We start from the raw sequence: 72089 nt of genomic DNA, 5'->3' as shown, positions 1-72089 counted from the left end.
AATTATGGAACACCTAACCAAAACAGAAGAAGGATGTGAAACTAAGAACATGTTTTCCTAAGTCTGAACCCTCAGGACCTATTCAGTGTTGAATGAAACGGGCTCCTGGACAGTTCTCTTCCCTGTTGGCCAACTCGGTCTCCTGAACCTTCCCCTCGGCTCCTGCATGGAGTCTCACCATAGCCTGGCATGACAACCGTCTCCTCCATCCGGCTCCCCCTGCCTCCCATGCTTCCCACCCAGACCCTGCCCCAGCACCTGGTTCCCACAAGGCCCCGGGTGTAGCCACGACTCCTAGCCCTGCTCCTGTTTCCCTCCTCCTGGAACACCCTCCTGTCTTGCTGCAAGTTGGCACCTCTTACACAGGACCGTCCAGATCTCACCTCCTCCAAGACCTCTCCAGCCCACGCTGATTCCTTCTCCTTGCCGTCCTATTGTACATGCAGTCACACATTGACTGTTTAGTTAATTGAGGCTGTAAATGGACAGAAAATCTTACAATCTTTGCTTCTTTTCTTGTGAGAAAAGAAAAGCAAGGTGTGATTTTGCTTTTCATAAAGTTTTTTAGAAATAGAAATACGTTTATAGAATAATCTTAGAGTGAGGAGGCATAGTAAAGACTATCTAGTCTTATTTAATCCCCACCATCAGATGTGCCAAAAGGCTCTGAAGTGTGAGGAAACTGAGGCTCAGGGCAGTTAAGCTTATTGCCAACGTTTTGCCCTCAGAACAAGTTACCCTCTCAGCTTTGCATCAGCAGGCCCAGCCTTGGCTGCACCGGCTCTGCCGCTGCCAGTGTGGGATGCCTGGACCTCTCAGGCCTTGGTTTTCTCGCCTGTAAAGTGAGGACACTAGAACCTCCTGCACAGGTTGCTGTGGGGAGCCAGTGAGTGACGCAGTAGAGAGCTCACTCAGGGCTGACCCCCAGGAAGCTTCCGCAACATTAAGTGCAGCTGTTGTTTTATACGTGGAGCCGTCACACCAGCCTGGGAGTGAGGCTGATGACCCTCTGCTTCCCTCCGAGAGCGGCATCTGTGAGCATGTTTTGGTACAGCGTTCGCTTAGGAGCTCATGTTCCTCCGACGGCCCCATCTTTACCGTCATCCGAACTTCAGAAGTCCTACCACTGAGCGCAGTGAGGAGGGAGCAGGACCTACGTGGGGGTCTCCACTCCCTGGGCCTGGCAGCACCCGGTACTGAAGGGCTCGGGCTTTCCCGTGGAAGCGATGTTGACGCAACAGCTGCGTCTGTACCTTACGTGGAGGGCTGTAGGGCATAGTGATGAGAAACATAGACTGTTGGGCTATTTGCCTCATGGGATCTTGGTGGGTGGGTGTTGGGGGATGGGGGAAGTTTCTAAGAATAAAACAAGGAGAGATAGTGATAGAATACACCATTTAAAAATTACAAGACAGATGAAAACCTGGGGGAAATAGTCACATCATATACTACAAAAGGTTAGTCTCCTTGATGCATAATGAGCCCTTGCAGATTAATAAATAAAAGATAAACAAAGGACATAGGCAGTTCACAAAAGAAGTAGAAATGCTAATAAGCATATGAAAATATATTCAATCTCTTTAGTTGTCAACAAACTGCAAGTTAAAACAACAATAAGATAGAATTGCTTTGTTTATTCAATCGACAAAGGTTTTCTTTGTTAAATGATAATAACCTAGGTAGACTAAAGAGAGAATTCGACCTTGCTCTAAGGAATCTTGGAAACATGTATCAACCCCTTACCGTCTGCATCTAGCGTGACCAAGCAACTTCACGTCTATATTATTGGAAAAAATATCCAAAGATGCTTATGATTATTAGAATAGGTTAAAAGTTACAAACAACCTGAGTGTTCGTCAGTAGAGGGGACTAAATCAATTATGTTTTTTACTCTTTGGAATGAAATATTCTACAACTATTAAAAAATACATTTTAGAAGAATTATGATAACATGATATGGGAAACTGCTCATGATATATTGCTGAGGGGGGAAAGCAGGCTGCAAAATAGTAGGTACAGTACGACTCTATATATTTGCGGGGAAACCTCTGGGCTATATGTGTCATGAATTGTCTCCCTCTTACTCAAGAGAGACAGACAAATTTGAGCATGTTTTCAGTTGTTTTAGCATTGGCTGGAGGTTTTCTGCAAAGTAGATTTACTTGGTATTCTACTTTTTGATTTACAACGCAGCTCCTAATACAGAGTCTGCTGAATTCTGCATCTACTGAAGCTTTGGAGGTAGACTCAGGCAACCTCGAAGGAGGTTTGGCTAAGGTACTGGATATTAAATATGAATGTTTATGTATGACCAACTATTACTGGTGCTTGTCTATGGGTGAGGAGACTGATGGCAGTTTCATTTTCCTTATTTATCTTTACTAAGTTTTCAAAAATAAATATATATCCTATAATGTATGCTAAAAAATTAAAATTTTAAAGGTAATTTTGAAGTGAGGATATCTAGCAGAGTGAGAAATAGTGTTTTCTTCTAGATAAAAGTATTTAATGAAAATTCAAAACTAGGCTTAGAAATAATTGTGTACGTGTAAATGTGTATATAAAAGACTAGAAGTAAATATGCCAAAAACCTCTGCTGTGGTTACCCCACGAGGATTATTAATAGTAAAATTATGAAGGATTAATATTTCCTCTTTATACTAACTATAATCTATATACATATTTATATACCTATGTAATACATAGATAGAGAGACCACATCAAAGCTCCCTTGGAGAAAACGGTGGCCACTTTAACACGAGACCGACCCCCAGGTTACAAGGAAATATGTGGCTTAGCAGAGATAAAATTTTATTCACCGACACCGGAATTTGAGCTTCATATAATTTTCATGTCATGAAATAGTAGTTTTCCAAGTTTTTTTTTTTTCCAGCCACTTAAAAATGTAAACACCATTCTTATCTTGTGGGCTGTACAAAAATGGGCATTTGGTCCACCCACAGGCTGTATCTGCTGACTCCTGATGGAGAAAACAGAAAGAGGTGGGGGAATTCAGGGAGCTGCAAAGAGCAATCTCTTCTTAGTCGTAGAACTGATGTATTAAAAAACAAAGGAAGAAGTCAAATGAGGTTAGAGAGAGAAATACAGTAATGGGGAACCAGACTACACAGGGTTCTGTAGGCCTTTGGGATAACTTTGGTTTTTAGGGACATGATGAGGCGTTAGAAGGTTTGAGCAGAGAAACGTCATGATCTGACTTAGGCTTTAAACTTATAAAGTCCAAATTTAACCTGGTTTTCTAATAGGAAGTAGTTGAACTTGAATGGATGAATTCATAAATAAAACACCTAGGGAAAATTCCTTTCTGATACTTAATTTTTCTCCCAGCTGTGCGAACTCAATTAGTAAGAACTAATTTAGCTTAGCTAAATCACAGAGGGAAACACTTCTAAAAAGACTGCCCATGTGGGGGCTTCCCTGGTGGCTCAGTGGTTGAGAGTCCCCCTGCCGATGCAGGGGACGCAGGTTCGTGCCCTGGTCCGGAAGATCCCACATACCGCGGAGCGGCTAGGCCCGTGCATCCCGAGCTTGTGCTCTGCAACGGGAGAGGCCACAACAGTGAGAGGCCCGCTTACCGCAAAAAAAAAAAAAGACTGTCCACGTGGATCTCAACCAGAATGAAATTGATTTCTCTCCATGTTTCAGAGGTTTTTCTCTGTTGAATCCAATGCCATAGAAATGCATTCGAATTCCATTTAGATGCTGACTGGTCACCAAAAAGCTCCAAAGTTTGAATACTCAGACTGAAAGAAAGACTAGTTTGTGTGACTCAGCAATGGAAGTATTTTCACTGCAAGGGAAGGACCGTGGCCTATAATCTGCTTTAGTCACCACTTCCCTGAGCAGAATGTTGGCTGCAGAGATAAGGCTGAGTAAATAATCTTGATGACTCAGTGGAATTGCCTTGTACATCATCCCACCTTCACAGCACCCATGTTAAAGGGTGATTGTGAGGCATAAATGAGGATTAAATCACAGGGCACCTAGCACCATGCCTGGCACCTGGTAGATGCTGCATAAAGGGCCCCAGTGCTGACTTATTTGTGTACCTAGCCTGGAAAGGAAGGAACCCTTTGCTTCTGGCAGTTGTAATCACAGGCCCCTCGGTCCCACAGCTTCTACTTTTCATTTCTGGACCAGGCTTTGTGCTAATTCACTTATCCAGATGTTTCCTGCCTCTTTGTGCAAGAAGTATATAGCTCTGTCCCTTTAGCTGTCATGGCCAGGAGTGAAAACCTGGGCACCCAAAAGAGGTCTCTCTTTGGAGGCAAGCTTCCTTAGCTGCACTTAGTTTCCCACATTCACTCTCTTAGATTCTTCATTTGGTTGATGTAGTCATATTTGAAATTCTTACCTCAGAGCTCTTACCTACAAAATGTCCACACGTGAAAATGGTAGCATTTAAACAAAATGAAAGTGACACCTTCTAGTCTCCCTGTGAGGCATGAATAAGATGAAGCTCTTAGCACAGCACCTGATTTAGGGTAAGCTTTCACTCCTTGGTACCATCAACTGTTTGTTTTCCTCAAAGATAAAACACCTGGGGTTCAGGCCTTCAGAGAAATGGCATACCTCTATTTAGCACTCATTTAGTGCTAGAAAGGGCCCTTAAAAAGTTGTGTATAAAGTGTTTACCTTTCTATTCTTAAAGGAAAAGAAATTTTTTACAAGAAACCAAAACAAAAATGCTGGTTCCTCACTTTAACCCTGTGCGGGAAGAGCTGCTTCTGAACTAGTGGGATCTAGAGTGGTCCCATCGCACCATCTAGTGGACATGTGGGGAAAAGCCAAACTTAGAGCCAAATAATTGATCTAGCTATGATTTCGTTTTCCAAGTCCCTAATTCACCAAAAATGTGTTTTCTAATCAGAATAAAGTCCCTATTAGATTCACTAGTTAAGAGAGTTCATTCAATTTGTAAAGCAAAATGACAACTCTAATATTTAAACTCTAAGCCGCAAAACTTATATTTCCTAAATTATGTATTAATGAAGAAGTTCCGCAGAGAGAAGAGAGAATGCTCCCCAGGTGTTATCAGCTTGAATTTTCATGACCCATCATTCCCACTCATTTTGCACTTCTCTGCCAAAAGACCGTGTTTATTCTGGCATATGGACTGGGAGTGCCCCAGAGACCAGGGCTATGTCTTCCCAACACTGCTGGACACTGGCTGGGACCAGAGTCATTCCATTCATTTTCCAAGAATGCAACTATCTTTTGTAGGTGGATTCTTGGCAAGGACCTGTGTTCTTGGTTTTGTGTGTGTGTGTGTTTCCTCTCCTTTTATTACCAAGGCTGTTCCTTACAAATATAACCTGCTTCCTCCACTAGATATTTATGAAAATATCCTTTTTGCCTAGGATGAAAACAATGGCAGTCAGATTACCTCCAAAACTAAGTAATAGCAGCATATATGAAGTTGTTCTGAGACCCTCTAGTTAGTGTTACAATTACTATTAACAACAAATAGAGCAAGTGCTATTTTTGAGTTCCCAGGCATTGTAAATTATATACATTTTTGCTAATCCTCATAACAATCCTACAAAACAGGCAGTATTATTCCTACAAAACAGGCAGTATTATTCCTGTTTTAGAGGTAAGGACACTGATGCTCAGAGAGGTTAAGTGGCTTACCCAAGATCACACAGCCAGTGAGTGAGAGACAAAGTCAAAACTGCACTCAGGTCTGACTGACTCCAAAGCCCCTGCTCCTACCCCAGGCAATGGGCCTCTCATTCACTCAGGTGCCTATGACCTGCCAGACCCAGAATCTGGGGTCCCCTCAGTGCTGCCACCTCCATAAAACCTAAGACTTAGTACCTAAGACTTTTAGTACCACAGAGTCCATGGCCAGTGAATCCAGGAGGCAGGGATTAAATATGGAAATGACAAAGATACAGCAAAAGACTGCTGTGAGCTGCACTTTCCTCCCCTGCACAACTGGGGGGCTTTGACTGAGGGACGTTCTCCAAGGCTTGCGGGTTCTAAGAATTCTGGGTTTCTTCCAGGAGCCATGAGGGATACTGGGTGAACAGGGTGTTGTCTCTGCTGCCAAGAGCCCGGGGCCCATGGGGGAGACACATGAGGGCTCACCCAGGGCAGATGCAGTTTGCCTCGGAAGAAACTCTCCCTCGAAGGGTCCTGTGAGGAGACTGTGGGTGACCCCGCCGCCTCCCACAGCCCCTCTCCTCCTCTGTCTCCAGGATAGAATAGAACAGAATAAAAGAACAGAACAAACAAATAGACTAGAAAGAACAGAACAGAATAGATGAGGACATCACACACTGTAAGCGCAATATGGTTCCACAAACGTTGGTTTTAATTCTGTGAATGTATTTCTGTGTGTACACTGCGTTGGGATGTAAACTTTGCCCTTCCCTGGGTCACACTCTAAGGAGTATGGAAAACCCTGCCCTAGACTAAACTGGAGGCCTGTGGGGCCCCAGGCGGCCCCTACCCTCACCTGTGGTACCAGGAGCCGTGGAACCCATGTGCACCGCCGGTCCCCAGCAGGGAAGTGACGTCTGGGTCTTGACTGTGCTCGGAGGATTGGTCCTCTTGCCCGCCCAGGCAAATCCGTACCTGGAGGCAGGGGATGATGGCCTGGATGACCCTGAAATAATGCAGTCGACGCGTGGCCAAGTGTGCGAGGGCCCCTCTGTGCCAGCCTTTGCCCGGCTGAGGCCCCCGTACACACAGGAGAGAGGGGAAAACAGCCCCGTCACCAGGTCATCATTTCACTTACCTCGAGGAATGGCTGGACCTCGTCCTCACGTATTTCAGTTCCCAGGTTGCCACCCAGCCCCGCTACCACCCCGGGCTCCTCCCAGCGGGTGGCTCTGGGGCCCCTGGCACCAGGCATTGCCTGGGGCACTGAGGCCACGGCCCCTGCAGACGCAGCTCTTCTATCCATGCAGGGGCTGGTCAAGGGCACAACCGCTCCTGCTCTGTTCCTCCCTAAGAGCTTTCCAGCAAGACCGCCATCCCTCCGTCCTCACTGTCTGCTCCTGGTCCAAGGGGACCCACACGGGATGGCCGCCCTAAAGAGGCGTCTCTGGGGGTTACTGCGGGTGCCCCGCAGTCACATCTGGAGGAGGGCGGTAGGAGGCACGTCCCAGAGCCACTTTCTCCTCCACCCTCCACCCCTTACCCATTCCCCATATATTAGTAATCTTTCGCTGTGTAACAAATTCCCCAAACCTTAGTAGCTTAAAACAACAAACATTTATTATCTGTTTCTTTCCCTTTCTTTCTTTCTCTCTCTCTCTCTCTCTTTCTCTCTCTCTCTTTCTTTCTTTCTTTCGACCATGCCACATGCCTGGCTTGTGCGATCTTAGTTCCCCCACCAGGGATTAAACCCAGGCCACGGCAGTGAAAGTGCCTAGTCCTAACCACTGGACCACCACGGAACTCCCATATTACCTCTATGTAACAGCCCCTATTACAACCCTCCCTTGGAGGCAGGGAGGTTGGTGACAATGTTACAGCCTAGTCTAACCCACCATGTCTCCAGCCTTGGTTCCTACTGAAAATTCCAGCCATTTTCTAGGAAGATACATTCTCTAAAATCATCTAGAAATAACGCTTCTGGCACCTAATTTCTAGTTCCCATCTGAACTGCTTCACATTTTACCTACGTTTTTAAAATGGTTTGTTGGTTTGCACTTAACCACTAAGGATGTTTATTAGATTTTTTGTTGTTGATTTTTTTGTATTGTGCTGAATCTCAGTCCACATTATTTTGGGATACTCATAAGAGGTTTTACAAAATCAGCTAGGCTTCCTACAGATCACTGCCATTAAAAGTTCTGGCTTTCATCCTCCTTGTACCATCCACCAATATCACCGGTGATGGTCTCATTTTCACCAGATGCCCATGAACCTGAGTGCCGCCATTTCCATTTACACAGGGAATGATAGATAATTATTTGAGAGGCTTTCTCCAAATCCCCCAGGCTCCTGTGACCAGGCAGTTGGGAGAGTCAACTCCAGCCCACCGTGATAAGAGTGCACAGGGCAGGGTCAGAAAGAACAAGGTTTTGGTGAAAGCTCAATGTTTGCTGGGTTCACAAAAAACTTGCTTTCAGAAGTCCCTAGCTACTAATTGCCACTGTGAATGTAGCCAACTTGAATTTGTAAACTAGGTAACATTTGTGAATCTGTATCATTTCTGAACTTTTCTTATGCCCTGTCATCTTCCTCTGATCACAGGCAAAGTTCCTTTTTTAAAAAGAATTTATTTTATTTATTTATTTTAAACTTTTGGCTGCGTCAGGTCTTCGTTGTTGCACATGGGCTTTCTCTAGTTGCAGAGAGCAGGGGTTATTCTTCGTTGCGGTGAACAGGCTTCTCTCATTGCGGTGGCTTCTCTTGTTGCGGAGCACAGACTCTAGGCACGTGGGCTTCAGTAGTTGTGGCATGCGGCCTCAGCAGTTGTGGCTCACAGGCTCTAGAGTGGGATCTTCCCGGACCAGGGATCAAACCCGTGACCCCTGCATTGGCAGGCAGATTCTTAACCACTGTGCCACCAGGGAAGTCCACAGGCAAAGTTCTTACAGTGACCTTGAGACTCCTTACCATCACTCGGAATTCACTCCAGCCACCAAGACCTTTTTACTGTTCCTGAATAAATTGAGCCTCCGGCCTTAGGGCCTTTGCATTGGCTATTCCCTCTACCTGGAATATGCTTCCCCCAGATACTCTCTTCACTCAAGTTTCTACTTAACTGTCTCTTTATCAGAAAGGGCATCTGCTCACCCTCTTTAAAGTAGCATGCATATACTTAACCCTGCTTTACTCCTTTTCAAGCATCTTTACTGCTTGACATTATAGTATATACTTGTTTGGTTGTTGCCTGTCTCTACTAGAATGTTAGCTCATGAGAGCAGGGATTTTTGTTTTGTTCGTGGATGTGGAGCCCTGGCACCTAGAATCCTGCCTGGCACACATTAAGTACTCAATCAATATTTGTTGCATTGTTTCACAAAGACTCACCCCATTACTTCCTGCACTAATGTCTATTTATGACTCAGCCAGAACAAAGTCTAATGTATTGTTTTTCCCCTGGGTTTCTATAGTGACCTTTTCTGGGAATGCAACATTCTACTAGGATGCACTTTGATAATTAAAAATTCCAGCATTTCTACCTAGACTAATTTTGTCACTGTTCTATAACTATTTATGGCTCTGTCCATATTTCTGGGAAATTACTCATTAGATGCTCCTATTACTATATTTTTATTATGAAAGAATAGAATTTTACCCACAAAAATTCTGTTTGTCTAAGGTCAGACTCATAGGTTTCTTTGTGCAGTCAGATTTTCCCCTCTGGTTTCTACTGTAAGTGTTAAACTAAGGTTTGTCCCTCCTCTCCCCACGCCCCTGCCCTGTCTTTGCCCAGGTCTGCACCCTCCATCCTTGTATTTTTCAAGTATAGGTTGCGACTTGTGACTCATGGGGGGTGATGAAATTAATTTAGTGGGCTGTGAACAGCAATTTTAAGAAAAAATATAACAAGATAGAAAATATTGAAAATGTTTTCATTTTGAAACTGTGGGACATAGTCCAAATAGTTTGAGAGCACTGCTTGGGCCTACATAGGTTGAAAGAAGTTTTAGCCTATTTTTCTCTTTAGTTGTCTTCAGAATATTCTAGAAGAAGGGTACATGTTGGGTTGTAGAAAATGGTCATTTCTCTTTTAAAACATCCTCAGCAGCAGTACAAGTGGTGAGTACACCTGTTTCTTTAATGTATCTGCTTCATAAAGCAACTGTACCTGGAGCACTGAGACACATGCCTTATTTGCATAAACACTCCATCCAAACCCCTGCATTAAGAAACTTGACGAACCCTTGCATGGCTGCTGGCAGCCTAAGGCCATATCCTGGGGTGACCCATCTCTCCATTTAAGTTTCTGTCAGGAAAAGCTCAAGGCTCTCACAGGAATTTACCATTCGTTCTAGCCAACACCTGATAATAGGCCCCTGACCTCCCTTTCTTAGAGCATTAACTTTTTTTAAAAAATATTTATTTATTTATTTTGGCTGTACCAGATCTAGTTCCCTGACCAGGGATCGAACCCAGACCCTCTGGGTTAGAAGCGTGGAGTCTTACCCACTGGACCACCAGGGAAGTCCAAGAACATTTACTAAAGAGGGCTTACAATTGTAAATCCTTCCTCTGTCCCTTTTAGATAAATATCTATGTATCTCCTACAACCCAGGAGTGTCTTTCTCAAGGCCCTGAAGCCATTCTTTTGAAGTGTAATTATCAGGAAGGACAGGGCCTGTCTCCCAGTTTTGTGGGAAGAGAGTATCCTAACTTCATGGTTGCCAGCCAGCAGAGGCAGCTGCCTTAATCACATTTACAATGACCAACACTTTGTGCTTTTTCCCTTCCCTGACTCTACTTGAGCCCCCACTGGTTCCCAGTCCCCATCCCTTACCCTCCCTTTAAATCACCCAGTCACCTCTGCACAAATCATAGTAGGGTTCAGCCCTTTCCCCTACTGTCAGTGGTTACTGAACAAAATGTTTTCACCACTTTAACCAATGTCCAGCTTTGTTTATCTTTGACGGCATGTATGTACACACACACGTGCGTGCACACACCCCCCTCCTAAGGACAAACACTGCTTCTCAGAAATAGCTGAATCTTGTCATCTTCATTATCCACCGCATTATTTCTGTGCTTATTTCCCTATCTCACCTCTAAGTCATCGGTAAAGTCTCACTTAACTGTTCCAGCCTGGTCTGTGCTGTCCTTTGGGAAATTAGGTAAAGAGTCATGTACAGGACTCTTTCTTTATAGGAGCAAGAGTAGGGATTATAAGATACAACTATCTGTGCCCACTGGGAGTTTCTCCCTCTACCATCAAACTTGGAGGAACTGGGTTTGTTTTAGTAAGGGAGCAGGAAAGTTTCCTTACAGAGAAACCTTTCTAACGAATTTGTAGCCAAGAAGTCCTATATCCTCTTTTGCTCTTTCTCCAAACTTAAGAAATCAAGAGGCCTTAGGGACATTATGGTGTTGGGGTAGCTAGAGGTCAAGACAAGGAGGGTAGTGGGGTTTCTGTGTTTGGAGACCACAGGAGAGGCAGCAGGTAAGGAACCCAGGCAGATGATCAGGGATGGGGCATGCGTGGGTGTCAAGGTCATGGGTGGCATGCAGGAATCGATAACAAAGGAGACATCTGAGCATGCAAGAAGAAAAGGAAAATCCCCAGGTGTTAGAAACGAATGTACAAGTAAAAACCAGAGTGACTGGTCATCAGGCAGGCTGATACTGGGCAGCTTGGGGGTGGGTGGGACCTGACCCAAATTAGCCCCCATCACCAAGGATCTTCAGTGTGGCAGCATACAGGAAGAGAAAATGAGGCATAAGCCCACCGGAGGAGGGGACGGGGACTGAGATCCTATATAAAGGCAAAATCTCCAGGGAGAAGGAGGCCGGTCCAGGGGAAGCCACAAACCAGCAGAGAGCACCAAGAGCAGGAAGAGGCGCCAAGGAAAGCTGGGCAGATGCCAGGCCCTGGCCAAGCTGTCCAGGCAGCAGATTACCACTTAGATCCAGCAGGGAAATTGGAGGGCTCAGCGGTGAACTTAAGGTCAAAACCCCATTTTGACTCTCAGCTGGTGCACCGGCTCTCGGATCTATGGCCCAGGATTAACTCCAGAGCACTTCCAACCAGTGAGATGGGGCTGTGTTTCCCAAGATTGTCCGCCCAGAATCCCTAAGACTGAGAAGCAAGAACTTCTGTCTCTAGGGAGGCACAGGGGGAATGGTCTAAAGCTATTCATGTGACCCCACATTTCTTTAAAGCCTCAAGTTTTCCTTTTCAATTGCACAGGACCTTTGCATTGAAATCCAAAACAAACTAAATGATGACACGTTTACCAGTGCTTGAGAGTCACAGCTCTCTGGCTCATATGCCCAGTTCCACGTGCTCCGGTTTGAGAAGCACGGGTCAGTTAGGGCTTCAGGGACAACACAGTGACATTGGTGGAGGCAGGGCTGACAAGTCAGACCAGAAACCAGAAACTTAGAGGGGGGCCTCCCGCAGGAAGGTGTCAGGCCAGGCAGGATGAGGGTCACAGTTTGCAAACGGATTGGTAAATGCTGTCTCGGAGTGGCGATGAGGCATTAGGGAGGGAAAAGCTGTCTACTTTTTTGCCGTTCTGTAAACCAAAGCTGATTAATTTTAGCCTATGAGTTTATCTAAACCCCCTTGAATGAACTGAAATGTTTCAAATTTCCCCTCCTAAATTAATTTCTATTCAGATACCACTTATTCATATCAACCAAAACAAGCAAAAAAAAAAAAAAACATTCAGCCAGTGATTGTACACAACATATACTTATCCACTCCATGCATATTTTACTGAATAAATAAAAACTTTATTTGTATTTGTACCTATAAACAATATCTTTAGTTTGATCACTTAAAAAGAAAATACAACCTCACGTAACCAAAATGCTTAAAGGATTTGGTTAACTAAGTGTTGATATTTTTATCTATAAATATGAAAATCTGACCTGTCAGAACTGGTTTTGCAGTAGCCATGTTTGAGATATTTGTGGATTTCCATGAAGGATGACTCTTCAAATTAAAAGATCTCATAAAACATCCAGATCAGATACTAAGGGAAAAAAGGATTTTGCAACCCCAAGTTAGGGCTTTATATAAGAAATTCCAGTGGTGTTTACCCACTTTGAACATTTTACTGAGTACTTTCTTTTTCAAAATCAAGTAGGATAAGTAAATAACAGCAGTACCTCAAGGGCTTTTATAAATAGCAAAGCTATACTTTCATAGCTATAAGCAAATGTTTGCATTTCCCTGAGAGCACAGTTTCTTTCAGTTCAAGAGCTCTGTGTGCCTGTGTGTCTGTGTGTTTCCTGAAGCCAGTGTATGCAGAATGTGATGAAAGCTAAGAAGAGAACATTTATTTGTTGATGTTTGGGTGAGCTTAGCTCCCCATCCATTTCAGATCAGCCTTGGCAACTGGGGCCCCTTAACCTTCCCAACAGATTCCACCTCATCAGAGCCTCTGGGTCTCACTCTCTCTTGGTCCAGAATGATAAAGAGACCCAGCCAAGCAGCTCAGAGGTCCCACAGCAAATGGGTCTGACAGCTAGTCCTGCTCTAAATTTGCCTCACTTCTAAGAAGTGGGCTTCCTCTTGGAACCCACTTGCCTGGAACCCCTGTTCCTTATTCTCCCCTCACACTTCTTGAAAATGGAGTCATGCTCACAAACTCCAGGGTCCCTGACATCATTTTCTAGACCTGTGTCCTTAAACCTGACTTTCTCCTCTTCCTACCTCATCCTCTTCCTCCCAGTCAGGGGTACTCTATCCACTCATGGGACCTGCCTCAAGATCCAGTCTGCTGTGCCAGGACATCCTAAACACCCTGCCTGAGTCCTAGGGCCCTTTGTCTCTGGCTCATCTGGCACAAACCTGCCTGGTCCCCCTGTTGGTAGTATGGCTTACGACAGTTAACTTCCTGCAAACTTGATTTTTGTTTGTTTGTTCATCTCAGAATGGAAATTAGATTTTAAGAGATTCCATCCCTGGCTACTGCCTAGAGACTTAAATCCTGATGATATAAAGTTTCCCAAAAATGACTTGAAATTCTTTATGTCCCTAAAAGTTACAGACTGGCAGCTTCAAGTGCAGAACTCTGGATCTTCTTAGTCGGTGTCTCTGTCTGCCAACCCATGCCGTTATTGAGAACCCTTGCATTGAGAACCAGATTTATAACACAGAGATCCTAAATCCTCAGTTTCCCAGCATAGGGTTAACCTGCTGAAAATCTGGGCTCAAAATTTGCCAGTTGCTCTTATCAAAGGACCACCAGGACAAGGAGAACACTCTGAGGGGAGGCTCTCTGCATTGTCAATGATGCTGTCATTGAACTTCCTCTTTGAAAGTTCTTACCTGAACTTGTCTTTGAAATATGACTGATAGCTCCTATAGCCCAGAAGTGGTTTCTGAAGGCGATCTCAAAGAAAAACAAATATGTAAACAATGGCCACATCATTGACCGAAGAGCACAGCTTCCCAAGGAGATCACTTGGAAGGGCAATAAAGACCTGGATGCAACCTCATAACTTCATATACGTCTCATTTTCTCTAACTTGATGAAAAGAAAAATTATAATATTGACCAAGTGGCCTGTTTACCTGTTTATCGAGTGTTTCTAGGGTGGGGATTGGTCTTGCTCTTTGGAGTCCCCAAGGCTTGCCAAACAAAAATTTCCTGGAATGTTTGCTGAATTGAAGTAGATTAAATTGTTTCAGTTGAGAGCTGAATTAAGGTTATCGGTGTTTGTGAGTAAGTGAGGTATGTGTTCTAAATTCCCACAAATATGTTTGTATTTTCCCATCTCACTTTTCACAGCAAGGAGCTGAACTCTTAAGGCACAGAGCTTTTCAAACCCCAACATGCATTTATATTTATCCTCAGTGATCTAAGCATAAATAGAAATCTCAGTTGTAATTTTCCAAGTCTTTTTATATGCTTTGAACTGTAGCTCCTTCTAACCATAACTTTTCTATGAAAGTTAAATTCACCATCAACTGTTAATACCTTCCCAAACTGCTGAGAAGTACAAGCACACAATGGCACATCTGACATGAAATAAAACTCTATAAAGAGATTTGAAATCATATGATGAAAATAAAGGACATTAAGTAATGCAGTTACTATGTTGTTAGCACTGTTGTTGCTGTTTTTTTTTTTTTTTTTTTTTTTTTTGCTGCGTTGGGTCTTCGTTGCTGCGCGCGGGCTTTTTCTCTAGTTGGGGCGAGCGGGGGCTACTCTTCACTGCGGTGGCTTCTCTCATTGCGGAGCACGGGCTCTAGGCGCACGGACTTCAGTAGTTGTGGCGCACGGGCTTAGTTGCTCCGCGGCATGTGGGTTGTCTCCGGACCAGGGCTCGAACCCACGTCCCCTGCATTGGCAGGCGGATTCTTAACCACTGCGCCACCAGGGAAGCCCCTGTTATTGCTTTTTAAGTACAGCATATGAAACAGGATCTCTTAATCTGTGTCCCCAGTTTGGGGATTAGAATGAATTTCCAGTGAGCTCATATGAAAGCTCCATCTCTTAGAGTGAAGAACAGACGCTGTTCTTTGAGTCAAAACTATGCCAAACTGATCCAAAAACCAAATAGAAGGGATTAAAAGGATCCTGAAAACGAAGGTTCTAGGAGGGTGGGGTCACAGGGACATGGACCCAAATCACTGTCTAAAAAGTAGAAAGTATGCTGTCAAGAAGAGCCAGTCATTCAACAGTGGCCAGCAATGTAAGGATGTTTACACTGAAGAAACAAAAACAACAACAACCCTCCCCTCCCCCCCCCAGAAAAACAAAAACGGTATTCTGAGTCTCTGCAAAAACCTTTTCTACATTGCAATACAACTGTTGGACATTAAGAAGCTAGGGCACTGGCCTGTGCTGAAGGTCCAGTTCCGTCCAGCAATGACAGTTCCAGTCCACAATGGGCCTCCTGTGATCATAAAAAATAGAGGCTTTTGATGGGGAGGACAGAAGTCTTTTACATTTTTCATAGCAAACAGGCCTTCCCAGACCCATCTCCCCAGAACTGTCAGATGGAACAACCTATGAGATGCTCTTGACAAGGGGCCCAAGGTTTCCACACCAAAGATCCCAAATGGTTTAAATATAAGGGGAAAAAGAAAAGAAAAAAAAGAAGCACCTTTATTTCCCTGTCTTGCTGAGTGAATCCTTTAGCAAACTTGTCAGAACAAAAATGAGCTGTTTTGTTTTTTTCATGTTCTGAGATAGACAACATGACAGAACCTACACTAACTTTGAAATTGGAAGACCTGGGTTTAGACTCCTGGTTTAGCTAACTTGTAATCTGACTGACTTGGGGCAAATCACTTAGCCTCTCTTAAACTCGGTTTCCTCACCTGTAGAATGGGAGTAATAAAATCCAGTCACCAGGTCATTTGACGGTTAAAGGAATTGGTATACAAAAGTGCCCGGTATCGAACCTGGCATGGGACAGGTGTGTCTTGAATGTCAAGTATTACTCTTCTTTCCTCCTGAGGTAGGTCTCACAGACAGTCCTGGCTGGTCTCAAGTCCCAAAGCTGTGACTTCCAAGGAGCCGCCATGGGGAGCCGCCATGGGGAGCCGCCATGGGGAGCCGCGGTGAGCCCCTGATGTATGCACGGCCTGTAACTCAAGCCCCGCTAGCTGCTTTAGAGGGACCGATGCGGGGGAGAGGGAGGAGGGCTCCCCGCGTGGCTCCGCCCTCCGCGTTCCCGCAGTCAGACCGACACAGCTCCAGGCACGATCCTCCGAATGTGGGTGTACGACTTCCTGATGGTGACACTGCCGTGGTGCGACACCCCCCGGGGCAGGACGCACTCCTCCGTCAGTTTCTGGGCCTCGGGGTCCCAGCACAGCACCGTGGCGATGACCTCGTTCTTCTCGTCCCGCCCCCCAGTGATGTAGAGCCGGTTGTTGCAGGGCGCGATGCCGCAGCTGGCCCTCTCGTGGCTGAGCTGAGTCACCAGGCACCAGCTGTCCTCCAGAGGGCTGTAAGCGTACAGCGCTCTCATAGCCCCTCCTGAAGAGGAGAGGAAACACCGTGGGCATATCACTGTTTTTCTGGTTTTCTTCCCCATTAACCACTAAACTCCTACTCCTGGTTAGGTCAAGTCTACCATCTTGCCAATAGAAAGAGCAAATTCATGGCTCTCCAGAAAGCCAGAATGGATAACTAGGGGCAGCAAGTCTCATGCTGGAAACACTTCATAGCCCTTTAAACTCTGCAGCCAGGTGCTAATCAGGTTCTGAAGGACACCTGGCTTCACATGGCTGCCAAAATGTACCATAAGACTGCTTCCTGGAAGAAATACCACCTGGTGCATCAGATAGGCCCGGCTCATAATCCCAGCTCTGCCGCTTTTGGATCTGTAACCATGAGCACCAAGACCACGGTGGTTATAAGAAATCAGAAGGACCATGCACATAAAGCACCTGGCAGAAGGCCTGGTGCATAGAAGTCTTGCATTGTATTGATATACATGGCAGTGACTAGAGGTGGTGGCATCTCTAGACTGAGCATGACCTGGGACACCAACCCAAGTTACCCATCTTGAGATTAGACCTTTGGGGCAGAGTCACGAGTCTGACCATAAAGACACAGGAAACCTGAAGCAAGGGAGAGCAGGGGTTTTGCCTTAATCTGTTCCCATATTTTGCATTCAGGAAGCCTTCTCTGATTACCTCTTATTTGCTGGAGTTATTTATTTTTGGTATTTCCTTGATCAGTAGTTCTCAATCCTGGCTGTACGTTAAAATCACCTGCACATTAAAAACACCTGGCACTGTGGCCAGCGTCCTCCTCATTCTGATATTATTGGTCTGCACAAGCCCCAGCTACCCATATTTTTGGAAAAAGCTCCATAGATGACTCTAATGAGTAGTCAGGGTTGAGATCCATCACCCTTAACAATTACATGCCAACTGTGGTCTGGCTAGTCAGGCTTTCCTTCCAGCTAAATGCAACCTTTCAGAGCCCCCAACGCAAGTCAGAAGAATAAAATTCCCATGAACACAAAATAAGAAATAAAGATAGCTACCATTTATTGGGCACTTATATGGTGCATATTTCAATTTCTGTGTATTGCTAATGCTTACAACACACTTTGTTCCCAAAGCAATTTCTTGCTCCTCCCCTGGGCCCCATTGTCCATCTGTCTTGTATGTCTCCTAAATGGGAGCCGTTTGTGTCTCCAGAACTGCAAGGTAAATTCCACCAAGGCCTGGACCAATCCCATCTTCTCTTCTTTTCAACCCCACCCACATCACCCAGGAACTCAAGAATTCCCAGGAGGGTCTCATGTGCTCTACCTGCAGGGCTGCAGGTGTAGGGGACTCTACACTTAAATAAGAAGCCATTTGCTCACTTACCAACCACATAGATACGGTCCCGGAAACTCACTGCATTGATGCATTTAGCCTCTACTGGCATGGTCGACTTTAAATTCCACTTGTTGGTTGAAGGGTCGTAACACTGAGTCTTGTCCGTGGCCAGTTTCCCATTGGGCCCTCCCCCAATCACATAGAGCTTCTTCTTATGGCTGGTGGCTGCGAAGGAACTGACATGGATAAGGAGGGGCGCAGCCTGCAGAGACACAGGGCACCGGGAGAAGCTGTCAGTGACACTGCCCAGATTGCTGCAGTGGCTCACAGGACACAGGCCAGGAGCCAGGGGACACAAGCCCGGGAATCCTTTGCCTGAAGTCACAAGGCCTGTGGGCCTGACTCTCCTGAGACACAGAGAGGATCAAAGCATACATTTCCCACCCTCCCGCCAGGCTCCAGATGTTTCTAGCCTGTTTCTCCCAGAGTCCAGTTCTCAGGGCAGGAGGGGTGTACAGGAATAAGTGTTTATACAGATGAAACCAGCCAATGTTGGAGGAGAATGCTTTCTCAGACATGCATATTCATATTTATTCATGTGCTCCTTCATTCAAAAACTATTTACTGAGTGCCTACTATGTGCCAGGCATTGTCGTTGGTGCTTATAGCTAGGAAGAAAAGCTGGTATAAGGGTTTCAGGTGGCCACAGGTAAGCATATTCTCCCACTCTGGGGCAACATACAGATCTGAGGGTTAAGCCAGACTTGTGTTTCCATCCTGTGAACCCCAGGGCACTAAAGGGGACTTTTAAGAGTCTCTTACCCATTAACATAACCCTCTTGGGTCATGGAGCAACTTTGTGATGGGACTTAAACTGAGAAGTTCTTGGGCACAGCCTTATAAATGTTAAGGGCTCCCTATAAAGTTCTTTTCAGGTTAACAGATCTTGGCTGGATGCCATCATGACCTGTCTACCTTTGCTTGTGCCTGTGATGACCACGTTTCACACACCCCAAAGCTGGAACATGCTCTGACATATAATCTTATAAGGAGAAAGAAAATTTGAAATTGGGAATACTCTGGAAGTACAGGAAGTGAGGTCACCTTACCTTTGTGTGTGTGTTGGGCGGGGGTAAGGATACTTGACATGAGATCTACCCTCTTAACACATTTCAAAGTGTAAAATACAGTATTGTCATCTATAGGCACAATGTTGTATGGCAGATCTCCAGAGCTGGTTCACCTTGCATAACGGAAACTTTATGCCCATCGGTGAGCAATGCTTTGCCTTTTCTTGAGTATGATATATACCTGAGATTGCATTGCTAAAGTCTTGTTTGAAGGCACGCAAATGGTTCATCACTAATAGGTAAATAAATAAGGGCTGACTTCTAAATACTACCAAATGACTCTGGATTCAACAAACAGTGTAGTCAAGGGATCCTGGTGTGCCCAGTGTGGAGAAGACAAGGGAAGATGGCATCGGAGGAGACAGAGACTCTAGGCCAAGACATGCAGACCAAGACAGGATCAAGCCTCCCGTCTACCTCTGGGGTTCTGGCCAGGATAGGACAGGTACCCACACAGAGCTCCCCCACCTGGAAAGAAATCATTTCCGTGACCTGATCAGCAATGTTGACTCGATGGCTCCTATGAGGAGGGAAGCTCAGAGCCACCAAAAATGTTCTCAGTGGGAGCAGAGAGATCAGAAAGCTGTATAGGTATACATTGGCAGATACCTTTTTTTTTTTAAGCTTTGAAGCAATAATACAGAGTTACTCAGAGAAATAATCTATACCTCTGACCAGCAGTTGTGGAAGGGGTCGTAGGTCTCCACGTTGTTGATCCTTTGCAAGCCATCGAAACCTCCGATCACATAGACCTTTCCCCCGAGCACCACCATCTTATGCCTCCAGCGGCCTATGTTCAAATACTCAATTTGAATCCACTTGTTGATTGAAGAATTATATTTCCAAACATCGTGCTGTGTTTCTTTGCCACCTAGGAGACATATAGAGCATTTAAGAAACCACTGGTATGTCAGAAATGCAGCTTCTCCCATAATTTCCCACTGGCCCAGAAGTGTTAAATCCCCAGACGAGCACCAACTCCCGCCCCATCCCCCCAGACAAAAGAAATCATGAAGGTGCATGCAGTGTGGTTGCCGGGACAGAGCCTGCACAGGGAGACAGGGAGACACAGTGTAAGGCTGGGGTGGATCATGCACTGGGCTGTGCCATGTGTCACCTCTGTGCCGTGAGAATTCAAGAAGAGGAGGCTCCGTGAGCTAGGTCCAGAGAAGGCCTCAGGGGAGTAGTGCCCAAGTCTGCCTAGGCGAGTGGGGACCAACAGGAGCCTGGACTCCAGTGTTTGTGAGGCTCAGGGGCAGGAGGTCAGGCAGGACAGGTAAAGTTGGATGATTGCAGGTGGGGATAGTAGGGCCTTGACCAGCGGGCAAATGAGAAACCAGCTTAGGTTCTATGTTTGCTTATTTATTCAAACAAATACAAACCTGGGAAAATCACCACGAAATCTTACAAAATTCTCTTGGTTCATAACTCTGCTCTATATAAAAACATAAGTGAGGTTTGTCCTACTTTGAAACAATTTCTATTGGAACAGAATGAGATGCTCACACCAGATCATTTGAGAGTGAGCTGGTAAAAAATATTTTCAAGGCAACTCAATAAATAGAAAATATGAAATTCAGTTAGGGAGAGAGACCAAGACAAAGGAGAGCTGACTTTTTTGGTGACTTTAATAAAATATTTTAATGACTTTGTGTTTCCATTTCCCCATCAGTACAGAGTACTACCAACTACCTCAAACAAAGGATGTACCTTTCAGACTAAAATGTGCACTAGTGTGGAAATGAATATCATTAATGACGCTCTGTGTCACGGGTAAGTGTTTCTCAAGGGTGGAGCCCGGAAGTGGGATTCCTAGGTCAACGGCGTGCCCACCTTGAATTTTTACAGGTGCTACCAAAGAACCTTCCAAAGCTGTTCTGGTTGACTTTTCCCCATACCCCACCCACAGCAGATATTAGGAAGGTTTTTTTGGTTGGTTTGTTTTGTTTTACAGCCTGAGAAGGAAAAATGATGTCATAGTTCGGTTTCCCCTGGCTGCTAGGGAGACTGAGCTTCATCCTCTCCTGTTATCTTTTTGTTCATATAGTTTAACCATTCTGGGGGAGGGGTGTTGTATACCTTTTAGAGGTCTCTATTCAAAACACTGTGATATTGATCCCATTCAGGTAGTGTCCAAAATTATAAAATAACTATACACTTTCAAAGAAATGTATGCAAACTTTATTAAAAAGGGGAAAAAATGACAATTTTTTTACTTCAGGATGTAAAAGAAGACCTGATTAACTGGGCAGGCATATCACATGCACAGATGATAAGACAGGTTATTGCAAAGATGTCAACCGTCCCCAAGTTAACCTATATATTAGGTGCCTTCAGGGCTTTTCATGGATTTCAGGACATGAAGTGACCATTCTAAGCTTCATCTGGAAGAGTAGATTTGGGAACATTTCTAAGAAACTTTTGAAAAAGAAGAAGGAATGAGAGAGCTCTCCCTAGCAAATATCAAAATATACTAAAAAGCTATGATAATAAAAATAATGTGCTACTAGTATAAGACAAACTGATCAATTAAAAACAAGGTACAGAAACAGACTAAAAGATATAGAGATTATTAAATAAATGGCATTAGAACAATTGGCTATCTGTTTAGAGAAAAATTTAGATCCCTATTTCACATTATACTTAAAATTTAAATGTAAATGCTATAGAAGTAACTGGAGAATATATAGGAGAAGATGTTAATGATCTTGGGGTGGGGAGGGGCTTTCTAAGCATGACAAGAAACCCAGAACATATAGAAAAGAAAATTACTATATAAAATAGAAATCAAAGTTAAAAGACAACCCCACTGTCTGGGAGAAAGTATTTGTAATACAAATAGCAAAGGATATATAATAAGAACTCCAAAAAATTAATAAGGAAAAGACAACCAGTAGAAAAACAAAGGGTAGGAACAGATCATTTTTAAAAACAGATATGTTTAGCTAATAAATATATGAAAATATATTCAACCTCATTAATGATCTAAGAGTGTAAATTTACACACTCAAGTCTATTAAAAATGTAACTGATAATAAAAAATGTTAACAAGGATGTAGAAAATGGGCACTGACATTCATCATTGGTTGAACTGTAAATGGGTACAAACTTTTTGGAGAACAATTTAGCAATATCTACAAAAATTCTAAATTTACACATCTTATGACCACTTCCAGGAATCTCTCCATATATCAGCGCAAGTTCATAAATATATGTGTATGAAAATGCCTATTGTGGTATTTTTTTCAGTAGGAAAATAAAAGCTGAAAAAAATTATGGTTCATTCATTCAATAGACAGCCCTGAAGCTGGTGAAATGAGCAGTAATAACAATCCTCACAGTAATGATAATGACGACTAACACTGCTGAGCTCTCACCACATGCTTGGGATTGTGCTGTACTTTACATGTATTACATTGCTTAACACATATAGTAGATCAATTATACCAACATGTAATGATGTTCAGAACAGATTGTTAGTTGAGTACACATTTCTGTTGATTTAGTACAACAAGCATGCTTTCATGTATTGCCTGTATCATTTTTATTTTTTTAGCATTTTTATTGGAGTATAATTGCTTCACAATGGTGTGTTAGTTTCTGCTCTATAACAAAGTGAATCAGTTATACATATACATATATCCCCATATCTCTTCCCTCTTGTGTCTCCCTCCCTCCCACCCTCCCTATCCCACCCCTCTAGGCGGTCACAAAGCACCGAGCTGATCTCCCTGTGCTATGCGGCTGCTTCCCACTAGCTATCTATTTTACATGTGGTAGTGTATATAAGTCCATGCCACTCTCTCACTTCACTCTCTCACTTCACCCCAGCTTACCCATCCCCCTCCCCATGTCCTCAAGTCCATTCTCTAGTAGGTCTGTGTCTTTATTCCCGTCTTGCCCCTAGGTTCTTCATGACCTTTTTTTTTTTTTAGATTCCATATATATGTGTTAGCAGCCTGTATCATTTTTAAAAAGACAACAACAAATTGAAAACGGACAAAAGACAAGGTGTAGAATAAAACACTATGTCTAGTGTATGTGACAAAGACTGACCATGATTACCAAACCTGTCTTTTCCTCCTGGGCACATGGCTAAACTACATTTCCCAGCCCTGCTGCATGGGGGGCAGGGATGCAGGGAGGGCATGCGGCTGGTTCTTGCCAATAGAATGTGAGCAGAACTGATGCCTCATGTCCAGGCCGAGGCTGTTGTGAGCAGGTGTGTCTTCTCAACTTGTTGGGTTTCTCTCTCTTCCCGAAATGCCTCAAGCTTGAAGGTCACATCTGGAAACAGCCTCATCATGAGACAGAAGGAGCCTAGGTCCCTGAATGACTGAGTGGAGCAGGTGCTCTCCCCCAACCCACACATACTTCTGTGGTGATTCATTGAGATTCAGGGTTTGTTACAGCAGCTGGCATCACTTACTCTAAGACAATACAAAACCATTTTTGTAAAAAAAAAAAATTAAAACATGTAGGATTGTAATGGCACAGAGAAACTGCCATATTTTACTTTACACTCCCTGTATTGCTTAAATCTACAACAATTAAAAAATGTTTCTGTAAGATAAAAGAAAGCTAAACCCTAGTCTGTGGTATTAATAGACTCAAAGAAGAACTGACCTGCCCTTTATCTTGGAGGGACCAGCTCTGGGAATAAGCTCTTTCCAAAGCAAGTTCAGATTAAAGAAAACCTCCAAGAGAAGGGAAGGAATGTTTGTCTTTTCCCTTGGTGCTGCAAGAAGAGCTAGGTGGCTTTTGATGTCATGGGAGAACATGAGACTCAGAGAACATGGATTGGAATCCTGCCTGACACTTACCAGTGTGTGACTTTAGGTAAGTTCCATACCTTTCTGAGCCTCGGTTTTCTCCATTTGTAATCTGGAGATTAAAATCACCTACCTTATAGAGTTGATGTGAGAGGCAATAATTAATTGCTACCAAAGAGTAAATTCATCTACTATGCTGTAAAGATGGTAGAGATTACATCATCTAATAAATATTTATTGAGCATTTACCATGGCCAGACACAGCGCTAGGTATTGGGAATACAGTGTTGATTCATGGAATTTAAGGACTAATGGGAAACAGGCATAGAGCAGTTATAAACAATTAAGCAAACAACTTAGAAGTAAAAAATGAAAAAGTACTGGATGCTATTGGAGCATCTAAAAGTAAGACCTAAAAACTTGAGGGGAGAGGTCAGATTTGGGGAGAAGAGCAGACATTTTTATGCATTACTGTATTTCCAGTGGCTAGTTCAGTGTCCTATGCCTATAGCAGACACCGAATAAACTCTAGTACCACTTTCCTTCTTCCTTTTCCATGAAGGAAGTCCTATCTGCCTGCTCCCCCGGTTCCTACTACAATACTGCTCAAAGATTAGGGTTCACTCAGTAATTATTCCCTCTCCACGATAAGACCATCTGAGTGCCTGGTTTCCATATCCTGACCCAGTTAGTGCTAGATCAGTGCCATCCACAGTAATTCTGCTGGGATGGTTGCCTGTCTCTCACTCAGGAAAACATGTAGTGCCTTGGGGGCTGGCTTTGGCATCATGTGGCTTCTGCTTACCTGAGATGTAGACCTCATTTTTTAATGTCACGCATGCAAACTCCACCCACTTCTTATTCTCACTGTCCAGCTCGTGCTCTGTCATGGGGAGCTTGGCCACCTCCAGGCGGCTGCGCCTCAGGGGATCCAGGCAGGTTACCTCCGCCACAAACCGTTCATCCTTCGTGCAGCCACCGATGATCATGAACACCTCAGACTGGAACTCATGCATCCTGGGCTTGGTGCGCTCTGAAATGATCTGGAAAACCAATGGGAGTACAAAAAGGCAGAATGGCACAGTGGTTCAGAGCTCAGGCTGTGGAACCAGAGGAGCAGAGCCCAATTCCCAACTCTGCCACCGTAGGACCATGTGACTTCACCTTCTTGGGCCTCAGTTTTTTCTTCTGTATAATGGAAATTTTAGTGGTAATAACCTCATGGGTTTGTCATGAGGATTAAATGAGATAATATATTTAGTGTGCTTGGCCCAGGGCCTGGTGTATAGTAGGTACTCAATAAAGGTTATCGGTTGTAGATTTTGCTACTTTTTAAGAAGTTCAGGTCTGTCTACCATCAAATGCACTTTCCTGCCTCTTCCCTCTTGCTTGGCCAGAAGCACTGAATCCTGGAATTTCATTTCTGGCCACCTTCCACTCCCCCCTGGTTTCAGTTTCTTGATGGTATCCCAGACTGGAAGAGAAGTCCTGAGGGCACATAAGAGCATCCAGAGACTTAGGAGAGAAGAACCAAAAGGGAGCAAGGGTGTGTCCAAGGAGGTTGGGGGACTGGGTCCCAACATCAAGCATATGACCCTTCAGAGCCTTGAACAAGCAAAGAAATCCATACCACAGATATTTGAACCCAGCTGAAAGAGCAGAGGTTTGGAGTCAAATACACCAGAGTTCCATCCTGGTTCCACCACCAATGGCCATGTGACCTTGGAGAAGCAACACAATCTCCGTAAATGCCTGTGATCATTCCTATGCTACCATGCCATTGTGAGCATTCACGAGGTTGTGATGTAGAGAGCTGAACAGAGCACGTGGCACACGCATGGCCCTCCATAGCTAGTCACGGCAGTAGGAGTGGTGGGAGATGTCATATTGATGTAATTAATGAAAAGGGGGAGTTGCCCTCCTCCTGGTTCCAGTCACCCCTGGGCTTGATGGGGAAGGTTCTCCAGGAGTACGGATGGGAGACAGAGAGGCAGCAGCACCTATTTCCCACATGGCCAAAGCAGCTACTCTTTCCTACAAGGTTAAGCTGACCTAATATGGATTATGGAACTTCAATCTTGCCCACAAATGGTGACAAACAGTTTACCTGAGTCCACAAGTGGTGAATCCAATCAATAGTCACATGTAATCAGATCAGCCAACACCCAGCATCTACTTTCCCAGAAGAGACTTTGTTTTTCTGTGCCAATAGTCAGATACAGTAAATTCTGCATCCTCAGTTCTTGAGGCCAGACCATGGCCATAAAGTCTGTGGCAGGGCTCTCCTTTATGGGTCAGCAGAAAGGAGTCGGGGCGGGGGGGCTATGGCAGGATAAATCCTAGGCAATGGGCTGAGACTGAGGGCACTGACAGTGGAAAGGCCAGCTGGGATAAGGGTGGAAGGGGTGGTCCCGAGAACTTGGAGGCACTATGAGAATACCAAGCTGGTAGGAGAGGAATGAGCAATGAGTTGGCACCAAAGACAAACTTGGCCAATCTGAGATTTCTCCCTCCAGCCTCTAAACCTTCCTTCCCACAGCTGAGGTACAACCTCTAGCACCCATCTGGCCCTCTTGCAGGGAGGATTTAGGGATTATAGGGCAATGCTTAGAGGACAGCACTAGCCTCTCAGAACTGGTTCTCTGTGACCCTTAACTCTGGTTTTGAGAACCAAGCCTCAGCCTCCTCTCTGAAGCCCCCCATCTTATTCACAGTGTCTGCTCTCCTGCATCAACAGCCTGCTGACTAGCAGGGGACCAAAGCAGCCATGATCTTACTCCTGACTCCCAGGGCTGGCATCCCAGTCCTGAGTCCTGGCCTGTGGAAGACTCTGCTCCCACTGACTGAACCCTGCATTCCTGCATGCTGTCTGGATCTCCCCATAATATCTGTCCTTGATTTCCCACACCACCTTCCCAACCACTTACCCTGTAAGCCACTTGACATTATTTTCAATGTCATTTTGTTCTTTCCTCCAGGAAGCCATTCTTGCCTTTCCACACCTGTTCCCACAGTCCTGAATTTCCCTATCACAGCGCTTTTCACCCTCATGTAATTTATTCTAATGTCCCTGATGGCAGGGATAGCCCTTTTCTCCAATGGATCCTCAGCACCAAGAACAGTGTCTGGAGCTTGTGGGGTTCCATAAATGTTGGCTGAATGAAGGAATGAATGAATGGGCAAGTTAGTTAACCCAGGACCTGATAAAGATTTTTTTTTCCAGTCTAGATCATTGTGGTAACCAGCTTCCACAATGGCCCCCAGCAATCCCCACCTCCTGGTATTTACATCCTATGTTGTTCCCTCCACATTGTTCCTGGGTTGATCTCTATGCCAATAGAATACAATAGTGTTGGTATAACACTTCTGAAATTAGGTTATGAAGGCACTACAGCTTCCATCTTGATAGCTCTCTGTCTTTCTTGGGTCATTTGCTCTAAAGGAAGACAGCTGCTATGGAGAGGCCCAAGTAGCAAGAAGCTGAGGCTTCCAGCCAACAGCCAGCGAGGAAGTGACGCCTGTCAACAATCCTGCGAGGGAACTTGCAAGTGGATCCTCCAGCCCCCTTTGAGCTTTGAGATGACTAGCTGCAGCCCCAGCCAATAGCTTGACTGCAACTTCAGAAGAGACCCTGCGCCAGAATCACCCAGCTGAATCACTCCCAGATTCCTGCAAACTGTGAGATAATAAATGTTTGTTGTTTTAAACCGCTGTTCGGGGATAATTTGTTGCACAGCAACAGATAACTAATACAATCATCTAGTTGATGGGACTGGCTGGGTATTGAGACCTGCCTTGTAACTCGGAACCACAGGACTGCCAGATGGTGGCACCATTACCAAATTGTAAGTTCAGCTACGTTTTGCAAAATATTAACCCCAAAGGCATGACAGACGCCAATCTGAAGTCAGAGATGGGCAAGTTTGTTGCGGACACAGGGAAGTAAGTGTTTGCCAAAGAATCACACGCAACAATCAGGCCTACACAGTTTATTTTCAGATTGTTAGAAGTAGAGCAAAAAAGTTTCCCCTTACTGACTACTCATTGTCCAAAGAACCTATCTGAGAGGACCAAACAGAAGACACCAAACTGCTTGGATAAATCTCCTCAGGGTGAGCTCTGCCCCACTGCCCTCAGGAGTAGCTCCTCCTGACAGCACACATATCAGAGCAGCCTTTGGTACAGATCAAGTTGGTCCCTGGAAACTTAGGAGGCAATGAAATGAAGGGGTAACTTCCTCTGCCCCAAAAGACTTCTCCCAATGAAGGTACCAGCTACTACTCCTAAATCAAATGTAAGTTGACATTTGCTTTTAGGGTTCTAAAACTTCCTTCTGTTACCACCTCCATGAGCTCAGAGGAGGGACAAGGTTAAAGTGGAGAGATTATGATAGGACAAGCAGGGTTAAAGTTTGGGAAAGGAAGGTTAGGAGGAGAAATGTGTTCACAGAGTATCCTCCAGGCTTACACTAGTGTCATTAGGAATAAAGCCAAGATCACACAAACAGCGAGAAGGCTGGAAGTCTCAGGGAATCAACTAGCAATGAGACTCAACTCAGAAATCACAATGTTTGGTTGGTTCAGTTACCTAGACTATAAAATGAGGATGAGAAAATGCCCTGAGCAGGATTTGGGGCAATAAGGCAGAAAAAAACTAGGACACAATGAAAAGAGAGATTTTAGCCTCAGAGAAAGAAAATGCTTGATTGTGGGAGAGAGAGTACCATAAAGGAACTGAGTGAGAATAGGAACAGTCTTTATTAGCACATCTCATTCATTATCTTATTTAATTCTCAAAACAATTCTATCAGTTGGTAGATATTGTCTTCCCCATGTTACAAGGACTGAGCCTTATAGCAGCTAAGTAGCTTGCCCCAGGTCACACTGTAGGTAAATTATGCAGTCAAGATTAAAGCCCAGATCTGCCTGTCTGGGAGCTCAAGTTCTTGACATCTTCTAGTTATCAGAATTCTCTCTCCTCCTAAATCCAAAGCTTATAATCCCACTCCCCCATCCCCACCCCACTACAAATACAAAAGGCAGAGCAGATATTTCATAGCAGCAGTTTTGCAGAAGACATAGTAGGGACATTTTATATAAGAGGAAAGCCTTTATCACCTGCATTTCAGGGAGTTAGGAAATGGGAAGCAGAAACAAAAATAGCAAGAATGTTGGAAGTACTGTTGATCAAGATCCTGTACTTTGGGGTTTTTTTTAATTTATTTATTTTATTTTATTTACTTTTGGCTGTGTTCGGTCTTTGTTGCTGTGCGCGGGGCTTTCTCTAGTTGCAGCAAGCAGAGGCTAATCTTTGTTGCGGTGCACAGGCTTCTCATGGCGGTGGCTTCTCTTGTTGCGGAGCACAAGCTCTAGACATGCGGGCTTCAGTTGCTGTGCCTTGCGGGCTCAGTAGATGTGGCGCATGGGCTTAGTTGCTCCACGGCATGTGGGATCTTCCCGGACCAGGGCTCGAACCCATGTCCCCTGCATTGGCAGGTGGATTCTTAACCACTGCACCACCAGGGAAGCCCCAAGACTGTACTTTAAATGCTGAACTGAGAGCAGTTGCAGAGATTGATCTTGTCTTCAGGAATATGAGGGCTTTCCCAGTGCTGAGCCACCTGCCAGTGACCCACATATCCAGCATAGGACCCTTGTGGTTATCTGGTCTTCCTCTATCAGTCTGCTTATCACCCTTCATTTTCTTAGTGTCCTGTCTTCTCTGAAAGACCATAAGTTTAGTAAGGTAGAGACTGTTTTGTGGTGCTTGGTGCCATGTCTGGTATATAGTTGGTGTTCAGGATTTATTTGTGAAGAATGAAAGTATAGCATATGAAATTATAGCACTAATGACAATATTAGAAAAAAAAATCTCAAATTAGTGACCTTTATTTCTACCCTAAAAACCTAGAAAAGGAAGAGAAAATTCAACCTAAAGTAAGCAGAAGGAAGTAGTCAAGATTAAGGCAGAAATAAATGGAATAGAAAATGTAAAGACAGTAGAGAAAGTCAAGTGAAACCAGAAGCTGGTTCTTTGAGAAAATCAATAAAATTGATAAACCTCTAACCAGACTGATCAGGAGAAAAAAGGAGACACAAATTACCAATATCTGGAATGAGAGCTATGACATCACTACAGATTCTACAGATATTAAAAAGTATAATAAGGGACTACTGTGAACAACTTTATGCCAATAAATTCAGCAACTTCTATGAAATGGAAAATTCTTTGAAATATACAAACTACCAAAGCTCATTCTAGAAGAAACAGATAATGTGATTAGCCTCCTGTATCTATATAGCTATTTAAGAAATACAATTTGTAGTTTGCAGTTTAAAACCTTCTCACATACACAAAAAATTCCTCCTGGTTCTGATAGCACCACTGATAAATTCTACCAAATATTTAAGGATGTGTTTGCAGAATGAATAAGTGACAATGGATCTGAGGACAACACAGAACGAGAAAAGGACAAACAGAAAAGAAGGGGCTCCCAAGGGGCCTCTGAAAGACAATTCCTAAACTATTTTGGCTAATATTTCTACCAATGGCCTAATGAAGAAGGCTTGGTAGCCAACCTCAGAACCATTGTATAGTGGTATACATGTGTGGCTGTTCATGTGTACAAACGTAACAAACTGCCCCTCTATCATTACTTAATAATTATTTTGGTCCTCTCCACTAAGCCTATTCTTGTCTTTATAAAGCTCTGAATATAACATTTCTTCAGGAATTGTTAAGGAGAACCAGGTAGATACAAATGATATGTTTATTCACCATCTTGGTACCCATTTATTCATTCAACAAACATTAACCAATCCCTTGCTATATACCAAGGACTCTCCTAGGGTCTGGATGAAAAGTCCAATAAGACATATTTCCCACCATAACAACCTGCCTGTCTAGAGATATTTACAGATGAGGAATTCAATGGTTAACATGCAGTGGTTGGTGCTATGATAGAGCAATGCTCCAGTGCTATGAGACTGACAGAGGCCTCTGGAGAAGGTGATGCTTAAACTGAGTTTTGAAGCTGGAGCAGAAGTTAACTAGATGAAGAAGAGGAAAAAGTCATTTGAGCAGCACCTGCATTAGCCTGAAGGCTGAAAAAGCACGTCCACTTTGGGGAATTACAAGCAGTGCACTCAGACTGTAGCAGGAGAGAGAGGTTGCAGATGACACTAGAGCAGCGAGCTGGAGGCCAGGCTCAGAGAGTTTAGGCAGAAGTGTGGGCTTTATCCTGAAAGTGGTGGGGAGCCAGTGAAGAGGCTAAGCCCAGGAGTGAAATGATTAGGCTTGACTTTTAGATCATCCAGCTGATGAATGAATTGCAGGGCAGCCAGATTGGGGGCAGAAAGCTGAGTTTTGAGGAATTCTCAGAGGTTCAGGAAGGAAATAGTGAGAGTCTGAACCTAGGTAATGTCAGGGGAGATATTAGAGTCTCAAGGTTTCCCCAGAGTGGACAAACTGCGAAAGCAGCAGCCCTGTGGAATGGCGACTGGACAGGGCACACTCCCTTCATGTGTGTGTCTCCCCCACCAAACTCCTGCCCTTACACAACCGGAAAGAGGAAGGATATGCCAGGCACGGTGCTGGGTGATTTCCAGATCTCACCTAATTCTCTCAGCAGGTGTCTACCATGTAGTATTATCGGCATTTTACAGATCAGAAATCCAGGGCTTCTGGAACTGCCTGACTCAAACTATAAACATCTACAGCATCTACTTCTTGATGCCCTAATGATTTGTGAGCCCGTCTCACCGGTATCTCTGGGAGGTCTGCTAATTCCTTCACTTCGCTGGTTATATACGGCATCTCTCATCATCAACTCACCTCATTGCCAGAAAGGTGGTACATCCTGGCTTCCTGTAGCAGCGGGAAGACCTCTGGGCATTGCCTGATGAGAGGATCCGCTTCCACCATCTCCACAAAGTACCATGGGTCCAGAAGTGGCAAGCGCACGTTCTCCAGGACATAGGGGAGCAAGCAGAGTCGTTCTGACTGCTTGTGCCTGACCCAGCTCATCACAGTCTCAAACACCTGAGACTCTTCTGTCACATAAAGGTCATCACTCTTCAAGATGTGGTACAGAGTATCCACAGGAAGTTCAAGGAACTCTTCGGAGTTCAGAATCTGCACAAAGTTCTGGATGATGTAACTTTGAACCTGCTTCTTTAGACTGTCCAAGGAATGTGTGTCTGCCAGCCTCAGTATTCCAACACAGTTTTCTGGATTCAAGGCTTCTGTGAGGAAGCTCGCACAGGCATCCACCATCCGCAGGAACTAAGAGAACAGAAGGGCAGCAAATCAGGCCAGAAAATGACTCGTCCACAAGGAGGTTTATCAGTGAGTTGTGTGTAGTAGCAAAAATTTAGAAACAACCTAAATGACCCACAATAGAGGACTAGCTAAATAAATGAAAATACATTCATATTTTTGACAGCTGTATGGTCATTAAGAAAGCATGTTGTAGAAGAATATTAAATGACACGGAAAATGTTCATAATGTATTGAGTTGAAAAATCCATTCACTGAATCTTGATCAAGTGTCTAGATTTAATCAGCAATTTACAGGAAACATAGGGGAAAAAGGAACATGTTAAATGACACCATGCAAATACAGTCAGCAAAACCCAGACTGTGGGAAACTCTACAGAGCAACCAGTTCAGTTTCTTCAACAAATACATCAAAAGGGGAAAGAGAAAAAGGGGGGTGGGGCAGGGAGGGAGAGCCAAAGCACGAAAAGAGATTTAAAAGATATATCAATCTACTAACAAATAATGCAGCTTATTTGGATCCCTGATTTAAACAAAATTTTAGAAGAGATATGTTTACAGTGACCAACATTTGGTGATATGAAGCAATTATTATTAATTTTAAGTGTGGTAATCATGTTGTGGTTATGCTTAAAGAAAACTCATCTTTTGGAGCTATATACTGAAATATTTTCAAGTGAAATGAGAAGGCACTTCACAAAATCATACATACATTATGATCCTCTTTTTATAAAGAAAAATATATATTGAATATAGGCATAAAAAAAGACTGAAGGATATAAACCAAAATATTAACAGTTGTTACCTCTGTGTATCAGGTATCTTGGGACAAATTATATTGCAGTAACAAACAACCCTCAAATCTCACAGGCTCACAACAATAAATGTTATTTCTCACTCACATTACAGGGCTCACAGGGCTCTTCAGTCCAAGACCAAGGATGATGGAAAAGCTCTTGACTTGCCAGTTTTGTGACAGAAGGAGAAAATAGATGGCAAACCACACAAAGGCTCTTAAAACTTTTGCTCAGAGGTGGCATATGCTATTTCCACTCACACTTAACTGGCCAGAGTAAGTCACGGGCAAAATTTGTTGTCGAGGCAACAATAATCCTCCCACAGAAACAGGTCCCATAGGAATAGATGGAATATACTGTATAAATAATACAAGGCACCACACTCCGTAATAACACTATGAGATTTTTTTTCCCCCTTTTTTCTTTTATTTATTTATTTATTTATTTGGCCGAGCAGTGCAGCATGTGGCATCTCAGTTCCCCGACCAGGGATCGAACCTGTGCCCCCTTCATTGGAAGCATGGAGTCTTAACCACTGGACTGCCAGGGAAGTTCTGAGATTTTTTTTTCTTATTTTGTTTATTTATATACTTTTTAAATCTTCTAAAATGAATAAGTAATGTTTTTGTAATAAAAAATTAATTTGTAAAATTGATTGGCTTCCATGACTTATTTTTAAATTATCATCATCTTCATAAGAATATGAGTCCCATATGCATATATAGCACTTTATAGCTTACAAAGCCCTTTTGTATTCATCATATTATTTAATACTCATTTTACAGATGAGATGTCTCAAATGCACCTGTCCATTCTATTTGCTGCTCTCTGGAGCTTAGCTTTGAAAGAGTTTAACTTCCTACCTTCCCTCCTTGTCCACTGAGCCCTTTAGAGGGTCAAGTTCTCAATGTTCTTGGTTTGATCAGTTAGAAGAAGGATGGAAAGAGGGAGGCTGAGGGGACAGGGCCTGTTGGGGAGGGCTGGTCTGAAGACGGGGCCTATTGAGAGTACAGATGGGCAGAGCTGACCAAGTGGGAGGGTGCAGCCTGCAGAGGAGAAACTCTAATGACAGAAGCTGAGGCTGGTAGGGTTATGGGGCCTGAAGGGAGGGGAGAGGACTGGTCTTAGGGTGGACCATATTGACAGGCTTTGTTCTTCACTCCAGAGCATTCTAGGGGGCACACGTCCCTAATATGGGGGGATCAATCCCAATTGCAAAATATTATCTTACCCTGTCAGACCACACTTTTCAATTGTCAATTCAGAAAACGCTGACCTGATGGTCAATGTTGGAGAAAGCCTAAATTCTGCTGCCGACCACCCTGTGAGCTGGCCCCAACGGCCTGCAGATCTGCTCCTCGCATGAGCAACTGAGGAAACAGTTGAGACTGAGAAATCTAACACCTGTTTTGTTGTTTGCAGATTTTCAGTTCAAAGAGTAAAAATATAAAACTGAGACCAAGGCTCGCTGAACCCTCAGAAGCTGTAACCAGAGCCCTCTGTGGCTCTGCCCACAGAGACATCATGAGGGCTGAAAGGGAACTCACTTAGATGGCAGCCTCCAGAACAAAACGGCAGGTACGCCTTGCCAGCATTTGCCTGAGAGAAAGATGATATGAAAATCAAAGAGATTTTCTAAATATGTAGACTGTCCCTGGGAGGCCACCTAAGAACCTGGTAACAGGGTTGCCTCTGGGAAGTGGAACTGGTAGGTGGAGTGAGGGTAGAGAGGGAGAATTACTTTTCACTGTTTACCTTTTTGTACCCCCTCCAATTGGGTGCCATGTGGAGGAATTATCTATTTAAAATAAATGACATTTCTCGCAAGTAGAGAATATACTAGAAGGGAATACATCAAAATGCTAATAGTGGTTATCTCAATAGAGTTTTGTAGATAAAGTTATTACAGTAATTTGTTTTTTAGACCTTGTTGTACAGACCAAGTTTTCTACACTGAGCATGAAGTTGCTTTTAAAATCAGGAAAAAATAAAATAAATACTTTCTTGTGATTTTCAAGTACACAATGAGAAAATAAAATAAAATGTAAAAAAAAAAAAGAGCACATACTATGTGCCAGCCTAACCAGCTCATTTAATACAACAATACTATAAAGTAGATATTTATTATCATTGTTGTTTTACAGATGAGGAACAGATTCAGAGAAGTGAGGTAATTTCCTCAGAGACTTACAATGAGAGGTAGAGTTAAAATTTGCAATAGTCTTTCTCAGTCCAAAAATGCATGTTTTTACATTATTTCAAGTTGCCTCCGGTCAAATAGTGTGTGCACGGGACAAGGGCTTGGCAGATGACGAGGGTCATTTGCACACTTCACTGGAAAACTCAGATGGTCTGATCTGTCCAGACTGAGGAAGGCCTGGCTGATAAGATGCCAGTTGCTACCCCTGTGTGATGAACACCAATGAGCAAAGAAGGGAACAAGGAAGGAGAATAAAATCAAGTACCAAAGCTCACACGTGTGAACAACAGTGACCCAGATGTGTCTCTCCCCACTCAGAAACCATTCATCCACCTGTTCTTTTCCCTAATATGTATTGAACACTATTAGATCATAGGCCCTCAACCAGGGCTGGGGGTACAGAGGGGAGCAGAGAGAGACACAGTGCCTGTGCTCATAGGAGAAGGTAGACCAGTGCGGGAGGCAAGCAGGAATCAAATAATCACATGGAATGTGTAGGGTTACAGCTAGAACAAACACTATGTAACAGTTCGGTGATTCCACTGCCTGGACTGAGAAAGTCCACTCCTACCCCTCAAGCTGTGCCCAGTGTGGCTCTAAGTCAGCACTGGGACTCTCCCTGATGGAGTCACACCTGTCTACTCACCTTCTCCAAATAGCCCTAAGCTCACCTGTCACAGTGCCTTTCTATGCTCACACCATTTCCTCAGCCAGGACTACCTTTGTCCCTCATCACTACCTGCTAAGATCCTGCTTCCCTCACCCAAGCAAGTCTGACTCTGGGGCCCCACTTTTAAAGAAAGGACTCAGGATAGCTTATCCTAATTGCAACTGAGAACTCCCCTTTGAAGTTTACCTCAAAAGGAAGGAAGAATGAGTACCATGGCCATCACTTTATCTATACAAGGCTGTTTCCTTCATTCAGAGTTGTTAGATCTGGGACCAACGGATGTTCCAAAGAGTTTATGAACCCCTACATTGTATGCAAACATTTGTTTGCACATGTGACATTTTTCTGGGAATTGTGTTTGCAGGAGACACTGGGTGGCTCTCTGGTATCCATCCACCAGAGGACAAAGCCAATACAAGAGGGAGAGCCAACCTGAAGGACCAGAAAGACACAGAGCCAGAGTCTTAATCAGACTGTGCTTTGAGCCTTCCCTGCCTCTGGACATTTAAAATTCTGGGTCGATACTTGGTTAAGAAGGAAGAAGGGGAATGGAAGAGAAGGGAAGGGAAAAGAAGTAGAGAAATCCTACCTACTCATGAAGTTCTTTCTGAAAAGCCACTTCCTCCTTCATGGTTTCTTCAACTGCCCAACATGGAATCAATTCCTCCCTCCTCTGGGCTCTACTAGGCAACTCACTTGCCCCTCTAGCAGAACACTGTACTGCCTTGTACTATGGTCAAGCATCTCAAGGGCAGGTTCTAGGTCATCCGTGTGTTTTTATTTCCAGCAGCACCTAGCACAAACTCTGGCAAAAGGAGAGAAAGAAGGGAAGGAGAGAGAGAGAAAGAAAATATTTTTCAGGTACCTAGTAGGTACCAAGATCTGTACTAGACAATTTCCCATCCATTATTTTGTATAATGAATAAATTTTTTTGTTTTGTTTTGTTTTTCGTTTTTGCAGTATGCGAGCCTCTCACTGTTGTGGCCTCTCCCGTTGCGGAGCACAGGCTCCGGACACGCAGGCTCAGCGGCCATGGCTCATGGGCCCAGCCGCTCCGCGGTATGTGGGATCTTCCCGGACCGGGGCACGAACCCGTGTCCCCTGCATCGGCAGGCGGACTCTCAACCACTGCGCCACCAGGGAAGCCCAAATTTTATTTTTTAATGAATGTATTTTAAGTAGGTATTAATATTGCCATTTGTACAGAGGAGGAAATAGAGAATTCAAAGAGTTGAGCGTGTTGCCCAAGGTCACACAGCTGGTAAGTGGTAGAAGTGATACTGGAGATCACCTGGCTAATTTTTCTCACTGAGCATCACCTTGCCTTTGTGACTGTTGCATTGTTGAGCTAACAAAATTCCAGGAGAGTCTGAAGAGGCCTTATGAGGAGAAGGGTGAGTGGGGGTTCTCCAAGTTGCCTACATTCCCTCCAAAATATGCTTCAATAAACACTTTTGAGTGTGAGGGTTGTGTAGGGCAGCATCATGGGATCCCAACCAATGGCTGGGAAACTGCTGATGTGCAGGGCAGTCATGGGGACAAGAACTTGTTCTCTTTAAAAATATCTGGTTTTGGGTTTCCCTGGTGGCGCAGTGGTTGAGAGTCCACCTGCCGATGCAGGGGACACGGGTTCGTGCCCCGGTCCGCGAAGATCCCACATGCCGCAGAGCAGCTGGGCCTGTGAGCCATGGCCGCTGAGCCTGCGCGTCCGGAGCCTGTGCTCCGCAACGGGAGAGGCCACAACAGTGAGAGGCCCGTGTACCGCAAAAAAAAAAAAAAAAAAAAAAATCTGGTTTTGCTTCTTCATATTTAAGATTATTTAGGACTTTAGGGTAATTTTTCTGTCTCAGCCTGTTCCAATGACACATGAACTGTTTATTAAAGCTGAGTGATGATAGATAATGGCAACAGATAGTCAGCTTCCTATTTGGGAGAACATGTGAGTAAAAATTTACACCCAGGCACCTGACTCTAACAGGGAGACTAAAAATACAATCAAAGAAACCACTTGAAACATGGCTGCAGTTCCCATGAGAAAAGTCTGCCTCAAAGAGAGTGCACCCCTCCCTCCCCATCTCTACTGCCCCTCTTCTGCTTCCCTTTATGCTCTCCAAAACCAGGCGTCCTAAAGAACTTCACCACTGTAATTCCACATCTCACTAGAGGTTCCTTCCACTCCAGAATAACTGAAGTACTATTTTGGTCCAAATCAGGAATTCCATTGACCATAGTCCCTATGTGGCCTTGGAGTTCTTGCAAAGGGTCTATAAAGACATTGATATTCTTACCTTCAAGTCCCAACAAATCAGTATATGTGAAGAGTGTGTTAGCTGTTGATGAGATGGATAAAATTCAAATTTATTTGAGAGTGTTTCTGAATCCACTGTGAACTTTTGTCACTATTTTTGTCTTCCCAGACAATAGATACTAAACATAAAGCCATTCTCTTGTGAGGTCTGTATTGGTATTAAAGAGAGGTCTTCATACAAATTGTAAATTACCACTGATCCTAATCTTCCACCCTTGCCTCTCCCTCCCTCTCAAGCCAGACACCCGCCTCTGACTCTGTGGGAATACACTCTCCCACCCCTCGGACGGCCTCTGCTCCCTCTAGACTTTCAGTCCTTCCTCTAGACTTGACTGAAAGGTCTGCTAGTTCCTGGAAGCTACACAGCGTGGGCAGGAAAGGAAGGAGTTAAGACCTGCGAAAGGCCCGCTCACTAAGGGGGGCAGGTGCAGGGGGACTGGGGCACTTAGAGGTGCACCTACCTCAGAAGTGGACTCAGAGGGAAGGGGGAGGGGCAGTGCCCAAGGGTGTGGCAGGTTTGGTAGAGACTCAGGCAACAGACAGCCCCTGAGTTCCCAGAGGACATAGTGGGGGCCCCAACAGGCTAGCAGGGTGCAACAGGGGATATATGTGGGCTACACTAAGATTCAAGGGGATACATGTGGGTCACACTAAGATTCCAGGGGCAAGTCACAGCTGCGGCTTAGTGACTCAGCCCAGGGAGAGGGTGAAGGCCAGGGAGGGACATCATTGTAAGGATTAAATAGAATGATTGTGTCTGGGACGTGGTTGAGGCTCAGGATGTTGGGGAGTTGAGTATGTGTGCATGTGTGTGTGTGTGTGGACACGTGTGTAGGGCACAGAAGAACGTACCTAAGCAGGAGCCAAGTCCTGAGAAGCAGGTCTATGAATGCAGACAGCTGCAATAGGCGGGGTAGCAGGTAGAGAAGGTGAAACCTTAAGTCTTTGTTTACAAGTTCCTTCTGCCTGGAATACGTTTCCCCAAACCCAATTGCCACTTGTTGAAATCCTACCCATTCTATGAAGTCCACCTCTTTCAGAGCCAGAAATTTCTCAATTTCTACATTCTGCCTTGGGGTCTGGAAGCTCATTGGGAATCCTCGTTTTTGAGGCTTCAGGGGTAGTAAATGGAGGCAGGTACAGGAGCCAGAAGTTCTGGGTTTAGATCCCAGATCAAAGCTCTACCATTTGATGAGCTGGACTCTATCTGAGCCACAGTTTCCTCATCTGGAAAGTGCTGGGAATAATAAACCCAGTTTACAGGCTCATTAGGAGGGTATTACCTGGCTTGCTCACTCTCAGAAATACTGTCAATATCAAACGGGATCATGTAGGGGAAAGAACATGATAAATTGCTACTTAAATGTGATCTATATTTACAATTTTTATCTTTATTTCCCCCTGATAGCGTCTCACAAAGTGCCTTGAACATAGCAGATACTCAGTAATTTGTGGTAGTTAAGTAGCAGAAAAAGTCAGAATCTGGTAGCAACGTGGATTGTATTACAGCTAAAACCCCACATCCCACTTCCTTATTCCACAATCTATAAACAGTAACTAGGGCATTCCAGGCTTACTTACTCAGGGAGGGGTGAAAGGGTGGATGAAAGAAGACAATTTTGGCTTTTGTGTTTCTAAATACACTTTTAGAACTTACACTAGAAAAATAGTTTTGAAACACCGATTAGTGGTAATAACTGGGCCCTTTGACCTTCAAAATCCAGAATCCTAAAGAGTGTGTGCAAAAGTTTATGCCAAAACAGTAGAAATAGGAGAATGGATGATAATGTAAGAGTCAGCTTTTCCCACACTGGAGGAAATAACAATTCTCAGGCCTGAAAGAGAGAGGAGAAAGGGGGAGTCTAGTAATGGAGTGAGAAGCAGGTGTGGCTCCCTGGGATGGTCCCTCTGTCTCAATGCAGGCCAGAACTCCAGAGTAAGGGGGATGCTGGAAGCCCTTAGAGGCTGTGGATATGAGAACAAAAGAACATGCACCCTGACTGCTGAGATGAAATCAGAAAAGCAGCAGGCTAGTAGAGCAGCAGAAGAAGAGAAACTAGAGTGTGTTGTTTCTAGACAAAGTGGGCCTAGGGCAGTTGCTCTGAGTTCTCTACAGTTCCAGATTGGCACAGGAGAGGGAATGGATGCTTCTTGTGTTGCCCCTGAGAGGGACATGGAAATACTGAGAGGATTGGCAGACCTGAAGAGGCCTTGAAAACAGGACAAAGAAAATGCAAAATGACCAGCAAGGACTGATGGCCAGAACCAGGTGGGACTGGGGACTTTCAGTTGATGCCAGTGGGGAAGGGGTTGATGATCAAGAGAGAGACCAATGGGAATGTAGACACTCCAGGAGGTGCCAGCATGGACCAATGATGCAAATGACCACGGTAAGCCTGAGTCAGATGCCCCTTTCTACAATGTTCTGGCACTGTGTAAATGCACCCTGCAACTATATAAGCAACCCAAATCCTGAATTAATAAGGCTTTCCCGAAGTGGGTTGTCATTAAGTTGACTACAGCTTCTGCCACTGGTAGAATGGGAAGCTCAGAAGAGAGATAAAGTTCGATGTTAGAAAAATGATAGGTTTAGAAAGACAAATATCATATGATATCACTTATATGTGGAATCTAAAAAAATGATACAAATGACCTTATTTACGAAACAGAAATAGACTCATAGACATAGAAAACAAACTTATGGTTACCAAAGGGGATGGGGGGTGTGGGGAGAGATAAATTAGGAGTTTGGGATTAACATATACACACTTCTATATATAAAATAGGTAAACAACAAGGACCTACTGTATAGCACAGGGAACTATACTCAATATCTTGTAATAACCTATAATGGAAAAGAATCTGAAAAAGAGTATACATATATATACACATATATATGTATAACTGAATCACTTTGCTGTACAGTTGAAACTAACACACTATAAATTAACTGTATTTCAATAATAAATAAAAAAACACAAAAAAATAAAAATAAAAATAATAGGTTAAATCACACTTTTTTTTTTTTTTTTTTTTTTTTGCGGTACGCGGGCCTCTCACTGTTGTGGCCTCTCCCGTTGCGGAGCACAGGCTCCGGACGTGCAGGCTCAGCGGCCGTGTCTCACGGGCCTAGCCACTCCGCGGCATGTGGGATCTTCCTGTACCGGGGCACGAACCCGTGTCCCCTGCATCGGCAGGCAGACTCTCAACCGCTGTGCCACCAGGGAAGCCCAAATCACACTTTTTTTTTTTTTTTTTTTTTTTTTTGCACACCTGAGTTTGTAGCCTAAGATTTAGACCCCTATAATAATTGGAATTCAAGAACAATACAAAATTTAAAAACAGGCAAAACGAATCCATGGTGGCATGGCTAGAGTAGTAGTTACCCCTGGGAGGTACTTCCCGGGGAGGGCATGAGGGAGCATTTTGAGATGCCAGGAATGCTCTAGAGCTTGATCTGGGTGGTAGTTACAAGGTTCTATACCTATATAAGAAAAATCATCAAGCTGTACACTTAAGATATGCACATTTTACTGAACGTAAGTTATGCCTAAAAATTTAAAAGAGCAAACATTGAGGTCAAACACAGAAATGCAAAGTTAAGAGAGATGCTCTGTGGGCAGCGGCAGGCTCACTGGGGAGACACCTGGTAACCCCAAGTGTCCAAGGTTCCCCAGAGGGAGTTGGGTAAAAGAGTTTGCAGCTGTGCTGGTCACAGAGCACCATACTAAAGGCACCAGCTGCCTTCAGGATCATGGCTTGTTTCAGGCCTCGCTCTGAGGAGTGGATACACTGTGTGTGGTGAAGAACACACAGGCTATGCACAGGAGTTAACTCAGGCTCCTCCTTTTCATTAGCCGTGAAACCCTGAGCATTTCCTTAGCATTGTTGAATCTTATTTCCCTCATCTATAAATTGGGGGTAAAAATACCTACCTCATTTTAAATGAGATAATACAGGCAAAATACTTGTTCTGAAATACTCTGAAAACGACAACCGTTACTGTCCTGTAGACCCAGGAAATTAACCCTGATTTCTTAACACTCACAGTAGCCACAGAGTATCACTGATTGACAAGGGGAATGTGTGGGAGAGGGTGCATCAGACAGTCAACAGGTTGATTTTATCTGGATGGTGGTAAGGAAAGCGTTGGGTTGGTTTTCTTGCCTAGATCAACTGGCTATTCTGATGTTGAGTAGACATAATCTGTGGGTCCCTGTCAATAAGAACAGAAATTCATCTGTACCTTACAGTAATGGGACCTACTTTTACCTAGGTGTCTGGTTCTTAGTAGGTGCTTAAAAATGAACAAGTATCAGTATTAGCCTGTGGAATACTTCCTCCTCTCCTAGCTCATGGCATTTCCAAGAGCCAGAATTGGGCTTCTTTGTGTCCTGTTATAGGACGTCAGGCAAATTTTGATGGCATCTTGAGCAGGTCCTCAAATTCAGCTAGTGATGAACAAGAGCACCACATATTCACTGGCTCAACATGGTACATTTATGTACGATGTTCCAAGTACTGGGAAGCCAAGATGCCAACCCAGGCTATCAAGTCAGCCACTGACCACGTGGCTACCTCATCATATAGGTCTCACCAGCATCCATCCTGTCATTAGCAAAAGATATAATAGGAAAATAAGCAATGCCAGGACTTTCACCAAAGTCCCCTCAGACTGCCACCAGTTGATGAAAGTTACATCACCTCCCCATGGGGTGCTGTGAAGACACCACATGGGTCTTCTCAGGCTTGGCCCAGGTGATCAGGCTGCCACTCCGACATCCCTCTTTCTTCCCTCACTTCAGCCGTAGGGACTCAGCCTGACCTCCTTTTTCATCCAAGCCCCTTCTAACCAGCTGCTCTGTATCTTGGGGATCCTTCCATCTAAGACTAAATGCAGGATGAGTATGGTCTCTCTGACCTCACATCTTCTTGCTGCCCTGAAGATAAGCTCACAAGCCCTTATTCTTTCATGAGGTTTTAATAATAAAAATGAAACTAACAGATAAGGCAAACTTCCCCAAACAAACATGGCAAAGTCCTCCAAGATTAAAAAATTGCCCAAGTTTTTATAGTCATTGTCCCTGATCTGTAGTTTCTGACTACCTGGCTTATCTAGAACTCAGAAGCCTAAAAGTCCAGTTAAGGCAAGGGAGGAAACTTTGCTTCTCTGGAGCCTCCACTGGATGACAATCATCTTAAAATCCCTGCCTCACATGTGAACAGGTTACTTGGGCCTTTTCTCTTAGGTGCTTCTCTTACTTTTACCTTCCCAAAAACTACTTAGAGAAAATATGTTCCTCACCAAAATTGGCTACTAAATTGTAGCCAGGTTACTGCAAATCTCCTCAAGTGGGCAGATCATGCAGTACCTGACACACCCAAAGTTTCCTCCAAAGAAATTGTCTGGCCCTATGCCATACCTCACTGGACCAATGGGCCCTTGACCCAAGGGCAATCAGTGTCAACAGGCTAGCCACTCGTGAAGTGGCCTCACGTGAAAATTCTTTTCAAAGAGCCATAGTGGAGATTGGCTTGGTCAGTTGAATTCTCCCTTCTGCCTTTCTGGACTGGGAAATCCTGAGAGAGAAGCAATCAGTGTTTAACAGGAAGAGATTAAGAGGAGGCCTGAGAAGAGAAGCAGAAAATGAGAGAGCAGCTGAGTCACATCAAAGGTGTGAAAATTAAGAAACATTTACTACTGGATGTCACGGGGAAACCAAGATAATCTGATTCCCGCTGATTTCAGTCCCACAAAGGTGGTACTGGCTTCTGTGGAGGTTCTAAAATGACAAAATAAAATGCCAGCTCTGGCATACTTTCCCTGAAAGGCAGGTATTATTGTTATCCTAATTTTACAAACGAGAAAGCTGAGTTTCAGAAAATTTAAGTAACTTGTCCACAGCCACACAGCAAATAAGTGACTGAACTGGGATATAAACCCAGGTTCTGCCTGACTCCAAAACCCATGTTCTTTCTGTTCCACCACCCTGCCTTATAAGAGACCATTACAGATAACCGTATATGTTTGACATCTAGAGAGACCCCAACGATGTTATCCAGCATTGCAAAGAACAAGACAGGGCTTCCCTGGTGGTGTAGTGGTTGGGAGTCCGTCTTCCAATGCAGGGGACGCAGGTTCATGCCCCGGTCCGGGAGGATCCCACATGCCACGGAGCGGCTGGGCCCGTGAGCCATGGCTGCTGAGCCTGCGCGTCCGGAGCCTGTGCTCTGCAACGGGAGAGGCCACAGCAGTGAGAGGCCCGCGTACCGCAAAAAAAAAAAAAAAAAATGGAGGCAATGAGTGAGTGAGATGCACATATACACTGTACGTGCATAGAACAGGAAGGACAGCAAGACAGGAAAAAGGAAGCTAAGAGTGAAGATGGCAAATGTTTCACTGTATCTCCTTATATTTCTGAATTTAGAACGGGCATATGTCTTATCCATCCAAAAGAGTAAACAATATTTTAAAACCACAGAGTGATTTCAACAACCTATAAACATCTGTCCCTTATGGTGCCTTCAGGCATGAAAATATTCCCAGTTTTCTATGTCTGAGACTTCAAAGCAAGTAGTCCAGAAACAATATCAGTCAGAAAGCGAGTTAAACAGATGTCCAAAAGCTCACAGTACTCTTCTCTTATTTTCATAAGAATTAACACTCACAGGAAAATGAATAAAATAGCTTCAGAGAGAAACTTACTATTTTTTGCCAAGAAAGTAAATAAGATTTGGAAAATTTTGAGGTGAGGGATTACCAGAATAGGAGAATCAACAATAAACAAAGCTTGTTGTAGTTCTATCCTGTCTCCATCTTCCTCTTCAATCACTCTTATTAAAGCTCATTAAACTCTCCACTGAAGCTCACCACTTGGAGAAAATGAAAAGAAGAAGACGGAGAAGACAAAACTTTATGCCAAAATAATCTCCAGGTATATTAAAGATTTAGGTATCAAATCTGTAGATGTAAAAAGGTTAAATGAACTTATAAGTGAGTAAGTACATAATCAAGCAATGGGGAAGGTCTTTCTAAAAAGGCACACCAAAGGCAAAAACCGTCAAGGAAATGATCAATAAACCTGACTAAATACTAGTTTTAAGCTTTGGACATTAAAAAACTATAACTATAAATTATGCACGTATTACCAATGGAAAATATTTGCAACAGTATTACAAAAGATTAGAGTCTTTACTATCTAAACGGTTTTTATAGGTCTCTTGAAAAATCACCCAAAACTGAAAGGAGAACAAGAAACAGAAACACAAACTCCATCCACAATGAAACCAAGAGACATCAGTAACCCCCAACCACACAATATAAAGACTGGTAAGTGACTTTGCTGAGAGAACAGCGGTCACACTAAGTTTGTCCCTCAGAATCCAAAAAAGTCGGAATATTAAAGTCCCCCCAAACCAGGAAGACCAGGGTAGGTGGGAGCTGACAGCAGGGAGTTGGTTTAAGAAGTTAAGCCTCCTGGTTCTCCTCCTTACTTCTTGCAGTCTAACAACTCCCAGTCCCAGTGGAAAAGACGATTTATCCTGTGGAGAAACCAGACCAGAAATATTCTGGACTCAGGGACACCAGAAACTGAAGAAGACACATGAGGACATCTTACTTAAAATAAAGGGGTTAAGCAAAGATTTGCACACATCCCCACACCTACGTAACCGGTCCAGAATACATGCAGTTGTCTTATAACCCCCAGCAAAAGACTGAATGATCTTTATCTGGAGAAACTGAACAGCCCTAGGAAAAGTTCAGCAACTACTGACATTTAAGGAGCCCAAATAAAAAACTGGCAAGCCACCTGATAACCCTAGTAAAACTCTCTAGTCTGCTCGCTTCCCATTCTACTCCATGTGCACTGAGTTGAACATAGTATATTAAGGCCTCAATATAAAATACGACTGGATAGCAAGGGTATTTGAGGAAACCCTCTGTAGTAGTTGAATGGTGGATCCCCAAAATATACGTCAACGTCTTAATCCCAAGAATCTGTGACCGTTACCTTATATGGCAAAAGAGTAAATATTACTTTATATGGCATGAGGCATGACTAGGTTAAGTAGCATGAGAGGAGAAGCTTACCTGGTGGGCCCTACATGCAATCACATATAGCTTTATAAAACACAGACACAAGGACACACAGAAGAGGAGGAGACAATGTGACATGACTGCAGAGATTGGAGTGGAGTGAAGAGATGCCAAAAAGCCACAAGAAACTGGAAGAGGGCAAAGAACAGGTTCTCCGTTAGAGTCTCCACAGGGAGTATGGCCCTGCTGACACTTTGATTTTGGACTTCTGCCCTCCAGAACTCTGACAGAATAAATTTCTGTTGCTTTAAGCCACCCAGTTTGTGGTAATTTGTTATGGTAGCAGTCCTAGGAAACTGATACGCCCTCTAAGATGAAAGTTGGAGACCTAAGCAAACACACAGAGTAAAGGAACTCAAAAGAAAGAGAAAGCAGAAGAAAACTTCAAACATATTATAATTGTCTCCAAGAAATAAGAATAGGAATCTATTAAAATAAATAGCAAGGATATGGTAGCAGAAATTAAAAACTCACAGAAGAGTTGAAATATACAGTTGAGAAAATCTCCTAGAAAGTAGAACAAAAAGGTCATTAGGAAAGAAAAGGTAAGAAAAAAATTATATTAAATTCAGAAGGTGTGACACTTAACTAATAATAGCTCCAGAGCAGAGAATAGATAAAAGAGTTGGAAGAAAAGTATCAAAGAGAAAATACAAGTTCCCAGAATTGAAAGACGTGAATCTCCCAATAGAAGAAATGAATATAATGAATGAAAAGAGACCCACAGCAATTGTAAGTGCTGTTGCAGAAATGAATCTATTGACATAAAAAAAATGATGATAATACAATATGGATGAAATAGATGAAAAAACATGTGTCCAGTGGTAACCTATTCTTACAAAATATGTACATAATAGATAACAATATAGAGCACTGCCTTCAAAATGTCAAAGAAAATTATTTTCAACCTTGAATTTTATACCCAGGCAAAATATCAATAAAATATGGAGGGAAAACAAAAATATTCTTAGACATTTAAGTTTCAAAAAATTTATCCCTTAAATACTCTTTCATTGTAAGATATTAAAGATTGTGATCCATTAAAATGTGGGAGTATACAAGAAAGAAGAACCGGGATCCGGGAAGAGAAAATCCAACTTAGAAAGGAGGTAAAAGGAACTCCCAGGATGACAGCAAAGGGAACTCCCAGGATAACAACTGTGCAACAGACCTAGAGAGTGACCAGTTAAAATTAGAGCAGGAGGAGAGAGGGAAAAGAAGTTATCTAAAATTGATGCATCGAGAGATAACAGTGTACACAAATCATTTAGAAATCTGGAAGTAGATAAAAGAAGAAACATGTTAAAACATGTGAAAGTAATTGTTCCAGAAGAGTGAGCTGAAGGAGGGGGTGGGAATAGGAGATTACTTCTTCATTTTAAGACTTTTAGCTATAGTTTACTTTTTAAGCTTGTATTAGTTTCGTACAGCCGTCACAACAAATTACCACAAACTTGGCAATTTAACAAACCAGAAATTTATTCTCTCACAGTTTTGGTAGTCAGAGGTCTGAAATCAAGTTGTCAGTAGAGTTGGCTCTCTCTGCAGGCTCTGAAGGAGATTCCTTTCCATGTCTGTCTCCTATCTTCTCTCTCCTTGGTATTCCCTGGTTTGGTTGTTTTACTGACAAGGAAACTGGAGCACAGCAAAATTATGAAATACACTCAAAGTCACACAGCCAATAAGTGGTGGAGCTGGCATTTAAATCCAGCAGTCTGGCTCCAAGCTGTGCTATTACCACCCTGCTAGCTGCCTCTGTATAATCAATGCACAGAAAAGGACCCAGAAGTGTATATACTAAGGAAGCTGCCATATTGTCTCTGAATAGAAAGAGGTTGTAGGTAATTTTTATGTTCTTTTTCCTTGTATGGATTTCTAATTTCCTGAAATGAGTTTGTAATGTTATTACAATTTATAAATATTAAAAACTGCATTTTAAAAACAACATTATCTCCTCAGCCTATCATATAAGACCTACTTTCAGTTAGTGGGAAAAACAGGAGACCTAGTTACTAGATCCAACACTGTCACTCAAGGCACACGGTAAGTGCTCAATACAATTTGTATTCATTAAGCATCTACTCTGGTGTCAGACACTATACTTGAAGCAATAAATACTATTACTATTATTATTGTCAGTGTTACCGGTCCATCTTTAGACAAGTCAACAACACTTTCTGGACCCCAGGAAAGGATATTAGTGTGAAGGTAACAATGACAACTGTGGTTTGATTGAATTATGGTGAATGGGGTGATTCTGCTCAAGCTTATTGGTCCTTTGGGGGGAAGCAGTGAAGAAGGGATACTTGCCTTGTAAGAGAAATTTCCCAAAAAGCATAAAAGCTGAACTAGATAGAGTCCCTTCCATAACACAAGAAGGATTTCCCTGAAGTTAGGCTGGTGGAATAGTGGGTAGAGGGGATGAGTTGGGGATGTGGAGCATGGGGTGGCTGAACCCCTCCCTCTACCTAACAAAGGATGTTTCCCTGCCAGTGAATAAGGCTGAGAGTTTAAGCAGATAAGGAGAGAGAAAGGACAAGGGGCTGGGTGAACAGGTGGTAACTGACTTGGCCACATTGCCAGGTAAGGCGTGACCAGTCCTTTGGGAAGTAACTTGTTCTGTATCTTTAAAATGCCCTGAGGAAACTGAGACAGAATTGGCTAACCCTGCAGAAACCCATTACTCAGAATCATCAGTGCTGTTCCATGGTTGATTTTTCTCCCTCTTTACACTTTCCCTTCCTTGCTGGGTTTCCTAAATCCTGCCTAGACTCCAGCCTCACAAAGATAATCCAATTGCCCATGATCTTGACCCTAGACCCCTCTTTTCCCACCTTCCCAGACTCTGTTTTCTGTTCTTTTCAACTGCTGACGTACTGATGATCCAAGAGGATGCCAACTCCCAAACTCCCAAACTCCCAAACCGTGGACAAGATCTGATGCTTGTCTTCAGTCCCTAATGACCTGGCCTGTCCCTGGACTCTGTTTATCATAAATCTCGACATCCTCAGTGGGATAATCCCTGTCATAACCCAATGGAACCGAGCTCAAGGTGTAATCTTAGACCTAGGCAAAGATGGTAACTCAAGCTGGAACTCCTGTGATAATTGTGGATGCAATTGACATAATCTGTGGGTCGAATTATTTTATGAAGCTAACTATAATTATTATAATCAGACTGAAACAAACACAGTTAAATGCAAACAATAAAACTTAATTCTGAGGGTTCTCTATTCATCTTCCATGACACCCCTCATGAGAAGCGCTCTTCTTTCACACCCACCACAAATTGCTGAGCAGCGAAGTTCCTGCTTCCCCTGGAGTCTAGATACTGCTCCCTGAGAGGCTGCATGGTATAGTGGCATACATGTGGCCCCTGGGCTCAGAAAGCCCAGGGTTCAAGTCACAGCCTTGTGTCTTATTCTCTTTGTGCCTTGCTTTCCCCACCCACAAAGTAGGGGAAAGTGACTCTCTCCCTGGGTTGTGCTAAGGAGTGGAAGGTACATATATGAATTGGTGACTGCAGTCCCCACTCCAATTAGGCTTCTATACATTGTAGTCATTGTTCCTGGAGTCAGGAACCAAGTGTAGGTTCTAGGCACCAAGCTCCCCTGGCTTCATCGCATTAAGGGGTCAATGACTCAGCTCTCCACTCCCCGGGAAATTTCAAGTAAGCACAAGCCCAGCTAAGTGTGTATGTGTGTCCCAGGTACAGGCCTGGGAGCCAGGCCAGGCAGGTCTGCAGAGAATTGCTGCTTTTTTCTCTCCAGAGGAGAGCACTGGGCCTGTTTGTTCACACACCTGGAAAAGGTTAGCAGCTTCCAGGACCCGCTGGACGTTCTGCTTGGTGATCAGCGCCTTGCTGGTGTACGTGTAGTTCAGAAGGGTGTGCATGGTCTCTGCGTCGACCCCTTTGATGATGATCCTCTCCTCATACTTTTCCTTTAAATCATTGCAGAACATGGCCCTGGGAGAGAGATATGTGAATGTGAGTCCAACCATGCCCCTTGGTTCCAAATCTAAACAGACCCCCTTCAGACCTGTCTGCCCCCATGGGACAGTGAGGTTCCCAAGGTCGGGACCTGGGGCAATTGCTCTCCATCCCTCAGCACCCAGGACCCACCAGACGTTCCATGAGTGCTTACTGAACTAATGTGTCCTGCTCTGCTGGGCCCAAGTGTGGTCCCCAAGGCAGTCCCAGATATGAAGGGACACCAGGAGCCCTACTGGCACACCTGGTAGGATCTAGAGCTCCTTTATATTGGCCTAAAGTGTGGAATTCTTCCGAAGACTTGTGACAATGCCAAAGTCTTTTCCCAGAAACTGTGCTAACTGAGGCAGTATCCACCAGGGTGGAGTGCTGGTGACAGAGTGTACTTTCTAGAGCTGGAACTTCCACCCCAACACAGAAGGGATTGTACCCCTAAATCCTGTTCCTACTCCCTTTGCCTCACCGCCTATTTATCTCTGGAAATCACTCCTCAGTTTCTTTCCCCTATTTCCTCATCTACAAAACAAAGTTAACTGCTGTGGTTTTTCAGGAACAAACATCAAAAAGTCAGGAAGAAAGACATTGAGAAAAGAGAGAGAGAAAGAGAGGAAGAAATCACTTGACAAGGTGATTTTTTTGTTTGTTTAATTTATTATTTTTGGCTGTGTTGGGTCTTTGTTGCTGTGCGCAGGCTTTCTCTAGTTGCGGCGAGCGGGGGCTACTCTTCATTGCGGTGCGCAGGCTTCTCATTGCAGTGGCTTCTCTTGTTGCAGAGCACAGGCTCTAGGCACACGGACTTCAGTAGTTGTGTCTTGCGGGCTCTAGAGCACAGGCTCAGTAGTTGTGGCGCACGAGTTTCATTGCTCTGTGGCATGTGGGATCTTCCCGGACCAGGGCTCGAACCTGTGTCCCCTGCATTGGCAGGCGGATTCTTAACCACTGCACCACCAGGGAAGCTCCGACAAACTGATGTTTGAACCTGTTGTTTTAGCCCATGAGATCTTCTCCCCTGGGTCTCCCTCTGTCCTTCTTCCTGTCTTTGTTTTAATCAATAATAATCTTCCTACCCTTCTCCCTCCTCTTCTCTCCTCTCTCAACTGGCCTCTTCCCCCTCCCCAACAAGAATATGACAGCATGACACAGAGAGCAAATGTGAATTCTGCAAAGTTAACAAATGCCAGCCTGGAACCAGAGGAGCCGTGGTGTCATTTGGGCAGACGACTGATTTACAAGCCAGTTTTTTCAGCCATAAAGTCTCTTGGCCAGAGGGGCACAGAGCCATCTGTGGAACCACACATGTTGTAAAGTGAGGTCATGAAGCACTCACCTGGCTGCCTCCTGATTCCACAGCGAACCCTGCCATCATGGCAACCACACAATTTCTTCCCAGCTCAGCCTGTCTTCCTGGGAAGAGTCGGACAACCTCACTCCCTAAACCTCCCTTTGTTTGAGTCTCTAGAGCAGAGCTGCCCAATAGAAATATGACGCAAGCTGTATGTGTAATTTAAGATTTTCTAGTAACCATAATTTTTACGTTAAAAATAAGAGATAAAATTAATTTTAATCTTTTATTTAACCTAATACATACAGAAATATTACCATGTCAACAGGTAGTAAATATTTTTAGTTATTAATGAGATAATTTATAATCTTATTTTTCGTACTAAGTCTTCAAAATCCCTCAGGTATACCTTACACTTAAAGCACATCTCGATCCAGACCAGCCATAATTCATACGCTCAATAGCCACATGTGGCTAGTGGCCACTGTAGTAGGCAGCGCAGCTCCAGAGCATCAGTCCTGAACTCTGCTGTTGGGTCACCCAGATCTGCAATCATCTCAGTGGGTAAAGTGAATGTTACCCACATGAATGTCATGTACATGAATATATGGGTAACAGGACATTTAACAGGAGAGGGTGGGCACTGATGATGGGGTCAAATGAAGCTTCATGTAACTGAGGCAACATATCAGTGGAATCCTACCAAAGTGAAATTTAAAAGTACCCCTTCACCTAAAATGTGATTTTAAAATTAGTAAAAGGTGAATTTTGTTGAATCTGCATGATCTCAAACATTCTAATGAAAACTGAAAAAGTCTCCTGTAGAGATGTTTTAATATTAAATGAGATAGGCATATAAATTGTCTCATTCAATGCCTTGCACTTCAAGGGGCTCTTCGGAAGCCTATGTATTTTGGGGGTCCCATGTGACATGATTATTGGGATCTCTGGAATCATTTGGACTCTTGATCAGGCTGTCACTGCTAGACACAGCTTCTGAATTCTCTTGGAATCAGTCACTGAATAACATCCTGGCCCAGCTCAGCCAATACTTAACTGGGTGTCTGGAATCCCCTGAAGCCAACCCTCAATAGCTAGTGATGTGTTATAGGGGAATGGGGGAGCAAGATGAGGCGGGGGAGGAGGCCAAGCAAAACAGAAGTCATACAGAAAGTCACTTTGGCCAGGTCCTGAAAGGGACCTCTGGAGAATACATTCCAGAATTGTCCCCAAAAGAGGCAAAGAAGCTGGGCTGTGATACTCCAGCACCTTGTGACAGTCTTAGTTACAGGCCACCCCGGGAGTAGGTAATTTCTCAGGCCCTTCTGGGTTTTGATGTGTGTGGGTGTGCATGTGCACAAGCAGCGTGATTCCAGGAGCCTAGGGGAGGGTGGGAAGAAGAGCTGCAGTGCTGGCTTTTGGAAGGTGGAGGGGCTGAGCTATCTAGGCTCTGACGCTAACTCACCACGTGCCTTTGTACAAGGGAGCAAACCTCAGTTTCCTCTTCTGTGGAATGATATAACAATAGTCCTGACCCCAGTGAGCTGCTGGGAAGAATAAGATAATTACCACTCACCACGTGGCTGGAACAATACCCAGCACTCACTAAGGGAAGGCATCTCAGACCAGGTCAGAGGAATCTCGGCAGGCTGTGGGAGATACTCGGAGCAGGCAGCCGACCGCACTCTGACTCCCAAGCCGGGACCTGCCAGCATTGGGCTTGGTCCAGTCAGGTCCCTGCACGGCTGTGCACCACCCATTCAGCATAGAGTTAGGGCTAGGGCCGCTCACAAACTGCCTTAGAGACATTAGCATGGTGTGGGCACACAGTAGGAGCTCAATAAATGTTCATGGGAGAGAGAGGAAAGGAAGTGCTCCAAAGACTGTCCTTCCTCTGGGGCTTTTTTGGCTTGGTTTGGGTCCCAAATTCCCAGCATTTCTCTGCTTTCCTCTGAGACTTTTTCACTGATTTTCTGCCACCTAAATAAACTCTCCTGGGCCCCAGACACCGTGCTGAACACAGATAACATGAAACTAAGGAGAAAACTACATATTTCTCATAGACCAAACTCCTAGGCCTCCTGCTGCTCTCCAGGAGATCCATGGATACACTTTAGCAAAGTTGGGACCTCCTGGGCAAAATGGGCCATCCCTAGGTTTCTACTTTAATAACAGTAATCGCTCACATTTATGTGTATAGCCTTTGTAGGGCAAACACCATCATCTCTTTTGATTATTATACCCATTTTATAGGTGATAGACTGAGGTAAAAGTTAAGTGAATTGCCTAGGACCCTACAGGTTGTTGGCAATACAATGGGGACCAGAACCTAGGACTTTGGGCTCTTAATCTGGAGCTCACCAGTGCACTAAAATCAAGAAAATCAGCAGTAATTCAAAGCCATCTTTAGGGGGTCAAACTAAGTGTCAGCACTGAGTGAACCAGAACACATTTTGCTCCCCAAGAGCACAGCTGGGTTAGTTACTAACCATTTCCCCCTTAGCTTTTACAGGAGGTAAATAAAATTTTTGTGTAATAACAATATTTTCTAGACAAACACTGACCAAGTCTCATGAGATTTTTGTAAATCAGAGGTGGCTATGAAGATCCTCTTTTTACAGTTAGAAATAATCTCAGAGTAGGGAGTCAGTTGCCCAATACTTCAGCAGTGAGTCAGTGCCAATCCCGAAATAGAGCTCATCTCCCACAACAGCCGTGAAGACAGCCATGGGCCCAAAAGTCTCCTGGAATGAAGTCAGGCCATGGCCCCATCACTCTGCCTGGGCTTCGCTCCCCACCAAGCTCTGCCAACCTCACTCCTGACTTCATTCAGGTCTCTACTCAGATGTCCCCTCCTCAGGGTGACCATCCCTGACGCTCAGTCCAAAACAGTCACTCCCTAACATCATCTCTTTTGTTTTTCTTCATAACCCTGTAACAACCTGAAATTATATCACACATCTATTGTTAGCAAGTTTAATAATTGTCTCCCTGCTAGAATGTGAGCTGAGTGAGGGCAGGGATTGTGCCATTTTCAATGCTATATCCCTGAGGCTAGAATAGTGCCTGGAACCTAGTAGAGACTCAGTAAATATCTGGAGAGAGAATAAATGAATGAATGAATGAATGAGCTTGTGCTTCTAGCCCTCGTATGTTTGCTTTTGACAGGAATCTGCACCTCCAAGAATTATCAAACACTTTCTGAAGGATGAGGCTGAAGAGGCTGCCCGTAGAGAACCGAGTCTAAGGCCTGGAGCTTAAAGAGGACACACCCACAACAGAACTTTCCACTCACAAATTCAATGAGTTCTTGATGCTCCGACAGTTCCTAAATGTCGTCCACTCAGGATTTTTCAACAGCCCAGCTTCGCTATGGCCCACCCTCTCCCCAGGCCTCCACACCTGCCACTGAACTTCCTGCTTCCTGAACCTCTAACCCCAATCACAGTCCTATAAACAAATATTCACCTCCACCACCCCCACTCTCTCATTCTTAGACCAGCTCCACCCATGCTGACCCCTGCTCTGTTCATCTTCTAATCCCTTCGCCACCCCCATTCATACCAGGAGCTAATTCTTCTGCATCAGTGAGGTATTCAGGGTTGGAAATAGCTCTAACACTGGTTGCAAACTGAGTTAAATTCTACTTAAGGTTATATGTCTATATGTATAAACTGGCTAAAAATATTTTTAAATTAGTAATCATGTGCTGCTCAATGAACATTATATTGTTAAGAAAGGATTATTGGATATAAACCCAATATGGCCAATCAAAGGGGTTTCCACTCCAAAGGAAGCAGGGAGTCAGCAGATGCAAGGGTGACCTAGCAAGGGATGACATCACTATAGTCCCCCAGCACCTCTAAGCTGAAGACACCAAACCTTCCACCTGCCATTTCCTAAACAAAGGGTGTATGTAGACATTTGGCTCAGCCAAGTTTCTGACCTCAAGCTGTTCCCTAAGCCCTACCATGTAGACCCTGTCCCAACACATGAGTCCTGCCCACATCCTTGGCCTGCAGACACTCCAACCTCAAGGACAGTGGGTCTCCAAGTATATTCCATGGATAGCTTGCATAAGAATTCCTGGGGTGTTTGCTAAGAACGCAGAATTCTGAACCTCACCCATCCTAGACCTACTGAATCAAAATCTCTGACAGTGGGAATATGAACGTTATGTGGCTCACCCGGCCCCTGCCCATAATTGTTTTGCAAACCAAAGTTTAAGAACCAATGCCCTAGAGAGAGGTCACCTCACTTTCCAACCCAGCTCCCCTTGGCTCACCCTGAGAATGAGGAGATTGGACAAAGGTCCAGGTCGAGCAAATAACTGGCTGTGGTTCTGGAACAGACATGTCCTTGAAAGTCTTCCCTCCCTGTAGATTCTCATCTTCTGAGATCCAGCCCTCCTAGAATTCCATGAGGCCTAGGGCTGGCCCCCACATTGGAAGTGGGGACGGGGGTAGTACTCCTCTTCCACTTCCTAACCTGGTGGGGTTTTAGATAGAAGCAGGCCTTGTCCTGGCCTCTTAAGTCTTTCTCTAACTTAGCTGTTTATACAGAGCCCCTGCAGCTTATATTCAAGTAACACATTTCATTAGATCTAGTAGTTCTGAAACAGGATGTGGTGGCAAAACCCTATTAGTCACAAACAGTGCACAATTCCCTGTTCTTAATCTGCTGTGCACATGTAAATCTCACACACCTGGAGGGATGCCTTCAGAGAAGGATTGAGAGGTTCATGGGCATCTCTCTTTCCACTCCAGAGACATGACTAACAGCACTTTGTTGTCTCTCTCTGGGGCCTGGAGTCAGCTCTCTGAATTCACAGCTGCTGGCTCAGTATTTGCTCCAAGCTGACAGACGAACTGGAACCCCAGAGCTGCCCACGCCTGACTCTAAACATCATCAGGGGAGGGAGGGAGACGCAAGAGGGAAGAGATATGGGAACATATGTATATGTATAACTGATTCACTTTGTTATAAAGCAGAAACTAACACACCATTGTAAAGCAATTACACTCCAATAAAGATGTAAAAAAAAAATTTTTTTTTAAATTAAAAAAAAAATATATCATCAGACCTCAAAAGAACTGCCTCTACTAAGCTCCTTGCCCAAGTTCACCATTCCTCAAGGGTGCTGAACATGTACCCTTAGGGGACCTGAACGCCAGCCATGTTTCTATAGAATCAGAGTCCCTCTCAGCCCTACGGGACCATTGCTGAGGCCTCTGCATGCCATGGATGGCCTCAGCCCATCCAAGTTTGTGACAGAAAGAAGGGCTTGTACTAACCTGCAAGGTCAGGCAGGATCAACATCAGTCACAGCAAATGCTTGTGGCCAGAATTCAGCGATGATTCAGCCACAAAGATATAACGGGAAGTTCTTGTTTTGTCTGCCCAACATCATTCCTAATCACTTTAGGAGGAGAAACCAGACTTTCCTTTGGGGAACGACCCCTCCTCCAATACCAGTCTGGTAGGATGTCTCCCAAGCCACAGTGATTGGGTCACAGATGGGCACAGGAAGAAGCCAGTCCAATTGAAACCAACTCCAGAACTTTCTCTGGAATTATTGGGAAAGAGAAGCTCTCTTCCCACTGCAGTTGCTGAGCTGAGAGAAATAAAAGTTCAGAGCTGCTGGAGACCTTCTTGCTTCCATGTGTGAAGACCCCCCTGAGAGAGAGACCAACACAAAGGAGAGACAACAGACAGACTGTGAAACTGAGCCCTGATGACATTATATGAGCACAATGATCCAACTAACCCTGAAACCAATACCACTGGACTTTTAAATCATGTGAGCAAATAAATTCTTTTTTTATATGCTTGAACCAATTGGAACTGAATATCTGCCATTTGCAATGCACAATCCTGACCGACACAATTGGACAAGAGAAATCCTGAATAAAAAATGGAACCAAATGCTAAAGAAGACTAAATAAAAAGTGCCCAGAAAAAGAAATGTTAAAGTACTCTCAACATTGCTATACAAGGCTCTTCACAGTCTGATCTGTGCACCCACTTCCCCATCCCATGATGTATCAATAGCTAGCAGTTTCCAACATGTGCCTCTGTTTACATCAACACCTTTGGGCTGCAGACAGGACTCTCTATGTACACTCTATAGGGCCTATTTTTAATGTGTCTTTTCCCTCTATTAGATTCATGAGGATCTTAATGGCAAGGGTTGGATTTTATTCCTCTCTCACTTCTTATTTACTGGCCCATAGTAGGCACTCAATATTTGTTGGATGGATGGATGGATGAAAAGGAAGTTACACATGCAGCTCAGTCCTATACTTGCTCCTGTAGGCCAAGTGGACTCCCCTTGTCTCCAAACCCACATTTCTCCCCTAACTGCCATGAGAATAAATAACAAGGACCTCCAAGACCAATTGATTGGAGCAAAGTATGTGTGTGAAGAACTATATTTTCCAGTGAGTCTCTAAATCAGAACCCCAAGCCCATGGTGTTTATCCCAAGCCTTCCTTCCTGAGATTTTACATTACAAAACATCGTGGTTGTTCTTCACCTTAATTTGCTTTTGCACATCTTCCACTTCCTTGCCCAAAGGTGAAACCTGGCTTCTGCAAACGAAACACTGCTTCCCTCACAACCCTCTTCAATGAGGTCTGCTCTGATTCTCACTTCCCTTAGTCTGGGAACAGAGTCAACATTTGTGCTTACTACCCACTGCCACATCCTGACTAGGCTGTTGCCCTGGAGGCTCCTTGTCACTCTTTTTCTAAACATTTTCCATCTCAACACCCCCCCGCAATACCCCACGTTGGTTTCCTTACGGCTTCCATGTCATTATCCAGAAATCAAGGATCAGCCTCTGCTTAGAGATTTTTCTGAGTGTTCCCTGTCTCTGACCACTTAAAAACATGCGAACTGGTCCCAATCCTCACCCCAAGGTATTCAAATGTTGAGGCTTCCCCAGTCCTAAAAGTTATCCCTACTGTGACAGGGCAAAGATGATCATATATGTGTTCCAGACTTCTCCCACCACCAGCTGCCACAGAGGAATCCGGACTTCCAGGCCTGTTCTTTGGGCTTTTATGATACAGAATCCAGAGGAAAGTGGGAGGGCGAAAGGAGATCTTCTAGCTGGGGATGGAGAGGAGTTTTGAAGCAAGAGGCAAAGGAGGAGTTACCTCAGGCTGGGCTACCCCCAGGGCTGTCCAGACGGAGCCAGAGTTCGGGCTGACATCCATTTGCACTCACCAAGTCCTGAGCCCTGATGAGGACAGCAACAGTCCCCAGGGGAAGAAGCACATATTTCTAACTGGTCCACCCAGACAGAAATTTTTAAAATTCATACAAAGATATCCTAAAAGCCAGCAGCAATCAGAGATGTGGATAAGAGAGGGGAACAGATTTTAATAGTTGTGGTGTGTGTCTCCCTCAAAGTGTTAAAAACACACACAAAAAAATTCAGAGCTTGAGTTACTTTGAAATTATTTGTTCTGGGACTTCCCTGGTGGTCCAGTGGTAAAGAATCCGCCTTACAATGCAGAGGATGTGGGTTTGATCCCTGGTTGGGAAACTAAGGTCCCACATGCCTCGGGGCAGCTAAGCCCGCGTGCCACAACTACTGAGCCCATGCTCCTCAACTAGAGAGCCCACGTGCTCTGGAGCCCGCACCACAACTAGAGAGAGAAGAAACCCGCACGCCACAACTAGAGAGAAGCCCACACACCACAACTACTGAGCTCGCATGCCTCAACTAGAGCCCAAGTTCCGCAAACTACAGAGCCCACATGCTCTGGAGCCCGCGCACCACAACTAGAGAGAGAAAACCCGCACACTGCAACTAGAGAGAAGCCCACGCACCACAACAAAGAGCCCACGCGCCGCAACGAAAGATCAGCATGCCTCAACGAAGATCCCGTGTGCTGCAACTAAGACCCAATGCAGCCAAAAAAATAATAATAAATAAATAAATAAATAAATAATAAACAAATCTTTAAAAAAGAAACAACGAAATTACTTGTTGTCTTTCCGGGTTTTGCTCTACAGTGGGGTGGCACGGGTGGGTGGAGGACTGATAAAATTACACTACCTTCTCTTTCTCTTTCCAGTCTTGAAGCTCAGAGAAGTATGGTTTGTCTTCCAGTTTAGTTTGTCTTCCAGTCCCCAGCCCTGCTTTCTTCCTCCCCTTCTCACCAGCCAGTGCTGCCCCCCTCCTTTCTGTCTGGCTCTCTGTTGTCTGGCTGCCTTGAGGGCCCTTAGAGAGGACTCAGAATGTCACTTGAGACTGTCTCCCCGTCCCCACTGCCTCAGCCTTAATTCCAACCTCATTTCCTCCACCTGTAATTTCTGCAACCACCTGAGGGTCTCCCTAGATTATCAGGGCCTCCACATCACTGCCCAAAGGGTTAACAGAGAGGTTGGATCACTCTCCTCATTAAAAACTCTTCCCCGTCTTGCACTTCCTATAAGGTACATTTCACACTCTCCCTCCTAACCCAACAAACTTTTCATGCTACCCTATCCTGCCCATCTCTCTTGGCCTTCTTGGCCCACACATATTCTTTACTCCAACTTTAATCTTCTACCTGTGGTCCCTGTCCTTACGCTGCATGATACTTTCCCAGATGTGGCTTTTTTCGGCCTGGAACACAGCTCCCTTTCTCCCCTCTTCTTGGTCCCCTTGGTCCAATGCCTACTCATCATTTAAAACTCTGCTCAGATATCACCTCCTCCAGGAAGCCTTCGCTGACTGCTTTTTCTCCAGTCTGACTTTGTCACTGGCAAAGCCCACTGGCGTCCCCAGGGAAAAATAAGATGGACTCTAGCTGATAAGATAAGGTCTAACGTCTTCTTTTGTGCTTAGTTTGCCTGTAGGGGGTCATGTGCAGAGGCCTTGCACCTAACTAACTCATCAGATTAGAGTTCCCTGGGCAGAAGCACCGGGCTGGACACCTCAGCTCCCAGACTGTGAGCAGAAGCGCTGCGCTCAACACCGCAATTCAAGAGGGCGGTGGGCCGTGTGCAGAGATGCTGTGCCCTGCACTGCAATTCGGAGTGTGGGCAGCACACCTGCGCCAGCCCAGTGAGAACTCGGTACCCTCCCCTCCGAGGAAAGCCTTATAAAAGCAGCCCCACCCACGGCCTCTCGGGAGAGTGTGCGCTCTAGAGTGACAGCTGGCACTTCTCCGTTCTCTGATCAAAGAATAAACCTTTCCTTTGCTTCAGAACCAAACTCGGTCTCGTTCTATGGGCACGAGTGACACCAGGCAGGAAGACCCTTGTTGGGGCACGACTCTAAAGGGTCGGTAACAATTTCATGCCCCTTCCATAAGCAGAGATCTATCATATCCCTCATTACCCAGTACTGAAACACTGATTTACCTGTCTCTCTCTTCCAACTTATTGTGATTTCGAAGTCAAGCAAGAACCATAACTCATTCACCTTTGTACACTCAGTGCCTGGCCTTGATAAATTTGTGCCAGTTGAATGAATACGTGAATGGGTAAGTGGGTGGAATTTCTCTAAACCCACTCAACACCACAGTACTGAAAGCTTAACATTTTGTGCCCCCAACCCCCAGATATTTGCACCTTAAGAGAGGTTATGTGATCCGGTGTTCCTCAATTAAAGGCCTACAGATCACTAGTGGTACACGAAGAAGTGTGGAAGGAGTGCAGCTTTTCGCAGCAATTACTAAGAATTCTCCCCCGCTCCTTCTTTGGAGTCATCTGTAAAATAGACATCGTCTGCCAAGCCAACCTGCTATCCTGAGCTTTAAGGATACTGCCAGTTATTTGAGAACTTTCCTAAATTTCCTGATCTCCATTCTCTTTGTCCTGTTTCTTTTGTGTGCTGTGTCCACCAACCTCACCTTCCTGGAATTATTCACCAGGCATCTGCTGCTCCCTTAATTCCCCCGACACCAGCCCCCTGCAAGCCTGAGCTTGCTCTACATGATGTGATCTCTTGAAGGCCAGTCAGCTCTTACTTGACCCTAGACCTGGATCATTATATGCAAAGCTGCTGATCATTAATTTTTATAGATCCCTGAGTGTCTCCTCAGAAAAAGCTATGATGCAACTTTTGGTTTGATTGTGTGGTTTGTTTGTTTTTTTGGCCACATGGCATGCGGGGCCTTAGTTCCCCAACAAGGATGGAACCCGTACCCCTGCAGTGGAAGCAAGGTGTCTTAACCACTGGACCGCCAGGGAAGTCCCTGATTGTGTTTTAAAGTCATAACAGTGTCAGCACTCCTGCAATTATTGTGGCCTTGAAGCTTTCCATAAAAGTTACATGTACTAAAAGAATAAAAGAATCCTTACAGCTGGCAGAGGACATACAGGTTGGCTAAATGATATTCTTTCATAGCAACGGGGATTTATCTTTATACAGAAATGGCTTCTCCAAAAGAACTTGAGACGGCTTATACTAAAGCAGCAGAGGTATTATAAAATAAAACAGTAACAACAAAAAATAAGAACTAAGGAATTAAAGTAGGAGGAGAATATATCATGGAAACCTAGGCTAAGGAAAGCTAATGCACTGAGCTTCCTGACAGCCAAAGCAAATACAGAAGTATAACAAGTTGGCTAATTAAAAAGTAAGCCAGGATCTGTTATCTGTCTTTAATGGAAATTTATTTTTCCTTTTGTCCAGTACCCCCCCCCTTCTCTTTCTGGAAAATGCTCTTCTCCCCACCCAGGTCCCACTCAAACTATGTGGTTCAAGTAGGAGCTCTCATCTTTTTATAGACATCTCTCTTTCTCTCTGTGTCTCACACACACACACACACACACACACACACACACACACACACACACACACACTCACCTCTTCGTCCAACAATAGACTCCTGAGCTAAGTTGGGCTGACCGTTGTGCCCCATGTTCCTGACAGTGATTGGTCTAGGACTGGGTAATTGAATGGAACTGAGCCAATCAGTCTTTCCTGCAGACTTTCAAACTGAAGCTAGCCTCTCAGTTTCTCCCTAGAACAAAAGCTGGGAGAATTGAGTCTCAGAGCTGCCAACAGGCAAATTCCCCATCATGAGGCAGAAGTGCACCTGAGTAATCCTACCTGAGAGAGAAGCCAAATGGATGGGAAGAAATCTCCCTGACTGCATTCAAGGCCTTTGTTCCTCTTCCTCCTGGGCTCTGCTACATTCCGGCCCTTCCTATGCTTTTGTTATGTGGCCAAATACCTTCCTCTTTTGCCTAAGCTGGTCTGACTTTGAGTTCCTATCCCTTGCAACCAAGAGAATGCTGACTAATACAGGAACATTGAGCAATGAGATGGATGGTGAGGTCCAAGGAGGTTTTACCAAAAACACAGATGTTCTGCATCTGACCATCTCTTCTCAGGGACTGTTTGGCATTTATTATATTAGAATTTAGTTCTGTAAAGGCATTTTCATAAAGAGACTGTTACATATCCATGTACTTGATGCAGGGATAAAGCTCAGAACTTAAGATGTAAATGATGAAAGTATTTCTCTGTTGTGTTTTAGTTGAATGCTGCACGGAACATGATTTAAAACTGGAGAAGAATATATTTTTTTTCTGTTCTTGATTGAAAGAAGATCCACATGCCCTAGACACCAGGGTGGAGATGATAGAGCTTACATTTTATTGAAAATTCAAAGGACCTGATTGCACTTCTGCCCTAAGGCAGCAACCTCTGCCCAGCATCTTCCAATCCTAAGAAAGGTCTGCAGGAGTCACTTTGTAGGCATAGCACATCTGTGTCCAGATGGTCACATGAGTGACCTATTGAATCCACAACATTCTGAAGCATTTGGATGTTCTCACTGCTCCTTCTAATTTTTCCTATGGCGACCACAGTTTATCATCCTTCCCTTTTCTAAAGTTGTGCAATGGCCTCCCAACTCTTTGAGGACTTCCTGCTCTGACCAGGATGCCACTTAGTGACAGAACCTGCAGGAGGAATATCAAGTTTTTATTCATGTCAAACATTTACAGGGTGTCTGCTGAATGCCAGCTACTGCAGTGGTAGCTCACACTTTCAGCCTGATTCTAGTCCATATATGATGGATGATGTCATATACTCTCACAGGTATGCCCAGGGCTACCCACAATTTGGAGGGAGAGGAGGAAGGAAAGTGCAAGTAATTGTCCTCTTGTCTTCTAGGTTCTCAGAATCCTTATTTCTGATGCATATGTGACAAGAGCAGTGGAATTCCCTAATACTTGTTTATCTCATATTACTTTAAGCCCTATTCTGCCTCTGATGCAGGCCTGTCACATAGTCGCTGCATATAATGGACCCTTGGCAATTTTTGGTTGCCCAGCATCTGAAACCCTCCTGAGGTGTGGCAAATCTTCCTCTGAATGAGATGTAGTTTGTGGCAGAAGCCACTTCCCTATCTAGAAGCTGCAAAGTCTGATGCTCACTTTCCAGCTTGTCACAGTTAATACCTTAACATGTGTAACTCAGACTTGACCAATCAGCTAAACCAACACCAGGCTATAAACTGGGAGCTGGTGGTGCAGAGGCAGGAACAGAGGAAAACCTGTTCTGGTAGAGGCAGCAGAAGCAGCAGCAGCCTCCAGTTTCCCGAGACTGCAGTGGCAGCAGTGCCAGGGGCCACAGCCATGCTAGCATTGGCCTCAAAGGTCCTGCAGCAGCAAGGGAGTCCTCCCCACAAGGGTTCTAGGTGGCAGCTTTAGGTTGTGGTCCTGGCTACTGCCTGGCCTCCCTTGCTCCTGTCTGTTTTCTGAGTTTGGTACTCCAGCCTTCTGGAGGATTCTGTGAGTTACCTACCTACATCCCCTTCTCAGAAGAGCCAATTGATTTCTATTCCTTGGAACTAAGAAATATGACTTATTACCATGCATAAAATGTTTAGGCAAATAAATTTATGAGTGAATCTGTTTTATTATGTGTATTTCACAATAACTCACCAGGATAGGTAGACACAAATCATTAGCCTCACTGTATTGTTTTTTTGTTTGTTTGTTTGCTTTGGTTTTTTTAAATAAAATTATTTATTTATTTACTTATTTTTGGCTCTGTTGGGTCTTCGTTGCTGCGCACGGGTTCTCTCTAGTTGCGGCAAGTGGGGGCTACTCTTTGTTGTGGTTGTTAACGGAGCTCGGGTCCTAGGTGTGCGGGCTCAGTAGTTGTGGCGCATGGGCTTAGTTGCAATGCAGCATGTGGGATCTTCCCGGACCAGGGTTCGAACCCGTGTCCCTTGCCTTTGCAGGTGGATTCTTAACCACTGCGCCACCAGGGAAGTCCAGGCTCACTGTATTGTTGATAATGGTGCTGAGCCTCAGAGGAGCCAAACGATTCCTCCAACATTTGCACAGCCAAGAAGGGGCAGGGTCTGGACTCAAATTCCAGTGACAGAACTTTAGGATAGTGTTCTTTCCACTATATCAACAGTTATTGGTTCCAGCCGCAATGATGTCTCATAGGTTGTTGAGGTCCTATACTTTGAAAGCATACTGTCTCTTCACCTCACACCCTGACCTGCCTCCTGATTTCTCACTTAGCCCTTTGACCCAGGCCAGTACCCTAAGGCATGCTGGGTCTTTGTTACCAGCATCTGTCAGATCAGCCCCAGACACAAACTGGGTGAGTGTTCCTACTATATCCTGCCTGTGTATGTGTGTGCAAGCACTCAGAGGCAATAATTTTTACATCTTCTCATTTTCAGCTTATGTAGACCACACTAGTGCATGGCAGGGAAGGGGAGTTAATGGTCTTGCACAGGAAATGTCCTAACAGCCATATTTCTGCCCAGTGGAGAGGTCTGTTTTCAGTTTGGATCCCAATAGGGAAATCATTCTTCCTAGCAAAGTGAATTCTCTGGAGGGTGAAATGGAGACAATGCTATCTACGTGTCGTTATTTAATAAAAAAAGATTAAATGAAACGAAAAAGAATCCAACAAAGTTCCTGGCATGCAATGAATGCTAAAAAAAATGTTAGCCTTTCCACTTTCCAAGCTGTGAAAAGTACTTAATACAAGGTGTTTATGACTACATACTTTATAAAAACAAAATTTTGGAAGCAACCTATATTCACGATGAATGATTTTCATATTATGCTTCTGTTAAAAATGGTAGCTATATAAATAAATAAATAGTAGTTATGAAAACTATGGAGCACTATGGGGAAAAGGTTTTAAGAAAAAAGGGTGCAAAGCAAGATGCAAATTATACATAAACTATGTTTACAAGTATATTAAAATATGTAGATGAAAAAAGGTAGAAGAAAAATACCAAAATGAAAATTAACTTTATCAGAAAGTTCCATAATCCCTTACCCTAAAATCTTGCAGCTGGATGTGCTTTGGCATTCAGAATTGTTTGGCTATTACCATATCATGAATACTACATAGTACCTCCAGCACTCCTTAATCGAACACATTAGCACCTCAGCAGTGAACATATGAATAGTTGTTCTAAGTGAAATAATAAAGACTCCAAGTAGCCTCCTCTCAGTTCAGAAGAGGAGATGAGTGGGGTTCCAGTTGGATTTGGCCAGCTAATAAATTATGAAAAACTTTTCCGTTTTCAGCACTTTGGGGATTTTGAAATTGCAGATAAGAGATTATAGACCTATAGTACTTAAATATTAACCACCATGTTCGTTCTGCCAAAAGGACAATATTAAAGTGTAAAATACAGAACCCAGTGCCAATCAATGCCAAGTCCAATCATCAGTCCATTTGAGTTCATCAGCAGTACCCACTGTGGCAGTAGCAATTCTCAATGTTTTTGCCATTAGCCAGATCTTCAATCCAGACCCAGATGGCTGTAACTCATCCTTGTTTATTCTACCACCTGCACTTACTGCCTCCTTTCTAGATATCTTATGTCATTATGGAGAAAATGCAAAGGATTACATATAAACAGAAATTATGAGTAGCCTCTTGCCCCCCTTTCTGCCATCCAGTAATTGGTTAATATAATTATTCACAGATTGTGCCCACAGTACCCTTCCCATTCCTGGCCTTGTGCTTGATTTTTGTAGCTAGTGGTTAAAGTCCCCTTATCATAGCTTCAGGGAACCAGACCCAGAGACTGAGGTACTGAGGTGCAAGGCAAGGGCCAAGGAACAGCAACAAAGGAGCTTGCTGTTGACAACCTCAGCCTGGAAGCTTATATATTCATGTAGGAAGAGCCAGTCATCACGTAGGACTGAGTAGCCTGGTGACCCCTCCCTACATCAGCACTACCCCCCTCCCTCTGCCAACCCTGGGAATCACAGCATGATTGCCCTCATGGGTCAACATCAGAATTTGCCATATTCTGCAGTGAGTTGCTCCCCTGCAAATGGACAGAACCACTGGCTTAAATGGAGATCATTTGGGAAGTGGGGCCCTGTATGCAGGATGCACAAACGCTTCTAATGACTTTGATCTGGGGACCTGTCCAGAGACAAAACACAAATGGCAGCTTTGGAGCAATCTTATAAAAGACACTAGTAATCTTATAAACTTTTAAAAAATATTATTATAAATGTTAAATCTGTGCTTCCCTCGATTTTTCTAAGCTTTATTCTCCCTCACCCTTTTCTCAGCCTCAACTCTACGTGTTTTCCCAGATTCCTCATTCCATTGCAGACTTTTAAATAGGCCCCCAAAGAGAACTACATTGTCTGAGTTACTAATATAGTTCCTATTTATAGCCACCGTGGTTACATATGCAGCTAGACAACAGCTGGGCAGCAGGTTCAGAGAAGCTGTATAGGGTAATGGAAGTGATAAGATAAAGAAGTGGTAGATCCTCTGATGCATTTGGAGACATGAAAGATCACTGTGGAGAGGCTGTGAGCAAAAGATACCCCAAAAACTAAGCAAATGGAAAAACGAGTGAGTTATTAACTTCAGGAAAGACAAGAAAGAAAATGTAATCATAAAACACAATTTGGCTCAACAGGAAACAATGTTTTCATAGACATAATGTAAACTCTTAATCCAAATGTATCAAAAATGTGATAACATTATATTGAGAGATGATAGGGAAGGGAAGGGAGTTAGGTATAAGCACTAAATCCTTATCAGACCTACTAGAAAATTAATAAATGATGTCTAACCCTGAGAAATGAAGAAAGAGCAGTATAAGAGTATTTTGTAGAACTATAAATATAATACCAGAAGAAACAGAAACAGCTAAATTTTGAAAATGGTGGGCTCTAGTGACCAAGACTGAAGGGTGGAGGAAGTGAAGAGGAATTTTTTGTTTTCATTATAAGCCTTTAAATACTATTTGACTCTTTGTTAACTATTTGCACATAGTACTTTGATAAAAATTAATTTTGATTTAAAAAGATATAAATGAGGTGGCGCAGTGGTTGAGAGTCCGCCTGCCGATGCAGGGCACATGGGTTCGTGCCCCGGTCCGGGAAGATCCCACGTGCTGCGGAGCGGCTGGGCCCGTGAGCCATGGCCACTAAGCCTGTGCGTCCGGAGCCTGTGCTCCGCAACAGGAGAGGCCACAACAGTGAGAGGCCCGTGTACCGCAAAAAAAAAAAAAAAAAGATATAAATGAAAGTTTGAAAGGCTATGAAATGAGAGTTCATAGAAATAGAACTGCAGATGACCCTTAAACATCTGAAAAGATGTTTGACCTTATAAAAAATAAGAGAAATACAAATTAAAACTAACCTGAGATACTGTTTCTCATCTATCAGTTTGGGAAAAACCCCAAAATTAGATGCCACCCTCTTCTGGCAAGGCCATGGGGATTGCAAAATTATTGAACCCCTATTAAGAAGAATCTGACAATATCCATTAAAACTGCAGATACATTTCTCTTTGATGCAGCAAACCCCCTTCTAGAAATGCACCCCCAGACACTCCTGGATGCATATGAAATGACGTATAAGATTATTTATTATAACATTGTTTACAACAGCAAAAAATTCAAAACAACCCAAATGTCTGTCAATAGAGGATTGGTTAAATAAACTATGGTTCAATCACTTAGTGGAAAATATTTATGTTCTCAATGAATAAAGGAAAAAAACCCTACATAATTTTACAACCAGCTTCAGGCCCTCCAGAGCACAGAGGGCTATGTCAGAAGCTTCTCAGACAGAGCAGACTCTCTGCCCTTTCAAAGTCTGAGCATAAGAGGAACTTGGCTACCAACGCTTTTCAAAATCTTAGAAACAAAGCAAGACAGGCGGTGAGGCAACGTCAGGCTTAATGTCAGTCCTAGGTCCAAATCTCACTTGGGCACTGCGTTAACTGAGACACTCCAAGTTTTGGTTCCTCATCTGGAAATGGGGAGAAAACTCCCCACCTCAGGGGGGTTGTCATGAGGATTAAGTGGGACAGTGTATGTGACACAGGTGGCACAGGGACTGGCCCACAATAAGTGTTCAACAACAGAAGTTATTTTTAATAGTAGTACTGGAAAAATGAATCCTGTCTCCAGGACTGTGGTCATTATAGGAGGACAGTCACCTTGGAAATACCAAAATAAGAATCAAAAGAGAATGGAAGGAATTTCCCTTCATAACCACACAATTTGGGAAGAGACTCTTCATCCACAGGCAGACATGTGCACCGCATGGCTGCCTCCAACTTCTTGTTGCCCGTTGCTGCCTCTGGGGCTGTCACACACTTTCCCTAAGCACCCTACATCATCAGGGTTGGAAGGATCTGGGCCCAAACACCTTCTATTTAGACTGAGAAACCCCAGGACTGGAGAAAGCATTGATGTACTCAAGAGCACACAGCCAGCGGTCCTGTTTCATAGCCAGGTCAAGCAGCTAATGAAATTGCTAATTGGGTATATATATATATATATATATATATATATATATATATATATAAAATTATTATTATTATTATTTTTTTTTTTTTGCGGTACGCGGGCTTCTCACTGTTGTGGCCTCTCCCGTTGCGGAGCACAGGCTCTGGACGCGCAGGCTCAGCGGCCATGGCTCACGGGCCCAGCCGCTCCGCAGCATGTGGGATCTTCCCAGACTGGGGCACGAACCCGTGTCCCCTGCATCGGCAGGCGGACTCTCAACCACTGCGCCACCAGGGAAGTCCCGGTTATATATTTTAGAATAGCAGTTTTCTAGTGACCCAAAACAAAAAGATTAAACCTGAAAGTGAGTGCTCAGCACATCAGCTAAGTTGACTGTCATTCATTTCTGAAAGGGGTTGTGATCAATGTGAAATCATGTGATCAATATTGGTAGAGTGAATAATGTGTTTATCTATGTGAACCCAGTGTTATGGCCATGCCTACACTTTACCTTTTATATACTTCTTGTGGAATAAAGCCTCCAATCTAGGGCAGTTTATATTGCAATAAAAACAAAAATTTATAGAATGTGCCCAATCCTTGCTCCAGCAATGACTAGATATGTAATGTTGGGTTTTCATTTCCTCATCTGTAAAAGGGCATATCAGCCACCTTCATCATGCTGCTGCAAAAATAAAATCCGATAACTGTCTGTCTGGCATATAACAGGCCCTGCTTCCTACAAACCCATATATCCTCTTGCCTCATATACATACGGTACCTAATCAGTCCCACAACAATCTGTCAACCTTGCTTTTTGAATTTTTCCCCTAAGCATATCGAAAAATGAAAAACTAAAATACCTTCCATGATATTTACATAGGTAAATAGTTTTTAATTTCCTCAGCCAGAACAAAGAGTTAAGAAGAATCTTATTAAGAAGAATTACAAGGGTATTTCTTTTTCAAGTTCTCCAAATACCTTTTGCTTCCACATTTCCCTTGAGGACTGGTTCCCACCATGTCTACATCGATCTGGAGAACTCTGGATCCAGTGGAATTCACTGGGTTCCTGATTTTCCCACATTCCTACCCCCAAGCTTTTTTTTTTTTTTTTTTTTTTGTGGTACCTGGGCCTCTCACTGTTGTGGCCTCTCCCATTGTGGAGCACAGGCTCTGGAGGCGCAGGCTCAGTGGCCATGGCTCACAGGCCCAGCCGCTCCGCAGCATGTGGGATCTTCCTGGACCGGGGCACGAACCCGTGTCCCCTGCATCAGCAGGTGGACTCTCAACCACTGCGCCACCAGGAAAGCCCTACCCCCAAGCTTTTGCCCAATACACAGCTCTTAGCTGAACTAAGCAGAATGAGGCGAAGAATTTCAACAGAGATATATTGAGCATCTACGAGATGCTAGGCCCTATGTGAGACTCTTTTCCCTCTCATATTTAATTATCACAATAATCCTGAGAGGTAAGCATTATTGTCCCCATCTTACAGATGACAAAACAGAAACTCAGAGCATTAAGTGATTTGCCTCAAGTCACAGACTCAGGAAGGGGCAGAGTGGGATGGAACCCAGATCCCTTGAATTTGTTGTAACTAGTGGCCTCTCACTTCTAAAGTACCTTTGTAACTGCTTTCCCTTCCTACCCACTCACTGCACTTAAACAGAAGCCCCTAATTTTCAGCAGATCATTGGATAACTTTGAGTGGCCACGTTGTTTTCTCTACATCTATTGGTGAACAAAGACAGCATTATGTTTCCAACACACTAGTCAGGTGGTGGGGGGAAAATCCCCATAACTTTGGTAATTTTCCACCCTCTGGAACAAAGACACATACACATTAAGGTTCACCATAATGTATAAACATTACCTTTAAAAGATGCAATCTCTCTTAATATGACTTAAATTCTAAACTTTAAAGTTTAATAGCTTCCTTTTTTGAATCTTGAATAGACACATAAACAGAAATAAATATATAAACCGTAAATGCAACAGCCAACTAGTTACACTGGGCTCTCACATCAGTACAGATTTCCCTGATGACCTGCACCCAATTTGACTCTGGTCTAGGCGTGCTGACCTGAAATAGTTGCTGGCCGCGGCAAGCACCACGCGGTGGCAGGAGAATTCCTGAATGTCCACACACAAGATGACGTCTGTCAGAGCGTTTTCCACTCGGAGGGTCTCCAGGCCATTCTGCAGAATTAAGGAGAGTCCAGTGTCGTCAAATTTTACCTTATCCCCATTTAAGATTTCTACCAGGTCTCCCCTTTTCTGGGAGGGCTCATCTGTAGAAGGTGCCAGGGGCCCTTCCAAACTCTTCTCTACCGCGTTGTCCATGGTCCAGATGCCCCTTTGTCCTGCCATCAACATCCAGACTGAAGAAGTGCCCAAGTTTCAGGCAGGTCACATTGCAGAAGCTGAGCGGATTTCCTGTGCAGGGCCCTCCACTTATCACCAGCTGTCACACACACATAACAGGAAGTCTTGCACTTTCTCATCCTGTTACTACAAACGCCAGTAACTTCTATTCTTCTTCTTTCTGTAATCATCACAAGCTTAGAAATTACTTAGAAGGCTGTGTAGGAAGGGGCTCCAGTGAAAAGGAGTGGCTTCTCAGAGTCTGCTATTAGTGCTGTGTGGCTATTTCAGTCCACCTCCCCCGCCCCCCCCACATCCGTGAGCAGGAAGCCTCTGGTTCTGGTTATTACATTCATACTTCTGGTGCTTCTGTAACCCAAGGTGTCAGTGATGGAATGGGCAGGGGACATTCCAAATCCTCCTCCTGCTTCCTCCCAGGAGTCTGAGACCCCATGATGTGCCCCAGACCAGTCCCTCGGGAACCTTGGAAAACCCACTTAGCTTTGGCATTCTCATTTCTACCAGCTCTGCATGTCATCTGTCTTTGTCTTCCTCCCTGCT

The 72089-nt window shown here is 44.1% G+C and overlaps 1 protein-coding gene across 3 annotated transcripts; it reads right to left on the bottom strand.

Annotated features, from left to right (window-relative positions):
- Nucleotides 1-16322: 16322 nt before the first annotated feature.
- KLHL6 (kelch like family member 6) lies at nt 16323-71540 on the bottom strand (the record flags this gene model as incomplete). Of its 3 annotated transcripts, none has more annotated exons than XM_079704413.1 (7): nt 16323-16624; nt 17974-18187; nt 19724-19926; nt 24633-24870; nt 31661-32110; nt 49980-50145; nt 71248-71540. In XM_079704413.1, 7 exons carry the CDS (start codon nt 71538-71540, stop codon nt 16323-16325), a joined length of 1866 nt encoding a protein of 621 aa, XP_079560539.1. The 3 variants fall into 3 exon arrangements, with proteins under 3 accessions (XP_079560539.1, XP_079560541.1, XP_079560540.1); XM_079704415.1 differs by having other exon boundaries at nt 19724-19845; nt 71248-71534; XM_079704414.1 differs by having other exon boundaries at nt 31661-32101; nt 71248-71534.
- Nucleotides 71541-72089: the final 549 nt, after the last annotated feature.

This window comes from Hyperoodon ampullatus (assembly GCF_949752795.1).
Source record: "Hyperoodon ampullatus genome assembly, chromosome: 5".
Classification (NCBI taxonomy): domain Eukaryota; kingdom Metazoa; phylum Chordata; class Mammalia; order Artiodactyla; family Ziphiidae; genus Hyperoodon; species Hyperoodon ampullatus.
The sequence above is the reverse complement of the archived record's forward strand: the minus strand, read 5'-3'. Positions and strand labels throughout refer to the sequence as shown.